General features: G+C 34.2%; 6 protein-coding genes, 1 long non-coding RNA gene and 2 pseudogenes across 11 annotated transcripts; 5 read left to right on the top strand and 4 right to left on the bottom strand.

Annotated features, from left to right (window-relative positions):
* Window positions 1-3,868: 3,868 nt before the first annotated feature.
* On the bottom strand, window positions 3,869-6,516 carry LOC146919807 (F-box/kelch-repeat protein At3g23880-like; annotated as a pseudogene). The gene is made up of 4 exons (XR_015011606.1): window positions 6,001-6,516; window positions 5,699-5,806; window positions 5,075-5,631; window positions 3,869-4,406 (listed from the first exon to the last, which is right to left on the bottom strand). The product of XR_015011606.1 is annotated as an F-box/kelch-repeat protein At3g23880-like (transcript).
* Window positions 6,517-14,878: 8,362 nt separating this feature from the next.
* Window positions 14,879-20,218, top strand: LOC146919806 (F-box/kelch-repeat protein At3g23880-like). 3 transcript variants are annotated; one of them, XM_085713206.1, is made up of 3 exons: window positions 14,879-16,648; window positions 17,174-17,217; window positions 19,900-20,218. In XM_085713206.1, the coding sequence occupies exon 1, from the start codon at window positions 15,499-15,501 to the stop codon at window positions 16,645-16,647; it is 1,149 nt and encodes a 382-aa protein (XP_085569332.1). In that variant the 5' UTR covers window positions 14,879-15,498; the 3' UTR covers window position 16,648; window positions 17,174-17,217; window positions 19,900-20,218. The 3 variants fall into 3 exon arrangements, 1 of the variants encoding a protein (XP_085569332.1); XR_015011605.1 differs by having other exon boundaries at window positions 15,420-16,703; XR_015011604.1 differs by having other exon boundaries at window positions 15,420-16,711.
* A 10,628-nt stretch (window positions 20,219-30,846) lies between these two features.
* Window positions 30,847-32,149, top strand: LOC146919805 (calcium-binding protein CML37-like; annotated as a pseudogene). The gene has a single exon (XR_015011603.1). The product of XR_015011603.1 is annotated as a calcium-binding protein CML37-like (transcript).
* A 3,208-nt stretch (window positions 32,150-35,357) lies between these two features.
* LOC146919804 (uncharacterized) lies at window positions 35,358-36,120 on the top strand. The gene has a single exon (XM_085713205.1). The coding sequence runs from the start codon at window positions 35,428-35,430 to the stop codon at window positions 35,992-35,994; it is 567 nt and encodes a 188-aa protein (XP_085569331.1). The 5' UTR covers window positions 35,358-35,427; the 3' UTR covers window positions 35,995-36,120.
* A 2,745-nt stretch (window positions 36,121-38,865) lies between these two features.
* Window positions 38,866-40,106, bottom strand: LOC146919803 (Homeodomain-like superfamily protein). The gene has a single exon (XM_085713202.1). The coding sequence runs from the start codon at window positions 39,783-39,785 to the stop codon at window positions 39,030-39,032; it is 756 nt and encodes a 251-aa protein (XP_085569328.1). The 5' UTR covers window positions 39,786-40,106; the 3' UTR covers window positions 38,866-39,029.
* Window positions 40,107-40,898: 792 nt separating this feature from the next.
* On the bottom strand, window positions 40,899-45,998 carry LOC146919802 (initiation factor 4A-like protein). The gene is made up of 7 exons (XM_085713203.1): window positions 45,884-45,998; window positions 45,751-45,799; window positions 45,532-45,669; window positions 44,474-44,704; window positions 43,929-43,968; window positions 43,745-43,842; window positions 40,899-41,190 (listed from the first exon to the last, which is right to left on the bottom strand). The coding sequence occupies exons 1-7, from the start codon at window positions 45,949-45,951 to the stop codon at window positions 41,173-41,175; spliced, it is 642 nt and encodes a 213-aa protein (XP_085569329.1). The 5' UTR covers window positions 45,952-45,998; the 3' UTR covers window positions 40,899-41,172.
* A 1,662-nt stretch (window positions 45,999-47,660) lies between these two features.
* On the top strand, window positions 47,661-49,061 carry LOC146919801 (uncharacterized). The gene is made up of 2 exons (XR_015011602.1): window positions 47,661-48,189; window positions 48,941-49,061. It is a non-coding gene; the product is annotated as an uncharacterized LOC146919801 (long non-coding RNA).
* Window positions 49,062-49,739: 678 nt separating this feature from the next.
* HSF4 (heat shock factor 4) lies at window positions 49,740-52,576 on the bottom strand. Its single transcript, XM_085713201.1, has 2 exons — window positions 52,018-52,576; window positions 49,740-50,667 (listed from the first exon to the last, which is right to left on the bottom strand). The coding sequence occupies exons 1-2, from the start codon at window positions 52,219-52,221 to the stop codon at window positions 50,008-50,010; spliced, it is 864 nt and encodes a 287-aa protein (XP_085569327.1). The 5' UTR covers window positions 52,222-52,576; the 3' UTR covers window positions 49,740-50,007.
* A 14,966-nt stretch (window positions 52,577-67,542) lies between these two features.
* LOC146919799 (uncharacterized) lies at window positions 67,543-69,087 on the top strand. Its single transcript, XM_085711072.1, has one exon. It carries the CDS (start codon window positions 67,543-67,545, stop codon window positions 69,085-69,087), a length of 1,545 nt encoding a protein of 514 aa, XP_085567198.1.
* The last annotated feature ends 846 nt before the right edge of the window (window positions 69,088-69,933 follow it).

Genomic DNA, 69,933 nt, shown 5'->3' with positions numbered 1-69,933 from the left:
TTTCGATCCTAATTTATGAATAATTAAACTTTGTGCTCTCATTCTTCACAAATTTCACCCTATAAATATCCATCAATCCTTCACAATTTCTCATTCCATCATCTCACATTCTCTCATTCTCTTTTCTTCTACAATGTGCTTCCACCGTTGGCCATTCATACAAAAGGTTACTTTAATGTTTTAATGATTGTATGAACGGTTAAAGGTGATGGTGTTACTTTGCAAATTCACAATGAGCCCATTTGTTTTGGATTTTTTTGAAAAAAAAATCTATTTTCTGATCTAAAAAAATCACTTTTTATTTTTGTAGTGTTTGTTTTAGATTTTTTAAAAATTCATTTTGTTAAAAAAATCATTTTTAGCCTCAAAATGAAAAGCTATTTCAAGTAACTTTTCCAAAATCTATTTTTTTTCTAAACATAAAGAACTCAAGTGTAAGAGCTTCAAATTTAAAAAAAAAATGATTTTTATGATTGTAAACGAACATAAATAGCTTTAGTTTTTTTAAAAAAGATCTCTAGATTCTTTTAACTCAAAATCTTTTTTCTTAAAGCTGAAACAAACACATCCAATATCTGCTTGGGTTTAAGGTTGATTTGTTTGGGTGTTAGGTTAACAATCAAAGTCTCTTTTGTCCTATAGAGGAAACAAACCTTACACCAACCTTCTTCCCCCTCCATCTTCTTCACCCCCTCTCTTTCCCTTCCAACTCCAAGCACCATAGGTTTAGCATTAATAAAATAGTCATTAGGTGTTTAACAATTTTGTGTAATAAGATTCAATTTTATTGTAAATGTACTATGAAAGTATTTATATATTAATAAAATAAGAAATCTTTGTCGCTTTACTTTTCTGTCTATTTAAATTTATTTTATGTTATTGTCATTTTTAATTAAGTAATTGTAATAATATGTGTTGTTGTTGTTCTGAAAATTTGGGCATTACACAAATTCGGATTTTAGAATCTCACAATCCCTACAATGTGGTTTGAATATCATTACCTGAACAAAAGGATATTTTTGAAGGAAAAAAAATAGGGCACACGAGTAAGCTGTAGGCTGAGAAAAGTAATAGTCGTAATTTGTTGGATGCAAAAATGTCAAAGCCCAAACAAAGTGAAAGTAACAATTAATTAAACGCGAAGTATAGATTCCAGCAACATTAATTAACTAAATAAATTGAATTGACTTGAACATGACATTGCTCGTATAAAATCATAGTAAACACCATCACACGCCAAATTCACCAAAGCATCCCTACAAGAATTTGTTTCTCTATATGAATGGCTAATTTTAACCTCTTAATTCAACTCCAAAAATCTTCTAATATTTTAAACCAAAGGTCCACCCGGCAGATGACTCACATTTTACAAAAGTAGGTGTTAACGAGTTGAGAACGAACATGAAGGTCTACCCTTAAAACCTCATGGGATCAAGCCAACTTCAAACCTTCGAACACCCCCAAAGCTCCTCAATATATGAACTACACACTCCTAAACCTTTCGAAAAGCCACAAATCAACTCACCACTATCTCCCATTAGCACTCCACAAGAATAACATCATGAGAATATTCACATTCCACAAGAAGAAGAGTAATACTCTGATCACCATTTATATCAAATACTTGAAAAGCACTCTTAACTTCCTCTTCTTTTATATTACTATCATCTCTATTGAATATTTCCATGAACTCTTTAAAGTCTATGAAGTCATCTTGGTCCGAGTCCATGGCTTTAAATACTTTCACTAATCTTGCCATTTTTTGTTTGTGTCGAATTAATTTCTTGAACACCCATTTCATTTTAGCTTTCTTTGGTTGGAAACTCATTTCAGTACTCGACGTTTGTTTCAACTTGAAGTTGTTCTTTGGGGCTATATTTGTTCATGGATAGGTTGCTTGGCAGAAAAGCTACAGTTGAACTTTAGAAAACTCAAACCTGACAGTCTTTTTAGGACGATTGATATGATTTGAATTTAGTATGATTATGGTTTATGACTGCTTCTATATTATGACTTTATATAGATTTCATAAAATTCTTACTATTGAAAGGCTCTAGATATGATTTGTAGAGGAAAAGTACTAGAATATAAATAAAGAGTTTATCATGTGTGCTGTATAGATATGATTTCATAAGCTTATATTTGTTCTTATTGCAAAGAGTTTTTAAAAGTAAATAAAGCTTCTTACGTGTGCTTTATACTAGATTCATAGAGTTTTTGTGACTAGTTACTTGTGCTTAAAGTAATTAGCTCACTTGTGAGTTATGGCTCACGATGCATATTTGAGGAAAAAAAAAGTTCTCAACAAATGACAAAATGACATGTGTCCCTCATTTAACTTTTTTTATTAAACATAACGGAAAACTAACAGAAGGGACCACTTTGGTAAACGGAGAGATACTTAAGGGACCAAATTGAGACAGTTTAAAGTTAAGGGACCAAAATGAAATTCAAAAATAAGTTAAGGGACCAAAGCATGTATTAAGCCTTTGTTTATTTATGTATACCAAAGTGTTGGCCAATTCTTCAACGAGTACAGAACATGTTGTGAAGGTGAATGGCATCAAAACTTCAAAAGGACAAAAACTTTTATTTACACCAAAGCATTATCAAACCAATTTAATGGGTTGGATTTAAAACCATATCCAAACCCCCTGTAAAACCAGGTTGGCTTCGCCATTCATCTTTGAACATGACGGGAAACTGTTAAATTTGAAATTGTTGTGATTAATTGACTGTGTCATAATGTATTTAAAACACAATAAAATGTATGTCTTAAGAGTAGCAGATAGCATAGCGTAGCGGCCAACCCCCAAACACAATAACATTGTAGCGGCACAGGCACTCTGTCAAAGTCTAGGGAAACGATACAAGCACTACACATATGAAAACTAGAAGTTTAAAACATAGAAGAGTGCACAAAGTTAAACACAATAGCACATCTAAAATTCAAACATAACATAAAGCAAAATAGGAAAAACAGAAAGCATTTTCCAAAGTCTATGGGCACAACTATCATCTGCAGTATTGCCAAAGGTTGTATCAAAGGGCTCCTTAAAAACCTGCAATTAAAAGAAACTCAAATGCAACTCTCAAGTCTCAAGTTAGATAATCAACAATGTGTATTTCTAACTCAAATGTCAATTTTACCGAAATGTGAATAAAATGTTGATATAAGACATTATAAAATGTGAACAAGTCTTGTCAACTTAGCTATCTTACTTTTATGAGCAGAAACAGTGAAATTACATTACTAATTTTCAGATCAAAAGATAGATATAAGACATTATAAACAACTCCACAATCGTAATGACCAGAAATAATGGGCATTTTAGTAAATAATTTCTGAAAACTTGAATGTTCTCCTTGTGCAAATATGTTTGAGAATGCCTTGGTATTTTTTCCTAGGATCCTTTTACATATAATAATATTAAATAATTGGTCATCAACCAAGGCTCTATGAGCAGTTACTGGTTTGTCTTTTGTGATGCTTCAATTTTTAATATGATACGTGTTATACAACAAATCCTTATAACAACAAATTGGTATCATGAGTATTCATCTTGAGGAATCGCTGAGTTGATAGAAATAAAAATGGCTACAGAAACATCATCATTCATAACAATGTCATCACCAATACATGATGGTGCGGAATACAAATTATGGGCTATAAGAATGACTACTCATCTTGAAACGTTGGATCTTTGGGAGGCTGTATAAGAAGACTACGGACTATGAAGTCTTTCAAGAACTTGAAAACCATACAATGGTCCAGCTAAAGTTTGCATAAAGTGTGTCTTTGTTCTAGAGTTTGAAAAAACTTATTTGCAAGAATTATCATATGAAGAATGCCAAACAAATTTGGCACTATATCAAATCGGAGTACCAATGCAATGAAAAAACGAAACGTACGCAAACGCTCAACTTGGTGGCAGAATTTGAGAAGCAGAGCCCAAAGGAGGCAAAAATTATCAAGGGTTATACGTTGACAGATTGTTAAGCGATATACAAGTTTTCAAAGTTCAAATAAAAGGTGAGGGATTTGTCTTATAGGTTTGATGATTGAGAAGAAAGTTTCTGAAGAAGAAGCAACAAGAAAAGACGTAGAGAGTTTAGAGAAAGATTCTTCCGCAGAAAATGACGAATTATTGATAAGAAAATAAAAGATACCTTTCATTACATTGTCTCAGGTCATAATTTTCTGATATCTAATGCATGCTCTTTGACTGGTGTGGATATGATTTATATATTAATTTTCAAATAATTTCTCAAGCACCCTTGGATTTAAAATAATTATCGTAAATGGCAAAGAGAAACCCATAATACAAACATAATCATTCAAGTAATTTGAAGAGAACTTACATCCCAAAGAATGCCAAGATCTAAGCTGTTAGAAGCCCTGCAAACTGCACAAATAATGATGGGTGAAAAATCAGATTGATGTTTTTTATTTTACAAATACTTTAGGATAACCATATACAAATTGGTGTAAACTAAATGGTGAACAAAATTGGCAAAAACAGTTTTATAAAGCAAAAAATAGCTATTATTACTACGACCCAATTAATCACATTTTTCACCTTTCCTAACTTTGGAAGAATATAGACCCACTAAATAGATCGGTATATGATTTAGAGAGGTCAGCTTATTCAAATGGCGACGACAGGAAAACAATTAGTAATATTGCCAAAGCAGACGAGGAAATGGAAGGGAGGGCGAATGAGAGGAGCATAGACTTAGATGGGGTTCTGATTGAGTTCTAAATACTGACTGAGAAGGTTAAATTTTTTACTTCTACAACAGCAAGATTTGAGCAACAGATAGCATATATGTTAACAAACATACTGACTGGGCATACATCTGAATACTCATTCCAGTCTTAAAAAACCAAACTACTAATCATCTTAATGCGATGCATGATTATGAGCTGTATAAAATGTAACGCACAACGAAGAACCAACAACTCTAACAAACAGATAACTGAAACAAAAAACATAAAGTACATAACAAGAACCGAAGTTTGACAAAGCTGCAGTCAAAAATATAATGCACAAATGGTATAGCACATACATACCTAACATTAAGAACAAGGTGATATCAAACTCTCAATGTATATTTCTGGTAGCCTCGGATCTTCGAAATATTCAACATCTTGAATCTTGAAAGTACTATCTATGGGATCGTAAACAGCTAACTCCGATTGGAACATCTTTGTAAACTCCAGCAGTACTTGGTTGTCCTCAGAAATATAAGGTACTTTATTAATATAGGAGAAATAATGGCTATATCCCACATGAGGAACACTTACCAATTTAGTCCAAGACTCTCTTTTCCCATATACCTTCATTAGCCAAATATCCGAAACCATGTGACTTACACATCCAGTAATGATGCACAAGCAATCCCTCAAAACCCCCAACGTCAAAACAACCCTTTCTTCCCCATAATCAGATTCAGGAGGTAAAATCTCTTGATAGGACTCTGTCCCCAAGTCAAGAGAAACAATGGGCAGCAAAGTATTGGAATAAGTGGAATCAGATGGTACCAACCAATTAATTGTGCCACTTACAAATTTTCCAGAGTGAAGATAAGTGGCACCAAAAATTAGAGAAGGAAAGTCTTGTTATCAATCTCCAAGAATCGGTACCCAAAGTATGAATCATCACTTGAGTTTTGTAAACATGATACCTAATATCACCTATACATTTATACAGAAAAACAGCAACAACTTTGTAATTATCAGACGAATGATCATAGCCAAAGCCGTAACTGGTGTCAACATATCCCTTCCCATCATTTTGATGTGGTTTATTTAAAGCGGGCAATACATTGTATTTTCTAATGGAAGGGTTTCCACAAGGCAGCTTGAATAAAGTTTTCACTCATCATAACAGGTAACTTTCTTAGGTTTAAACAAAGGATACCGTCGCAAGAGCCAACTATGTTAGTAGAATTTTCTTCACTGTTGAGAGGGCAGTTGATATGTGTGCCACCCTCGATGGTCCCATTCCCATTGGTGAAGAATGAGTGGAGAGGATGAACAATGTGAGAGCAATCAGGCCATTGTTTGCGTTTTAAAATGAGTTTGGGGTTCATTCTTGAAATGCGAAGGTGTTTCATGGCGAACCTGCGATCGGAAGAAATTAGGGAATTCCAGGGTTTGCAGACACATTTGAGTGTCATTAGGAAATTGACAGGAAGCCTGCATAGAATGTCTGTTATCAGCTCAAATGGAAGACTGGGTAGCGGCGGTGACATTTGAAGAAGAGAATCACCGGGAGGACTAGAAGAGGAAGAGCGCGACGGTGGTGGTGGTAAAGTTAGGGTTCCTGCGGCGCTGGTGGCCAATTGTTGTCTCTTCGAGGCTGTTTCCAGCGTCAGTGGATGAGACCAAACGGTGTCATTTTTGTCATCGCCATCGTCACCCATTTCTCCGTGTGGCTGCAACGAAAGGAGTACAGTAATGTTAGGGTTCACTTGTTTTAATATAAACACGAGGAGTACTATTGTTTTTTATTTTTTTAAGGGACGAAGAGAACTATTTTCAAGACAAAAGGATGAAGAGAACTATTTTTTTTAGGGAGGATGAAGAGAACTATTGTTCTATAACAAAAAACAAAAGTGTAAAATCATTGTCCTTACCACCGGAGCTATGTTTATGGAGATAATTTTCATCGAATTTTGATGTACTTTTGGTCTCTTAACTTCGTAAAAGTTACGATCTTTTTGCCTCTTTTAAATAAGAGCTATGCTAACAAGTGTCATACCGACATTGTTTAAAGAAGTCACAAATGAAAATTTTGTCTTAAAATTGTAAGTCAAATTTTCTAAGTAAAAATTGCTACTTTTGAATGCTCAAACAATACATTAAGGGAACTTGTTAGCATTTTCTTTAAAAGAAATAACAATTATTTTGCCCTCTCTCTAAATTACAGTAAAGTCGCCATGGCTTTCCCTCCACAAATTGCTAATTCCAACCCTCGTATGAGGGGCTAATTTGCTTGTCTTATATATGGAATATCACAGATTGCTATGATTTTATAGATGATAATATAATGGGATAACATTCAGACTAAATATAAATTGATAAGAAATTGACATATGTATAGAATGTTTACTTTGAGGGTTGAGACTTGAGACACTAAAACCTGAATTGTCTATAGTACGCAAACAGGGGAGTACATTGTCCTTCCTTTCATCACTGTACAATTTTGCTAATTTCTTCTAGTTTATAAAATTCCTGCTGATTGGGTTCATCTTTTATGTATATCATGACAAGTGAGTTGCATTTGAGCTTCTTTTAATTGCAGGTTGTGAAGGAGCCCTTTAACGCAACCTTTGGCAACCGTGCAGATGATCATTGTGCTCAGACATTGGAGAATGCTTCTTTTTTCTTTTCTTTTTTTTTCGGTTTATTTTATTTTGAGCCTGGCTAGAACTTATTTCCTATTTTGATTTATGTTTGAATTAGAGATGTGTTATTTTGAGCTTCGGAGGCTAGAACTGATTTGCTACTTGAATTATATTATGTTTGAAATATTAATAGCAATGAACCTTGATGATTAGTAATGATTGTGTTTTATTTTGTCCATTCTTCTATGTTTTTTAGTTTTCTTTAGCGTAGTGCTTGTATTGTTTCCCTAGACTTTTACGTAGCAGCCATACCGCTGCACCGTTTTGGGGGTCGGCTGCTACACTGTCTACCATTTGCCTTCAAACATGTTTTGTACTCATTAAAGGATTTGCCAACACTTGAGATATACATAAATAGCAAATTATAGTGACATGAGAATAGGATTCAACATATATGGGACATATACATAAAATTGGTGTTGAATATACTGTTTTAGAAAAAGTTCAAAAGGAATCATCCAACATATATGCATTTCACATTCAACTAAAATCACACAAATAATACGGTTTTGCTCACCGTTAGTCCTAGATGAACCTTTCTCAAAATACCTTCAATCAAAAAGTTATTCTAATTTACCAAATCAGTGTCTATCTATGAGCAATTAACTTCAAACAAGTAACTAGTCACAATCACAACACTGAGTCAAAAAGGGACCAGGGGACTAAAAGTGCAAAATGGGATAAACTTAAGGAGCTGGGTTGTAATTGTTTTTTTTAGAGGGACCAAATCACAAGTTATTGATACTTAGGGGGCCAAAACTGCTATTAAACTTAATTTTTTTTTAACATGCTTGGTGATTGTCATTCTTCGATAGTAAAAAAAATCTGCGTACAGAACTATACTTCTTAATAACGTACACTATCTCTTGTTTATTCTCATTTGGAAGCATCCTCTATACATAGTTATTTAATTACATAAATAGAAGTATAGAACACTACTTGGGTGTTTGAGCCTTATATAAATTAGCTCTTCTATTTGGTTCGTACCAAGAGACTTTTAATCTCAATATTGATATATTTATTCATAGATTATTGAGCTAATACACATTGTATGAATTTTGGGGAGGGCATAAGGTAATTTAGTTTAATAGGAGTAACGTTCGTGTGACCTTGAGATCCCACATATGCACATTTGCATTTGGCCTTACTGAAAGGATACAACTTGTTCTTGTTACAGTTTTTTTTTTAAACTAAAACTTGTTCTTGTTACAATTTTTTACAACACAGTACTCTTGAATGATACTATTAAGTACATGTTTGAATTGACCGTGGTATTGTCAAAATCACGATGAGTCATTATGATATTAACAAAAGTTACAATTTATAGCTTTAATGAAATCACAGAACCACTAAGATTTTGCCAAACTCACCGTCCTTTTGAGATAATTTGCGTTATTAAGAAGTTATGGGCATATTTATTGTCTTTTCCTAACCTTGTTAGATGCTTTAAAAAATAAAATATGACAAGTTTAAAAATGGGTCCAAACTTTCAATTGTGCAAATAGGGGGTTTTATCGCTTGGAACTCACGTTTGCACTGAGGGCACATGAAAATGAAATATGTTAAGCAAATTCGGGGGAGAAAAGCTTCGAGGGAAATTCATTACAGGTAACTGCATGGTTTCTAAACAGGAGTTTCTTACTATTTGCAATGAAATTTACCCGGCAACAATATCACCAATACTAATTAACAACTGAAAGAGAGACTAGCGTCCGAGAGGGTTAGAAGATGAAGATATCGACGACGGTGGTGATAATGTTAGGGTTCCGGTGGAGGTTGACATTTGCTGCCTCTTCGAGATTGTTTCCACCGTAAGTGGCTGAGACCAACCGTGTCATTTTGGTCATCGCCGTCGTTTGATGCCATTTTTTACTATGGTGAGTGGCTGCAACGAGAATATTAAGAGTTCACCTTGTGAAGAATATAAGAAGAGAACTCTACTAGACCTGTATGACAAGATGTAAATATGAGTGAATAGGTTTTTTATCTTCAAATTTGTATCCATCAGTCAATTTCATCTCTCAATATAATTTTTTTAAATAGCCAATATGTCCCTTGAATTATATAAATGTCAATCAATTTAGTCACTCTGTCAAGTATCGCTGTTAACAATGCTGACGTGGAGTTCCAAGCCAGCTTCCACGCGTACAAGGACGAACTTGATTGAAATTTTTTTGAATTTTTTTAAATGAAAGACATTACAAATTGTTACGTTGTCAAATCAATCCTGAATTATTAATTAAAAATTAATTTGGTCCCTGAATTATGTCACTCGCTATAAAATCTATTCCTGAATAATTTATCTTATTTATCAAACTGATCCTTGATACTGTCAAATAAATGTTAAAAACTAAAAGAATGTGAAGAATCTCTGAGGAACAAGTTAGGACTAACAGTTAATCATTATTGTTTCAACACCTCTTAATAAATAACAGTTAAACTTATTGTTTAATTCTTTGATGAATTAAAATTGATTCTAAAGTCGTAAAATTTGGTTTTGATACCTGTGAGTATAATTTATTTTGCTTAATGTTCACTTTTGTTTATAACTTTTTTTTCTTGTCGTTTATGTTTTTTTGCATATTGCTTAATTAGCAGCGGAGTACTGATATATTTTTATTAAGTGAAGTATACTTGATGAGTCTAGCTCTCGTTGTTTAAGTCTCATGAAGAGCCCTTCTACAAATGAAACTTTTTCAAAGCAATTTGGTTATTTCAGCTACACTTTTAAAAATTGGTTCATGGCACTTGTGGAGCCAAGTAAAACGGTTTGGGGGCACCAGCATTGCACAAACTTTGAAATTTGCTCTTTACCCAAACGTTTCTGCTCATTCCCAAAGTAAATGTCTATTTTGCCCCTGCGTGAGTTAACTCACGTCCAAATGCAACAGGCTCTGTTCTCTTCTCTCCCCTCACTGTTCTCATCCATCTGTGTTCAGTTCTCCTTTCTTCTCTTCTCTTCTCTCTACTCTACTCTACTCTCCCTGTTCCCTCGTCCATCTTTTGTTATTAATAATCAATTTACCGTTCCAATAAATGGAAACAGAGTGCCTAATTCATCAATATGTTGGAAGACATAAATAAACAAGGGGAAGAAACACATATAAATGCCAACACATCAATTAAAATGGGAAGAAACATATAAAGGCACTACACTATTGTGGTTGATGTCATCTCCCTACTTCTCCAGAACAACAAAATTAATCAATAAAATTGATATATAATTATAGAAAGATAAAACATGACAGCCATAGCTTGAAGTTGTTTTGATTGACTATGAAGAGAAGAGAACAAAAAGAGGATTTTGGAGAGAAGAGAAACGAACGTGTTGTATTCCAGCTTGAGTATCAACGAGTTGGAGTTTCAGTGTGTGTTTTCTGCGTGAGTTAACTCACGCTAGTGTAAAATCTCTGCGTGAGTTAACTCACGCTAGTGTAAATTTTTGTAAAAATCTTTGCGTGAGTTAACTCACGTAGCGTATGTTAACTCGCATAAAATTATACACTTATGTGACTTAAGTCACGTAAGAGCATTTTGGACATTTACTTTGGGAATGAGCAGAAACGTTTGGGTAAAGAGCAGAATTCACAAACTTCTGAGAATTTTTTATTTTTTTTTAATAGTATACATTGACTAGGCCAAATCCACCAATTACCCAGTAGAAATTCAACAAACTAAGAAGATAAAGAGTTTATTTCCTATAAAATGTTCTTATGGGTGTTGTTTCTTCCCATATGTTCCTTGTTTCATCATTATCCACTTCTATCGGTGTAATTAAAACTAAGAAATTAAAAAGTTAATTCTTGTCGATGAAGTAGTAGTGTATGCTAGGGTGCGTTTGTTTCAAGTTGACTAAATTTATTCCTAGAAACTGTTGTATTTGTTTCATGGATTGCAGATTTATTCTCAGGAATGTGACATTGGGAATCTTTGGTTCCCATGTTTGTTTCAAGTTTTCATAAATTATGCCTAAGTACATTTTATTTCTAGGAATAAATTATTTACACATGACTTTTCCACTTTTTATTCCCAAGTTAAAGTATGAGAATATTCGTAACCACCCATAACTTCCCACTCTCACACTATTTTAACTCTTTTTTTTTAGATTATAAATTAAATATATTTAAAAATATTTCTTGGAAACTAAATTAATTACTAAACACTTTAATAGGATTAAAATTCCTAGGAATAATGTTCTAGTGCATGTTATTCCCAGAATTGTAAATTTCATCCTTGAAACAAATACAAGGGAGTTTTATTCCTAGGCTTTTAAAAAAAATGATGTTTGGTTAATTTTTATTTATTCCCAAGAACTATTATAATAGGAAGGTTAATGGGTAGTTACTCACTAATTTATTCTCATCTTTATGGGAATTTTTGTTCCAACCATTTTCCATGGGAATGTTTTTCTTTCCTAAGAATCTTTTATACCGAGGACTAAAATTTAATAAATTTGTAACTAACATTGAAATGTATATTTATATCATTTTATTTCTGAGAATATACAAATATAACTTGAAACAAACACACACTTAGTATAATTTATTTCCTTCTAAATTTAGCCATGAACATCTCGTTCACAATTAAGAAGTTTTTTTTTCAAAGGCACAATTAAGAAGTTAGGAATTAGGTTTATTACATATGATATGAGTAATATAGTGTATGAGTATGAATTGTATGGTTTTAATTGTATTTTTTTAATATTTTTTTCTAGCAATAAACAGTGGAAACATTTTTTAAAAGAGAGTGAAGTTCATACCAATCATCAATTATTAATCCTCAAACATTTAATGAACGTGGAAGTATAAAATTAGGTTCATTTATAATAAAGAAAAAAATGGAATTTGATTTGATGCCTCCACTATTGAAAATTTATGGCTCTTCGTTCAAGATTCTGCATGCGCTTTTTGTGTTTTTGGGAAATTTATACTCCCTTCGGTCCTATTTACAAGAAGTAATTGACTTTTTAAATACATTGAATAATTTATGTATCTAGTTTATATTCTAGACCAGATACATAAATTATTCAATGTATCTAAAAAGTCAATTGTTTCTTGTAAGTAAGACCGAATGGAGTATTTTTCAATCCATTTAACTTATATTGATGTTGTCTTTATTGCAGTGTGAATCAAAATATCAATTTATAATGACTTTCATTTAAAAAAAATCTAAAAAATAAAAAATCGATCACATTCATTTGTACATGTGGAAGCTGACTAGGAACTCCACATCAACGCTTAACGTTACACGTCAGCACTATTAACGACGAGACTTAACCGATGAACTAAATTGATTGATATTTATAAAATTTAGGGACGTGTATTTTGAAAAATTGAAGGATAAAATTGACAAGTGCATGCAAATTTGAGGAACAAAAACCTATTTACTCAAGTAAATACTATAAATACTAAATATACATCCTACTAATATTAATTTTAATCGTACACTAAACCAAACTTAGAAATGAGACTTAAAATCATGGTTTTAAAAACCGGCTCGGACCGGTCCAACCTTGAACCGGTGGGGCATCCGGTTCGGTCTGCACAATGGATCGGCTGTGCAGTTAAACCGGTGCGAACCGGTTAAAACCGGCCAAACTCGGTGAAAACCGGTGACCCGGCGATTTTATGTAAACCGGCCGAGTCAACGCTTTCAGTTGACCGCGCTTCCACTTATATTTTTAAAAAATTTTGAAATTTGGCATTGGATTTTTAAAAAATTTTGAAATTTGGCATTGGTGGGACTTGAACACAGGACCAAAAGGCTGTGAAATTAATTAGGTATTAACTACTGCACCACTTACTGTTTTGTGCTAAATTCTACTTTTTATTAATTATATTCAATACATTCATGTTTAGAAGCAACAACAAATTCCACCAGCCTTTTTTTTTTACGGTATTTTTTTCTTAAAGCTAGTACACTTTTATTCTTGAAGAATTGAAGCTGGGACACTCATGATGTATGTTTCAATTCTTTTTTGACTAAATGCTTCAAGTTGTTCATTTATTTTGATTAAAAAATGTTGTTATTTTATTTTATTTTATTTTTTTGATATAAAAAAAAACATTCCACTATAATAACAAAAACCACCAAGTCATTGCTCACAACCACTAGGTGAATTTGAGCAATTAACCTATAAAATTATTATTGTTTAATATTTATTTTTATTTTACGTGTCATTTTTCCGTTTTTAAAGTGACCGAGTCACCGATTTAATCCGGTTAAATAATATAAATTTAATCTTAAGACTGAGTTATCTAACCGAGTCATCCGAGTTGATCCGGTTTAGTCATGCGGTTCGACCAATGACCCAATGGTTCAACCATTGACTCAGTGACCCAGTACCCCTGCCGAGTCAACGTCCGAGCCGAGTTTTAAAACTATGCTTAAAATCATCCTGATTGCCTAACCAAAACAAACAACCAATATAATGTTTTGGTTTATTATTCTAACTGACCTTAAGAGTGTGTTTAGATAGATGAATGTTTTAAGGTAATGTTTGGATAGGGGAATGTTTGGAGAATTTTTAACATGATGAAAATTTATGAAGCATTTTTTCAAAATAAATTTAGAGGGTTTTAAATGACACATAAAAGCTAAGAATTTCAAATTTCTTCATTCTTATATTTTTCTTCAAATTTTGCCTTTTGGTTCTCAAATTTTCTAAAATTTTTAAATTGACCCCAATAAATTTTAAAAAAATTGCAAATTAACCATAATTTTTTGGAAATTACAAATTTACCCCCCAATTTTTTTTAAAGAATTTAAATTGACCCCTATTTTCAAATTGTATTGAAGGAGGAGTTTGAGGAATTTTTATTTTTTTGTCAGGGTTTGAACTCCGAACCTTGCATATTTTATGCATTATTCCTACCAACCATAGTTTTAAAAACCGGCTCGGTCATCGACTCGGTAAGGTCACTGGGTCATTGGGTAATTGGTTGAACCATTGGGTCAATGGTTGAACCGCATGACTGAACCGGAATAAATCGGATGACTCGGTCAGTTAACTCAGTCTTTATATAAAATATGTATATGTGTTAAATCAAATTGAACCAGATGACTCGATCTCTAATAGTTATAAATTTTCCAAATTCCATAACAAATTCCAATTTTCTAATATTTTTTCCAATTCCTTTTAAAAAATTCAAATTTTCGTTATATATCTTGTCCAATTGAAGATAATTACTAATATATAACTACTTGAAAACAAAAATGATGCACTAAAATAATTAAACAAAAACATAACATTTAACCACAAGGTACAAAAGTAATAATAGGTTATTAAGAGAGAAAAAATTCGCAAAACAGCCCAGGCCCATTATTCTCTCCTAATGAAAGTAATAATAGGTTATTAAGAGAGAAAAAATTCGCAAAACAGCCCAGGCCCATTATTCTCTCCTAATGAATAGATAAGTGATAACCCTAATTCTAAATCACAAAATTTTGTACTAGCCGCCGTTTCATTTCATTTCATCTTCACTTCTGCCGCTATGCTTTCCAAACAGAATACACATATTTTCTGTTCCTCTTCTTCCCAACGTATTTCTTTTCCATCCCCTCTCTGTGATAAGCTTGCAAAACGCCAATAGATTTTGTTTGTGAGAACGCGATTACTGTTTTTCTTCTTCTTTTCTTACAGTAACAGGCTTGACCCGGTCCGAGTTGATGAGCCGCCGGTTTACCGGTTTATCCGAAAACCGGCCGAGTCATCCGGTTCACGCTGGGTCAACTACATGTACGATCCAATTACTGCCTCGAACCGGTTATACCACCGGTTCATGGTTCGACCAGTCCAACCGGCCGGTCCGAGTCGGTTTTTAAAACTATGCTACCAACTAAGTTTTGAATATATTTGAGAGTTTAGGCAAATTTTCCAAATCCAATCTACGTTACTATAATATTTTCAAAATTAAAAATACATTAATCATAAATATTAATTTATCACAAAAATACTCTTTCAATTTTTTTTTTTTTAATTTCTCTAATCTCATCCTCCAAAGATCTCCCCTCATTTCCCCCTAAAACTCCCAAACAAAGTTTTAACATGATTGATATTCATCAACCACCAAACACAACACAACCATGGCCCGGAAGAAGATGAAGCAGCAATCTTTGCCACCACAACAACCGTCGCTACCGACCCTTCCGTTTGAGATCATAGCAGAAATTCTAACGAGACTCCCCGTCAAACTCCTCATTCAACTGAAGTGCGTCTGCAAATCATGGAATTCTCTAATTTCCGATTGCAATTTCGTCAAGAAACACCTTCAAATTTCAACCCTAAACCCCAAACTCATTATAATCAAGATGGAACACTCACGTTTCTCACTCTCTCCCATCGTATATCCTCTCCGCTCATTCTTCACCGCTGTAACCACCGACGGCACTAAGATCAACTACCCTGTCAACAGTGAAAACAATTTTGTTCGCATCGTTGGATCTTGCAATGGCATACTTTGTCTAAGCCATGGTCGATTCCCTGTTGTGTGGAACCCTTCCATTGGTAAACATAAGATACTGCCCTCTTTTGAAATTCCAAACCAAGCTGTTTGGGCTAATCAATGGGGATTCGGTTATGATAATCTCACAGATAATTACAAGGTTGTTGGTGGTTTTAGCTATGGATGGATTCATAACATTGTTTTCAAAACTCAATTAAATGTTCTCACTGTGGGTACTGATTCTTGGAGATTGATTAAGGAGTTTCCTTATTATGTCAGTTTTTCCGGATCCGGAAAATTTGTGAGTGGTACAATTAATTGGATGGTATCTACTGGTTTGTCTCCTTCGATGAAGGTTCTTTCAAAGAACATTGTTTCTGTTGATTTGAGGACAGAGTCCTATCAAGAGATTTCACAGCCTGATTATGGAGAAGGGGTAAAGGCTTTGTTGGGATTGGATGTTTTGAAGGATTGCTTGTGTTTCCTTTGTAGTCGAGTTGACAAGTTTACGGATATTTGGCTTATGAAAGAATATGGAAATAGAGAGTCTTGGACGAGATTGTTTACTGTTCCTACCATGGGAGTCCATAAATCTTTTACCTATGTTAGAGCACTTTCTGTTTTTGATGATGACCGAGTGATACTGGAGTTTTTGGAGAAAAACAAATCCAAGTTGGCTGTTTACGATTCCAGTAACGGTACTTTTAAGCTTCAAGATAATAAAAAATTCACTCATTTGATGCTCCAGAAGGAAATCTACGTCGAGAGTTTGATATCACCCTGTTATTAATGTTAGTATGCAGATGTTGAGCTACGTCACTTGTGCATTATATTCAACTGCAACATGTATGCTTGTATGTCAATTTCAGTTCATATTATGTATTTTATGTTTGTTTTGATCTCCGGTAGCTCATGGATCAATATTAATTTTTGGTCAATGGAATCTACAGCTTGAGAAACTGTATATTAGTTTCATTTATATGTTTCTTAGATTTGTTGGTTCCTTCATTGTGCATTAAATTTTACTTTCACAGTCCATGATCGTGCATGACAGTAGTAGATTAGTTAGTTGTTTGGTTTTTCTAAGATTAGAATTATAATTCATATGTATGCACAGTCAATTGTATGTTTGTTAGGAAGGCTGAAAAATATGATTAATTGGGTTATGGTAATAGTAGTTAAATATCTGTGCCATAGAACTGTTTTTTTCGCCTTTGGCTACCATTTGGTTTACACCAATCTGTATATAGTTATTGTATAGTATTTGTATAAAGAAAAACATCAATTTGATTTTTCACACATCATTCTTTGTGCAGTTTGGAGAGCTTCTAGCAACTGGGATCTTGGCATCCTTTGAGACGTAAGTTCTCTTAAAATTACTCGAATGACTATATTTGTATTATAAGTTTCTTTTAGCTATTTACAATAATTATATTAAATCCAAGGGAGTGTGAGAAATTAATTAATAGTGGGTATAGTTAAAAAAGGTTTTACCATTGCGGGATCTGAGAGGCATATCCAATTTAATAAAGATATTGTTCTAGCAAAACAGAGTTACCTCACATCATCTGCTAAGGACACTGTGAAAGTTTACATATAAACTAACAAGTGTTGAAAATTTGTACTATAACATTAACATGTACTACATAGTTGAAAATTAATATAAATCTTATCACACCAGTCAAAGAGCATGCATTAGATAGAAGAAAACTATGACCTGAGACAGTGTAATGAAAGGTGTAGTTCAAACTTGAGGAGTACTTTTAGCATTGGCTTTAGGAATTTCGGGTACTTAAGACAATTTCAGGAACTTAGGAAACTAAAAGACTTTATGTAGCTCAGGTTTTTCTAGAGTTGAAATAAGTTTTTCACCAATAATATAATTCATAAAGTTGATCCCATGCTATAAAAATTACCGAAGCTGTAGCGTTTTTATTTCCAACTCATTTTTTATAACTGGTAATTAATGTGGGTTTTTTTTTTTTTTTTTTATAAAATTTGTAACTCTTTTCCTTTGATAGAAGATGTCTATTGTTCCACTTGAAACATTCTCTTTAAATCCTAGTTGGTCTGTTATTTTACTTGAACTGTTGTTGAGTATGAAGAATTTTAAAAACAGTTGGGTACTAAGGCCTCTATACAGGTTCTGACACTGAAAGGCCACTTATAGGTTCTGTGTTTTGTAGGGGTGTGTAACTATTATTCAAGTTATGTGGTTGGTCCACAATCAATTTTTTTTGTGTGCATGCATGTGTTGGTGAAAGGTCTAAATTGGTTGATGACCAATTATTGTATAGCATCGTATCTAAAAGTTATTCTAGGTAAAAGCACCAAGGCATTTTGCAACAAATCTCCTCCCTGCCTTAGTTTGCTGCAAAGACCATATTTTATTCATGTGATGTTCAACATTTACAAATCAAGTTTTCTTTTCAAACAAGCCATTACTCCTAGAGGAACTTTTGAACTTCACTAATTATTGTACACAGTAGTAGCGCGCCATTGTTTTTCTTTACTCAATTGGCTTTTTGTTTGTTGGCGATTGGCATAGCTTGATCCTCTACACCATTTATCTTTATCTCTTCCATTTATGTTCCGTCATTCTTGAGCTTTTTCAAACCCTTATTAATTTTAGCCATCTCACCCACTTTAGATTTGTTTTTTTTCTTTATCTTCATCATCTTTCTTCTTGTTCTTTTCTTCCTCTTTGACTTTGAAGGTATCTTTTTTCTTGTCAAAGCATCTTTCTCTAAACTCCCTGCATTTTTTGTTGTTGCTTCTTCTTCTTCTTCAGAAACATTCTTTTCACTCATCAAATCTATAAGACAATGCCCTCACTTTTTATTTAAACTTTGAACACTTCTTTGTTTTGTGCATCGTTAATCACACACTTTTCTCTTCAATTTGCACCTTCTAGCCTTTCTCTATCAACTGGGAAACACTTAAAAGGTTTTGATCAATTTTGTGAAAATATTAAACATCTTAAATTATTTTCAAACATGAATGGCTTTCAATTGCAACTGTTCCATTGTTTTCAAAGCAATATAAAGCTTTTGTTTATATTGCTTAATAACAATCTGTCAACATAAACATTGATAGTTTTTGTCTCCTTGTTTCTTTGCATCTCAAATTCTCTCACAAGTTGAGTGTTTGCGTACCTTCTGTTTTTTCATTAACTTGGTACTCCGATTTTAGGTAGTCCTAAATTTGTTTGGTAGTCTTCATATTCATAATTCTTGCAAAAACTGCAGAACAAAGACACACTTTAGTCTTGGCCCTCCTTGTCTTCCTCCCTTTAAAATATTTAATAAAAAAAAGTCCACTATTTCTGGTTATAACGATTGTTTAGTTGTTTATAATCTTTTATATCTATCTTTTGATCTGAAGTCAATAGTTCCACTGATTCTCTCATAAAATTAAGCTAGCTAAGTTGACAAGACAACAATTTACATTTTATTCACATTTTAGTAGAATTGTTGGGATGCAATTTACCTCGACAAAAGTTGAATATGTTAAAACTTGGTCTTACGAGGGATTGAGATTGGCTAACTTTAAAGAGGGAAAGTCACCATGACTCCCTCCCTCCCTCCCTCCCTCAAATACACTAAAGTCGCGATGGCTTTCCCTCGACAAAGTTAGCTAATTCCAATCCTCGTATGAGGGGCTAATTTGCTTGTCTTACATAGGGAATATCACAGTTTCCTATGATTTTATAGAAGATAATGTAATGGGATAACATTCAGGCTAAATATTAAACGATAAGAAACTGATGTGTGTCTAGAATGTTTGCTTTGAGGATTGAGACAATAAAACCGGAATTGTCTATAGTGCGCAAACAGGGGAGTACATTATTCTTCCTTTCATCAATGTACAATGTTGCTAATTTTGTCTAGTTTATAAAATTCTTGCTGATTGGGTTCATCTTTTATGTATATCATGACAAGTGAGTGTGATTCTGACCCTGGAAGATGGATGTCTTGCATACGAAATACTCTTATTTTTTTTTTTCCTTTGAGAGTTGCATTTGAGTTTCTTTTTATTGCAGGTTGTAAAGGAGCCCTTTGATACAACATTGGGCAATTGTACAGATGATCATTGTGACCAGACATTGGAGAATGCTTCTGTTTAAACTGATTGGCCAAAACCGGTTGTTTTATAGGGAGGTTTAGTTATGGTTTTTAATCCAACTCATAAAATTGGTTTGATATTGTTTTAGTGTAATTTTTTTGTTGTTGTCCTTTTTGAAGTTTTGATGCAATTTGCCTTCACAATATGTGCTGTACTGATTGAAGGATTCGCCAACACTTTGGGATATACATAAATAGCAAATTATAGTGACATGAGAATAGGATTCAACTCTGCAAGTCTAACACTCTGGGATATATACATAAAATTGGTCCTGAATATACTCTTTTAGAAAAGTTCAAAAGGAATCATCCAACATATATGCATTTCCTATTCACTTTAGACCACACAATAATATGGTTTTGCTCACGGTGAGTCCTGAATGAACCTTGCTCAAAATACCTTCAACCAAAAAGTTATTCTAATTTACCACGTCAGTGTTCTATGAGCAAATAACTTTAAACAAGTGGATAGTCACAATCACAACACTAAGAATCTAGTATAAAGCATGAGCACAACTTTAGTTTAAAAACTCTTGGCACAAGAACAAATCTTTATATATTCAGATTACTACTTTCATTCTATGATTCATATCTATTCAGTTTCTACTACTTCTATTCTACAAATCATATATAGAGCCTTCAGATAGTAGGAAGCTTATGATATTATAAACAAGTCATGATATAGTAGAACTCAAAAACAATAAGGGAAATGTTAACTTGTGCCCTTGAGGCACAAGTTTAGAAACTAAACATGGAAATGTTTTCTTGAGAATTGTGCATTCAATGTATTAAAGTTTTAAAATTTTATCTTTTCAATACAAAAGTTATATTTTAATTCCCTTTTTAGCTCCTTAACTTGTGCCCTCAGGGCACAAGTTAACATGACCCAAACAATAATCATACAAAAGGCAAATTGTTTCAAAAGTCCTAAAAAAGCTCATGTCAAATTTAAGTTTCATCGTAGCTTTTCAGCCAAGCCAACCTCCACGATTAAATCGAGACATGCCGAAACGAGTTTCCAACCAAAGAAAGATGGAATGAAATGGGTGGTTGAGAAATTTGACACCAACAAATATATGGCAAGATTAGCCTTGAAGAGTACAAAGCACCTGCAAGGCTTTGGATACATTTTTATGTTCAACCAAAGCTAAGACTATTAATTTTCCCACCCTATGTCTTTCCTCGCGCGCCCTATTTTTTTTTCCAATTTTACCCCTGGTCCGGATTTCGTTTTCCGGATTACATTGTTAGAATTTTGCAGATGTTTCCGGATTTTAAAATCCGGAATAATGTTTTACCAGAACTTTTGCAATTTTAAGCTTTACAATTCGTAAAATAAAATGCGAATAAAATAAAAAACAGAAATAAAAAGACACGGGAATAAAAACAACTCATTTTATTAATATATGAACAATACATTACAATAATTTTCAAGCTTTTTAAGCTTATTACATCCTAAAACTATTTCTAATCTTATCTTATTACATAAGCTATACCAGTGGCTCCAGCCACTGGTGGAGAGGAAAGAGGGTGGGAGGAAAGAGGGTGGCGGGGAAGAAGAAACCAATGCTGCCTGATAGGACATACCAGTAGCTTTGGTGTTGGAGGGGAGACAGAGGGGGCACAGGGGCCTCTAGGGAACAAGAGACCATGATGGTCAACCTTACACCCAGACTGACCCCTTCCCTATTGACCGATCATATGACCCCTGGTGGATTTCCAAAGAGGCCTCTTTCTATGAACGGCCAACGATGGAAACACATCGTTGTAGAGGAGAAATAAGAGGGTGTGAGAAATTGTGAGGAAATGAGCCTACTTATAGGGAGGAAGGGTAAAAAAAAGGTCTGAAAGCCATTAATACAGTCAAAAAACGTGTAAAAACACGTTTTTTTTTACTTGACCAACCTTTGAAAACGTTTTCTTTGTGGTGCAGACTACCGACCAAAAGCTTCTGGTGCACTCCGGAATATATAATTCGGAATACACATATATTCCGGATTATATATTCCGGAAAGATACGATCATGGCGTGAACCAAAGGAGAACTTGGGACTGTGTATTGTGATGCTTGGTTCGGATTTTAAAATCCGGATTGCTTCAGCATTGAATTCTTTTGTGTGCCCCACATTACAGCGACAATTTTCGTGGTCCACAACGCCCATATACCTCTATAAATAGGGGTCCCTGTTTTCATTACAAGTAAACTACAACGGCCAGATACCTCTGCAACATGGAATTCCCTGGCTTTGATCCGAACACCAAGCTAGCGGCAGTCTACTACAACGGTGGAACACCACCCCATCTGTTTAGGATTCGCAACGATGTCACCCTCTTCGGGATGAAGGATGAGCTGGATCAAATCAACCGTCAACTCAACCGCAGAGACACGAGGAGGGTGGTCGGTGTCGAATATCGATGTCCATTGTCCGACTCAGCCGGATCTCTTCGCTTCAGCCGGATGAAACTCACAAACGACGACGACGTGAGAACCATGTTCTCTGTCTTTGGTCAGCACAACACTAGAGGACCGATCGAGTTGGACGCTTCGTTGGTTAGATCTGCTGAACAAATTCTGAAAAGTTTGCACCGGCCCAGGAACTACGAAAAGATCAGGGCTCTGCTAAAGGGACCAGAGGAGGAAGAAGTTAGTTTAGATGATCCGTGATAATGTGTTATGTTTTAATTAATCGCGTGTTTTATGTTGTTTTAATTGCGTGTTAGTTATGTGTTGTTGAATTAAGTTGTTGATTATGTTTTGAATAATATATATATTATTTAAACTTTCAATATGTTTTAATTTACGTCAAAGATGTTCATTTAATTGATAAAATAACCAAAGATATGTTTTTCGGATTATGAAATCCGGATTCACCCAGGGCGTTAGTGTGTTGCGGAAAACGAAATCCGGAATACCTCAGCATATGATTCTTTTGTGTGATCCACATTGCACCAAGAGTTTATGTGGTCCACAACATCCAAGGACCTCTATAAATACACCCTCTCCGGTTTTGATCTTCAATACCAACAAAACACACAAACACACCAAAGATAACCATGCAAATTTTTGTCATCAAGATGAGGATCTTTCTCACGCTGTTTTAAATATATACTCCCTCCGGTCACTATTATAAGCAAAAATCAACTTTTTAGGTTCGTTCATTAAATGATGTATTTGGTCAATAATATAGACTAAATACATCATTTAATAAATGAACCTAAAAAGTTGATTTTTGCTTATAATAGTGACCGGAGGGAGTAGATCTCTATATAACGGCATGATGAAGATCCTCAGCATGCTGTCAAAAATATATAGATAGTCCTTGATGCCTCCTTGATAGATAGATAACTCAAAAATATCAAGAGGTTTCTATGAGTTAGATCTTGCTACCTGCCAGATGAATATGTCATTTGGCAAGGCAGCATGATCTAACTCAAAGAAATCCTCTTGAAAACACCTTGCCTTTCTTCATTGTGTTGCAGATCTAACTCCAAAGAAGAGGTTCTTATTAACTCGATCATGTCGGCCTGCCGATCGTAACATGTCAGTTGGCAGGCCGGCAGGATCGAGTTCAAAAGCTCCTCTTCGAACACCTTCCCAAAAGATTCATCATTTATGTTATTTTGGTTTTTTTAACTTTTTATTTGTCTTATGTTTCTTCTTTTTATGTTATGTACCGTTGTTCTATTTTTTTTTCCAAGCCATTCGCCAAGAAATGCTCGAAATAAAAGGGTCTGGTGCAGTTTGGACTATAAGATCCGGAACATCTACATGAAATCCGGATTTTATATTCCGGAACACCTCAGTAAAATTTTGGCCGGTGCCGTTTCACCAAAGGTTTGGCCGATTAGTGGAGTTTTAACGCGTTTTTTGGACGGTTTTGAATGAAAAACACGCTTTCTTTGACTTCCAAATGACCTAGGACTTGTTTTAGGCTATAAAAAGGTTTGGATCTTCAACATTTTCCTTCATTCTTCTTCACCTCCTTTCTTACATTTGCTTCAAAAAAAATTAAGTTTTTTAGGTAGCTTTTAGGAGTGTTTGTGGTGTCATGGTCATTGTTGACCGCTCATACGACCCCTGCAATTGCATTGCAGCTTATGCGGGGGTCGTATAACGGTTAACACAGACCCTTGATATCAAAGAAAGACACAAAATATTCATAACGTATTTGTCCGGATTATATTTTCCGAAAACACTAACAATCTGGTCCAGAGTACGTAATACGGACCAAGGATATTTTTGGAATTTTGCAGGGCGCGCGAGAATGCAGCAGGGTGGGAAAAGTAATAGTCATAGAATAAAATTATAAGGTCAATAATGTGTTTAATATTGCTATCTACTTCTTTTGTGTTAACCTAGGATTCTCGTGGGAAAAGAGTTGTGATAATCCAAAGCCCACCATGATCTATGAAGCCCCGATGCTTCAAAATGGATGACGTATCGCATCCCCTGTGTATCCTGCACTGATACCTGCCCGATACTTCTCGATACGTATCAGGAGAGTATCTGAAGATTAGATTTTATTTTATAAAAAGATAATTATCTGATACTTCCCGATACGTATCAGCCTATCAGGAGAGTATTCGTTATTTTTTTTTTTTTTTGAAAGAAGGAGAGTATCCTATAATTATCATGCCCCATACCTGCCCCAATATTTCCCAATTAATGTTAACTAAAATAACTTAACTCTTGAGTACTGATGTGTTCTTTTTTGGATATAGTGCTTCTTTTTTGGATCGATAAAGTATAGCACTAACGGATATAGTATAGCACAGATGGTGCTCTTTTTGGGATATATTGTGTATGTAATTGACTAATCATCTCTCTCTTAATCGTCAATATTATTTATATTTATGTTGATGTGCTACAAGTCTATGATTAGTTTCTTTTGTTTGTTAATATATTTGTATATTAAAAAAATGGTTATAATTATATTGTACATTTAATTATATAGTATTTTTTTAACGTATCCCAGCCGTATCGTATCTTGATTTTTGAAATTTTTCCGTATCAGCGTATCGGTGCAGTATCGTATCCGTATCGTATCTCGTATCCGGGCTTCACATACCATGATTCATTATTTGGCGGAGTCTATTAATAATTTGAGCCCAATCATTTTATTATATTGTTTGTTAAATTTGAGCATAGTTGTTTCAATTTTTTAGTTTATATGTTTTAATTCTTTGTCTCAAAATAATTGTCTTTTAACTTCTTTTTTTTATAAAATAATTATGATTTTAGAATGTCAATGCAACATTTATTATTTTATTCCACTCTTATACTTTTATTTATTGAATTTCATCCAACCTAACTACTTCACTAACTATAATTAATAAGAGTATTTTAGTAAATGATATTAATTTTACAATTAAAATCAACACAATTAATCATTTATTTAAAAATCATGCACAAATCTTGAACGAATGTTATTTGGAAACGGAATAAGTAAAAAGAAACAATAATTAATGTTTTGACAAATGTTTTGACCGGTTAGAATTTGGTCATATCATGTCTAACTATAGATCACTTGTTATTTTTCAAACATTAAGATAAGTTTTGCTAGGAGACAATCAAATTTTGTTACTTATACTTTAACAAGAGCGTCAAAATTATATGCTAGTTATCATATTTTCTATTTGATTCCATCTTGTATTACCTCTATAGTAATGAATGAAATAATATAAGTTGTTGTTTGGAAAAAAAAAAAAATCTTGACGTGAGTTTGCCGTTAGAAAGAAGAGAGGCAATGCATATAGCGGTGATACCTTATCCATCAGAATAGTCGGTTAAATTTATAAAAAAAAAATCTTATAGGTTGAATGTTTTTAAAAAATCATTCGTATAGGCTGAATATTAATGCAAAAATGCAAATAGAATTAAATTAAAACTTATAAATACATTTTTGAAATCCCTTAATAAAATACATTTTTGAAATAAAAAACAAGAAGAAACTTAAGAATTTGTCAAAAAGAAAAAGAAAAAAAAATTAAGAAGAGAAAAACATGTCTTAGTTAAAAAAAAAATACTATAAAACTTTCCATTGAATTTCCGACTACTAGGATGAATGGCTAAAGTTTAATTAATGTTTTTCTATGTTGCGGTCTGGTTAGATTTGATTTGGTTGTTAAAATAAAAACCATAAACCAAATCGAACCGTGTGCTTTAGTAAAAAAATGGTTCATATATATTCGAATCAAATGTGATATTTTTTTTATTTAGGTTGATTCAATTTTCAGTTATTCCATTGAGTTGGTTCGGTTTTCAATACCAGCTCTACTACCTTAGGAATAGGAACTGAAGCCCTCAATTGTATCTTTAAATACTCTATTGTTGAGTCAGAATTGAAATCCTTTTAGTGTGAACCCTAATATTTTCCACACAAAAAAAAAATGGAATTATCACCGGACGGCGATGACAAAAACGACACCGGTTGGTCTCATCCTCTAAAAGTGAAAACCGTCTCGAAGAGGCAGTGATAAGTGCTCAAAAGTAATATATTTCATGTGTTAAAAGAGACATTTTTAGTGACTTGTTATGCAAGTTATCTACGGAAAAGCAATCAATTGTTGTAATTTTACCATTTATGCTTTATATGCCTAATTCCACCCAATTTATGCAGGAAATGACAAGCAAGGACCAAAACTCAAGTGTGTGAACCAAGCAAATCTCGCTTACGCGAGGTCATCTCGCTTAAGCGAGATTCCTCCAGGGAGAAGCTCAACCTTCGCTTGCATCTCGCTTCCAGGGTCGCTTGTGGATTTTTGAATCTCGCTTACGCGAGATTTCTCCAGGGAACAATTGTAAATTTCGCTCCCATCTCGCTTCCAAGTCGCTCAAGCAGGATTCAAAGGCGGTTTAAGTTTGAAGCAACCTCGCTTACGCGAGTTCTAACTCGCTTACGCGAGATGCAACTTCATCAAGGATCAGGGCTACGTGGCAAGACTTCATTGGCCATGGCTAGATATTTAGGCTTCTCGCTTAAGCGAGATGTATCTCGCTTAAGCGAGATTACACGTTTTCAGCCCATTTAAATACAAGTTTTCCCTCTCTCTAGACTATTCACTATTCCATTGAAACATTTTATACATTTTTAGAGAGAGGTTAGAGCTATTTCAAAGAGAGAAACACAAAGCAAGTGATTAAGGAGTAGATTCAACCCTAGATTCATTGAGACATCAAGGATCTTGGCATGGAATCTTCATCTTTCCTTCATTCCTTGCATTAGTTTACATGTCTATGTGTAACTATCACCTTCTTTGTAGTATTGAGGTAACAATCAAGCTATTATGTAATCTTTTGATCTTTTAATATATAAGGTTCTAGCTTAATGATTCAATATTGTTGTTATTCTTGCTTATAATGCTTTCAAAGAGATTCAAGATGATTTGGACACGAACTCTTGAATCTAGAACTAGAATAACAATCTATCTTATGTTATATCACTCTTGACAAGTTTGTAAACCTTTGATAATTACTTTTAATCAAGATTTTAATGCTTTCGGATACTTAATCAGGCTGGACACGGTCGATTAAGTTATCCGATCGACTTTGTTATCGTTTAAGGGATTTGGACAAGAATGTTTAAACGCTAACTTAGAAATAACGATGTCGCTTTGGACACGAAGGATGTTGTAGAAATGATTGTAATAATATTGGTTATAAAGCTAGAGTCTGTTAATCGATCGAGAGATTGCTGTTGTTATGCTTGCTCGTTATCTTATACCGCAAGCGAAATAGTTCGATCTCTTCTCGTTTTTACTTTTGTCATCTATGGATATAGTGTTACAAACAAACATTTTATAAATGATACCTTAATGTGAAAGATTGTGAACACGCTTATGATATACCGCAACTCCCTGTGGAAAACGATCCTATATATGCTCACGTGTACATAGTTATATGACATGTAGAAAAATTACATCAGGCAGCAATTGGCCACCACAACTGCAGGAACCCTAACTTTACCACCACCACCGCTACCAACTCTTCCATTTGAGCTGATAATAGAAATTTTATGGAGGCTTCCCGTCAAATTACTCATGAAACTCAAATGTGTCTGTAAATCATGGAATTCACTTATTTCCTCCGATCGCAAGTTCGCGAGGAAACATCTTCGCATGTCAAGAATGAACCCCAAACTCATAATAAACTTCAAAACACACTCACCATTCCGCTCCCACTCGCATAGTTTATCCTATCCGTTCATTTTTCACTAATGGCAACGGGATCATCGACAGTATCCATTGCAACAAATCTATTAACATAGTTGGCTCTTGCGACGGTATCCTTTGCTTATCTCAACAAAAGAATTCGAGTGGTAAAATCTTTATTCCACCTTCCTTGTCCTTGTGGAACCCTTCCACTGGAAAATACAACCTATTGCCTTATTTGGATGAACCACGGCTAAACCTTGACGACCGGTTTCTTGATGACTATGAACCTACTAAGACCGTTTATGGCTTTGACTATGATCATTTGATTGATAAATACAAAGTTGTTGCTGTTTCTATGTACGGTAAACATTATTGGGCGGAAAACGCATACAGAACTCAAGTGAAAGTTCATACGTCCGGTACCAATTCTTGGAGATTGATACAAAACTTTCCTCCTGTAACTTTTTATAACAATCATCTTCAATCGGGAATATTTGTGAGTGGCACAATTAATTGGTTGGTAAGTAATGGTGATCAGCCCATTGTTTCTCTTGATTTGGGGACAGAGTCCTATCAACCGATTTTGTATCCTGATCAGGTGGCAGCTTCTACCTTGGGCTTTTTGAAGGATTGCTTGTGCATCCTTGCTAGACATGGTGAACGTCAAATGGTTTCAGATATTTGGCTAATGAAGGAATATGGAAATAGAGAGTCTTGGATTAAATTCGCCAGTGTTCCTTACATGGGATGGATTAATAATGTACTTTATATTTCTGAAGACGATCAAGTGCTGTTGGATATTTGGGATTACACGAAATCAGAGTTGGTTGTTTACGATCCCAAAAATGGCAATTTGAAGATTCAAGATATTAAAAATTTCTATGATTTGGGGCTCCAGGATATCTACGTTGAGAGTTTGATATCACCTTGTCCTTAATGTTAGTATGTATGTGCTATATCATTTGTGCATTATATTCAACGGCAACTTTATGACAAATTTCTGTTCATGTTGTGTGTTTTCTATTTTATCTTTATCAATGGTATCTTAATAGACCATTGTTAATTACCGATCAACATGTGCAACATGAAAAACGGGTGTGTTTGTTTCATTTATCTGCTTGTTAGAGTTGTTGGGTGCATTACATTTTATACAAACCACAATAATCATGCATTGCATTATATGGTTAGTGGATTGGTTTTCTAAGATTGGAATGTATTCAGATGTAGACCCAGTCAATAGTTAGAACTCAGTCGGAACCTTGTCTAAGTCTTGCAAAACAGGGTAACCTCATGTCATATGTTCAGAACATTGTGCACATATAAACCAAGAAGGGTTAAACTGAGCTACTGCCGCATAACTGTTGAAGAGATCGTTTTATTAACATGTTGGCACAGATAAAAGACACAAATGTGTACTATAATATGTTACGACAAAATTGAAAGTTAATATAAATCACACCCATCAAAGAGCATGCATTAGATAGCAGAAAACCATGACCTGAGACAATGTAATGAAAGATGTGGTTCAAACTTTACGAGTACTTGTTTCATTGGCTTTAGGAATTTCATGTACATTAGGCAATTCAAGGAACTTAACAAATTTGGAGACTTTATGTAGCTTAGGTTTTTCTAGAGTTGAAATAAGTATTTTACCAAAAATATCATTCATAAAGTTGATGTCTTGACAAGTGTGTGTGATTCTGTCCCTGAAAGATGGATGTCTTGGATAAGAAATACTCTCGATTTTTTTTTCTTTCTTGAGAGTTACATGTGAGTTTCTTTTAATTGCAGGTTGTGAAGGTGCCCTTTGATGCAACTTTTGGCAATAATGCAGATGATCATTGTGCCTATAGACATTGAGGAATGCTTCTGCTTTTCGTTCTTTCATTCGTTTATTTTACTTTGAACCTTGGAGGCTAGAACTTATTTCCTATTCTGCTTGATGTTATGTTTCAATATGGAATTAGTTGTGTTATTTTGAGCCTTGGAGGCTAGAACTTGTTTGCTACTTGAATTATATTATGTTGGAAATATTAGTAGCACTGAACTTCTATGATTAGCAATGGATGCGTGTTTAATTTTGTGCATTCTTCTATGTTTTAGTTTTCATGTGTAGTGCTTGTGTTGTTTCCTTAGACTTCGATGTAGTGGACATACCGCTACCCTCTACACCATTATAGTGTTTTGGGGTTGGCCACTACGCTACGTACGCTATCTGTGAATCACTACATAAGTTTAATTTTTATGTGTTGGGGGCTTAAATTGGAACAATATGACTGTCAATTACTCAAATTTTAAAAACAATTTCCCATTGTCTTTGTCATGCTTGAAGATGATGGCGTATAAGAAACAATAAGTATGCAGAACAATGTTAAAACTAAATGTTACTGCAAAAAAAAAAAGTACAAAACTAGAAATTTTAAACTTGATTTTGTATAAATTAGTTTTTAAAACCGGTTATTTGTTTCAGACCAGGTTTTAGAGAAGAAAAAAAAGTTCTTAAAGCTGATTCGCCACAATTAACCTGGTAAAAGGGGGGTTGGATGTGGCTTTATATCGAACTCATAAAATTGGCTTGATATTTTCTAGTGTAAATAGAAGTTTTGCCATATTCCTTAACATGTTCAGTATTCATTGAAGGATTCACCAACACTTTGGTATGTCTACACAATGACAAATTAACAAGTGATATTAGAATATGATTCAATTTAGCAAGTGGAGCATGGTGTGCTGAATACACGGTTTTTGCAAAGAGTTCAAAAGGAATCATCCTTCAAATTCAACTTACACGGTGAGTCATAGACTCATAACTCATAAGTGAACCTTTCCCAAATCCCTTCCACCAAAAAGTTATTCTAACTTCACCAAATCTGTGCCTATCTATCAATGAACTAATAACTTTAAACACAAGCTAAGTAGCTACTCACGCCACAACACTAAGAATCTAGTATAAAGCAGACGTATATACTTTTTTTTAGTTTAAAAACTCTTGGCATAAGAACCAATCTTTATTCAGATTCCGCTACTTTTCCTCTGCAAATTAATCATATCTAGAGTCCGCCAAGAGTAGGAAACTTATGAAATCTATATATACAAGTCATAATATAGTTTCCCTCATAACACGTAATCGTACTAAAGCCAAATTGTATCAAAAATTCCTTACAAAATACCATGTCAAAATTGAGTTTTCTAAAGTTTCATGGTAGCTTTTCAGCCAAGCCAACCTCTCCGCGAAAAAATATAGCCGAACAGAACAGCTTCAAGTCAAGATAAACATCGAATGCTGAAATGAGTTTCCAACCGTAGAAAGATGAAATGAAATGGGTGATTGAAATATTTGACACTAACATAGATGGCAAGATTAGTCTTGAAGAGTACAAAGCAGCTGCAAAGGCTTTGGATTAGGGTAATGGTGACAGTGATGCAGTTAAGGCATTTAAAGCCGTTGATTCTGACAAAGATGGATTCATAGACTTTAAAGAGTTTATGGAAATGTTCAATGGAGAATGTAGTGAGATAAAAGAAGAGGAGATTAAGAGTGCTTTTCAAGTATTTGATATAAATGGTGATGGGGAAATTAGTGCTGAGGAATTGTCTCAAATATTCAAGAGGTTGGGAGAGAGTTGCAGCCTTAGTGCTTGTAAGAGGTTGGTGAAAGGGGTTGATGGTGATGGAGATGGTCTTATAGATTTGAATGAGTTTACAAGGATGATGATGAGTAGCAAGAAAGTGATTGTCATTCTTTAATAGTTACTGCTTATTGGTGTCATGCTATTGCTTTGAGACATAAAAACGTTTAATACAAATATATTCAATTTTGTTCTGTCTTTGATTCTCTATCCTGTTTTTCTCTCAAAGCTTTGTTCCACCGAATTTGATTAAAAGATTTCATTTTCATGTGCCCCTCAAAGCACCAATTAGAGATCAGAAAAAACACTGTACTTATATTAATTATAATTATAATTGAAGAAAAATGAATCTTATTAAGATGATTTCTATTTGGAGATTAAAATGATTACCCCGTTAAAATCATCTATTTGTATAATTGTAAGCTTGGAACCATCTTTGAATTTGTCATATAATTTATTTTATTTTATCTTTAACTGCATGTAACAGGCTTAGGAAAGTCAAAAATTCTGCACAGAACTATACTTCTTAATCAATCACGTACACTATGAAAATTGATGTTCACACACTAAAGAAGGCTGAAAAACACTTGTAAAAGACGCAAATGTTCTTCGGCAGTTAACTGCCGCCGGATACTTTTTCCTCGGCAGTTAGTTGCTGCCGGTTTTGTAATTCCTCGCAAGTTAACTGTCAATGCGCCCTGATGCCTCTGCATTGGCAGAAGCTTCATTTTCTGAACCTGTTATGTGTTTAAAACACATAACACAACCTGTTTCAATGTTTCAAATCACAAAACAAATTAGCGCAAATTCAAAAATTAATTTAACCAACATTTTAACCATTCAAAGAACGTAAGATATCCCAACGAAAACTAATGTCATCAAAATACAAACATACGAACCAATGTCATCAAAATACGAAAACTAAAAAACAAGTCCTAAACATCAACTACGACTAATCCTGGTCCAGGTCCTGCTCTAGCTGTTGTTGCTGCCTTCGACGCCTCCTGGTCAATACCGGAGCTATCTGCTCCCGAACATGGTGCAAGGCCGCATACAACTGCTTAGGGCTCATCGCATGTTTCCCCTTTCTTTCAATCTAAATAAGTGGTTTTCACATATATCAAGTTTGTCCTTGTGTTTTTCGTGATTTAGTCGTCTGAGTGTTGTGTTGTGTTATTTGTCGTCTTGTGCGACATTTGATTTCGCTCTTGTTGCGGTGTTCGTTTGGTTCTTATTGAAAGATTGACTTCAGCCAATTACAGATTCAATCAATGATTTTGGCATCGACGTTGCAGATCCGGAAGAATGAGTATTTCGATGACTTATAATTTATCATATTATTTGTAGACATTTTGCTGTTGAACATGAGTGATGTTGGGTGCTATGAGTTTTTGTTCGTAGATTCACCCTATACGTTTTTAGTGATGTTGGACATGTTATTGTATATGATCTACTCTATCAATTTGAATAAATGAATATCGTTTTGTCTTTATAAAAAAATATCATAAAACTGACGTAGGAAATACTAATTTACTTACACGGTATAATCTGAATAAAATAAATAATATCATTAATGCTTTGATGCAAAACTTATTTTAGTTTTGATGCAAACAAGAAAAACTTATTTTAAAAAATATGTAGTTTTTTTTTACTGACACAAGGAATTATATACTCCCTCCGTCTCACAATAATTGTCTCTTTACCCATTTTTATTTTTCTCAAAATAATTGTCACTTTAGAATATCAATGCAGCATTTATTATTTTTTTTCCATTATTATACCCTTATTTATTGAGTTTCATCCAACTTAACTACTCCACTAACTACAATTAATAAGGGTGTTTTTGTAAATGATGATAATTTTAACATCAAAATCAACACAATTAATCATTTTCTTAATAATCATGCATAAACCTTAAACGACTATTATTTAGAGACGGAGGGAGTAACGTTTATGATTATAAGTTTTTTTTTTAGGGAAATGTTTATGATTATAAGTTGTAAATTTCGATAATATCACAAAGCCCAAAGATGGTATATGAATATCAATGGGTCAAAATTGGCTTCTTGCATAGGCAAAATAATTGTTATTTTTTTAAAACAAAAATTCTAACAAGAGATTTTAAGACATTGTTTAATTATTAAAAAGTAGTAACCTTTACATAAAAAATTTTGTAGTTATGATTTTTACATGTGTTTGACTTATAATTTTAAGATAATTTTTTTTTTATAATTTTTACATGTGTTTGATATAATTTTACGATAATTTTTTTTTTTTGTGACTTCCATAAACAATGTTCTTATGACACTTGTTAGTATAGCTCTTATTTTTATTTTTATTTTGACAAGGTATAGCTCTTATTTAAAAGAGACAAAAAATCGAAACTGTAACAAAGTGTTAAGAATCGTTATAAAATTTTGTTAGATAATATACTTGAGACACTAAAACCTGATTTGTCCATGGCGCGTGAAGAGGGGAATACATTATTCTTCCTTTCATCACTGTACAATATTGCTAATTTCTTCTAGTTTATAAAATAGCTGCTGATGGGATTCAATTTTTTCCTTTGGAGTTGCATTTGAGTTTCTTTTAATTGCAGGTTGTGAAGGAGCCCTTTGATGCAACCTTTGCAATACTGCAGATGTTCCGTGTGCATATAGACATTGGAGAATGCTTCTGTTTTTCCTTTCTTTCTTTTTGTTTTGCTAAAACTTATTTCCTATGTTTCTCTATGTTATGTTTGAATATTAGATGTGTTATTGTGAGTTTGGGAGGCTAGAACTTATTTGCTACTTAAATTATACTATGGTTGAAATATTAATAGCAATGAACTTCAATGATTAGCAATGAACTGAACATGTATGGCGAATAAGAAACAAAAAGTATTCCACGATGTTAAATCTAGAAACTTTAAACCTTGTTTTGTATATATTAGTAGTTTTTAAGATCAGTTATTAAGTTCATACCAGGTTTTAGAAAAGCCTGTTTTTAAACTGATTCACCAAAACCACCTAGTTTTATAGGGAGGCTTGGTCATGGTTTTGAATCCAACTCATAATCTTGGTTTGATATTGTTTAGTGTAAATAGAAGTTTTCGTCCATTTGAAGTTCTAATCCCATATTCCTTAAGATGTTCTGTATTCATTGAAGCATTCCCAAACATAATAACAAATTAACAAGTGACATGAGAATATGATTCAACTCAGGTGGAGCATGGTGTGCTGAATACACGGTTTTTGCAAAAAGTTCAAAAGGAATCATCCATCCAACAGATATGCATTTCAAATTTAACTTATACCGTGAGTCATAACTCATAAGTGAACCTTTCCCAAATCCCTTACACCATAAAGTTATTCTAACTTCACCAAATCTGTGGCTATCTATCAATGAACTAGTAACTTTTAACACAAGTAGCTAGTCACGCCACAACAATAAAGCACACGTATATACTTTTATTTAGTTTAAAAACTCTTGGCATAAGAACAAAACTTTATTCAGATTCTAGTACTTTTCCTGTGCAAATTATATCAAGAGCCTTCCAAGAGTAGGAGACTTATGAAATCTATATAAACAAGTCATAATAATGTAGCACACATAAACCATAACCATACTAAAGCCAAATTGTATCAAAAGTTATAAAAAAAAAAAAAAAAAAAAAAAGACAATGTCAAAATTGAGTTTCCTAAAGTTTTATGGTAGCTTTTCAGCCAAGCCAACCTCTCCACGAAAAAATATAGCTCAAAAGAACAGCTTCAAGTCGAGACAAACATCGATTACTGAAATGAGTTTCCAACCAAAGAAAGATGAAATGAAATGGGTGTTTGAGAAATTCGACACAAACAAAGATGGCAAGATTAGTCTGGAAGAGTATAAAGCAGCTGCAAAGGCTTTGGATAAGGGGGTTGGGGATACTGATGCAGTGAAAGCATTTAAAGCAATGGACTCTGACAAAGATGGCTTCATAGACTTTAAAGAGTTCATGGAAATGTTCAATGGAGAAGGCAATAAGATAAAAGAAGAGGAGATTAAGAGTGCTTTTCAAGTATTTGATATAAATGGTGATGGGAAAATTAGTGCTGAGGAATTGTCTCAAATATTTAAGAGGTTAGGAGAGAGTTGTAGCCTTAGTGCTTGTAAGAAAATGGTGAAAGGTGTTGATGGTGATGGAGATGGTCTTATAGATTTGAATGAGTTTACAAGGATGATGATGAATGGCAAGAAATGTGCCTAAGTGATCATATTTTTTCCGTTATAGAAGAGAGTAATCTTGTTTAGTGTTTATGAAGTTTTTGTCTATCTTAAATATATCTAGTTTTTAGTTTGTTTCTTTTGTTTTTCTTTTATGAGTGATAAATAATTTTTTTTTTTTTTTTTTGGTTACATGCTTGGTGATTGTCATTATTTCAATTTTATTCTGTCTTTGGTTATGACATGAGGTGATCCCACAGATGCACATTTGCCTTTGGCCTTACTGAAAGTCAAACCCAGAAAATGAGAAAAGAACATAAGTTTTAGACCTTAAAATAGTTACTACAAGTTTGTGTTTGTGTTTGATAATAAAATTGCTACATAATTAAGCTCCTCAATGGTAAATTTATTTACAGTATCTTGAGGACTATTTCTTTACAGCATAATTAACAAATGACCAAATTAATACAGGAAATCAATTTAATTAGAAATGTGACTAACATTGTTCTACCTAATGTTAAAAAATTCAACAAAATTAAATGTACGTTAATTAATTTCTCAAATGACTATAAGTATAAATACCTGTGTTCTTCATCCCAATGATATTGCACTTTCTTGGTCTTATTATTAAGCTGAGGATCTTTGGTTTCATCGGTCGAAACATTATTGTTACTTGTGTTTTGGTTGATCCACTGTTTTGAAGAAGAATCATACATACTGAATTCTCTTTTGTTTGTTTGTTGCCTTTGGAGTTGAAGGAATTTAGTAGTGAATTAAAGTGAGAATTACTTCACAGTTTCATTCACTAATTTGATCTATGCTACGGTTCATATAATCTCATTTTTATAGGCAAACTTATTGGACAAGTAAGTCACTAAATAATTTTGATTAAAAAAAACGTACACAAAACAAACAAGAATAAATTTCGTAAAATCTCTAAAACAAGGACTTTAATTTTTAATTTTTTTGTACTGTATAAATCTTTTTAATTTTTTTGGACTGTATAAATCTTTTTTGTACTGTATAAAACTTATTGGACTCTTTTTCTCCTTTTATCTTGCTTCTTGCTGTTCTCACTTTGGTGCCATAACTTTGGTGCCATTAGTGCCATAGCTTGCATCTCCACCACACACACACATCACACACACATCCCCACACACATCCACACACATCAATGGCCAGGATTTCCCCAATGGCACCAATGGCACCAAAACTATGTCATGGAAGTATTTCCCTCTCTTTTGCCTTTGTAACAAAAAAAATTAGTCAAATCTGCACTAAATCCATTTTAAGGACTTTAATTTTTAATATTTTTTTACTGTATAAATCTTATTTTTTTCTAGGGACCAGACTCAAACTGACCAATTTTGCAAGGACAAAAGCATATTTTGTTTTCATTACATACAAGCATATTTTAGATTAAATTTACAATGTTACTTATATTGAAAGACAACAAATCCTCAACAATTTAACTGTTACATGTTATCCAAAGTAATGCGAGGATTGATATAGGTAAAGGAGCTAGATAACATAATTGATAGATCTTGAAGTGTGCTCCTCCTCGAGGTCGCATATTCGATTCTTCCCCGTACCAATTTAAATGGACTAGTTTAGTTTCTTAAAAAAGAAGTGATTAAAAATTGATAAATATCGAAAGGTTTTTAACGATGACTTTTCAAAAAAAAAAGTCTCAACAATGAAAACGAAATAAATACTAACATTTTTTTTTTTAAGAAAAATAAATACTAACGTAAATTAACATAAACTACAATTCAATAGAAGCCAAATAAAAAAATCTTAAAAATTTATATTTATTTATATACACAAAAAACTACACTTGAATGTAAGGCAAATGAGTAACAACTTGTGCCACTAAGTTTTTTTAAATGACTTCTTCAAAAAAAAAGTCTTTTTAAATGACAAAATTAATTCTCGTAAACGCAACATAATCTTGATATGCATTACTGTGTATACATTTCTGGAGACAAATCAACTAGCGTCTGTTTGGTTGCGCGTTCACAACCTCCAAACGGCGTTTTCTTACCCCAAATGCGGTTCTTGCTTTTCCTATGATGTTTGGCAATCTGAAAAGTGAATCTGCAAAACGCAGTTAAAGTGACAAAACGCCGGTTGGGTAGAAGCTAGAAATCCAAGCTTTTGCGGCAAAGCAAACGCGGTTACAATTCTCAACTGTTCAGTGACTTGTATAATTACCAAATTAACCACAAAGCAGTTCTCTTCTCTTTCATCTTCCGTTTCAGATAAAACACTTTCTTCCATCTTCCGTTTCATATCAAAACAGAGAGAATAGGGGAAAAAGCACAATAAATTAAACTTAAAACAACGAAAATGAATTGAAGATGTATGAATGGTGTAGAGTTCTCCCTCGAAATCTGACATTAGAGTTCTCACTCTGTTTCAATGGAGAACCGCTTCCATGTTGCCGTGAATGGTGTTGGTTTCTTCTGGGCAAGGAAGACAAAATATAATGGGCCTGTTTATTTTATTATTTTTTAATTATATTCATGAGTGAATTTTGCAGATATTTATCGGCTATTAAAATCCGCCCATAAAAAATACAGGTCCCTCAAAAAATATAATTAAGACCCATTTTGGTAATTAGACATCCAAAATCAATTTTAATTTAAAGTATCCAAACAATATCAACTTGAAATAATCACTTTTATATGAGTTTATCCAAACATAAATCAATTCACATCAAACTCGCTTTTGACTAAAATCAATTCTTTCAAACTCAATTTTGTCAAAATCAATTCTCGCCACCGCCATACCAGACACACACTAAATTGCAAATTCACAAAAAACAAGTACAGTCCTGAAAATGCTTATGCACAAGACAACAAGCAAATTCGAAGTAGTGTAAATTTCCAATGGAGAGTTAAACAAAATCACATTGACAATAATTAGTAGCCTTTCTTAATAAACAAATAACCCCTATGATTACAACATACACAAGCTTTTGTTCTATAAGCTACAAATAAGCTGTGTATCCAAACATACCCATAATGGCAAATGGCAATAACACAAACATTGATTAATGGTATAATCTAAAAAAATCTAAGAAGACCCAAATGCCTTTCCAATAGAATCAACAATCCTCCATTGAGATTCAAGTATCATACGAATCCTCTTATTCTCCATCTCTAATCTAAACCTCTCTGTTTCCTTCATCATCTCCATCTTCTTATTTTCCAACCCTACAATCCTCTCTGCAAAACTTCTCAACTCCGCTGTCAAACTCTTCGCCATCACTCCCTCCTCTTCGTCTTCCTCCTCCTCTTCATCATCAGTTTCATCACGTTGTTGTCTTGTTACTGTTGGTTTCTGGTTAAGAACAGTATGAATACTCCTTGACCTAACAGACCTAGCAGCACTATGCTTTTTCACCCTCTCACCGTCGCTATCGTCGGAGATAGGGTGCTTCTGAGAAAGAGGTCGGACGGAGATAGGTAAAGGACCGCGTTCAAGATCATCCATGAGACGAAAATACTGCCAGGATCGAGAAGAAGCGGCGGAGGAAGTAGCGGTGAGGCGGTGTTTTTCAGATCGGTGGCGTTGACGGAGTTTTTCCATCTTATGACGACATTGAAGAGCGGTTTTGGAAGGGTGGTTGTAATCGTAGCCGCAACGAGCGGCTACGACTACAGCCACTTCTTCCCATTGACTGCCGCGGAGTGGGCCCCGTTTGAGTGAATACCATTTCTCTTGGTAGGCTCTGATGAGGTTAATGGTTTCTTGGTGGGTCCATGGAATGGGTTGAGGTTTCTTTGTGGGAAGGGAAAGAGTGAGTTCTGCTGGTGAAGCGGTGGCCATTGAATTTGTTAGGGGAATATGGTTTAGGGAAGAGTGAGTTTTATTAATGTGAGTTGTGGGAAGGGAAGTGGGTTATTGACATACATTTGATCGCGCGGTGGTTGGTTTGGTTGGTCTGTTGGGTGGGTGGACAGTGACTAGATAGATAGCACAGCAGGCAACGTAGTGAGTGGGTTTTAGGTTCTGCTTGTACTACTTTGCATCCTAACCTAAACTCCTTCTTTGTCGATACTTATCCGAATCTTTTTCTTGACAATACTTCTTTTCTAGTGTCTAGTTTCTACTTTCTATTTCTACTAACAAAAATGGTCTAGAAAATCTAACAAATAAACACCTTCTATTCTACAAATACTTCTTTAAATTGTTGCAAATAGTGTGTGTTACAAAATATTTCTTTAAATTGTTACAAGTAATGTGTATTTGGTATCACGGTGGGTATGTCAGAATCATGATGTCACACCATGATTTTGCAGAAGCTACAAAACATAGGCGTAATCTCTCCATCTAATTTTATTTGATTAAGACTCTCAAATTCTTAGTGAATTTTTATTAATGCACTTTAAAATATTGTTAATGAAGAGAAAGTCTTCATCGATGGGCTACATAGATAGTGTGCATAATCTCAATGGCGGACAAATCTAAATCAATATTTCGCTTTTGTATCCAAAAACAAATCAATCAATGAACCCATAGAGGATAAGATTTAGTTAAGAGATGGAGTTAGGAGAGAGAATGGCCAATGAGTGAATGATTAAAAAGATAATCCATATCTCCTAAAATGTTGCACCGCTGGAAAAATGGTTCACTCGTGAAAATAATATTACCAAAATATTTGAACTGACTCATCTACCGTTTGAATGGTAAAAAAATAACTTTATCTTTGTTTTTTCTTCAAAAAAAAAAAAAAAAACTATATCTTTGTTTTGACAATTATATAGATTTCTTGTTTTGACAAAAAATAACTAAAGATATGAAAGTTGATGGAGAAATTTAATTATTTCGCGATTTTCATACATCTGCATGTACTGTATCATTGAGTTCTGCACCCTACAAATCTACAATGTTCAACAATGTATAAGGATTACTTTTCCAAAGCTAAATGTAAAAAAAAAATTAATCGCCATTCCTACCAATTTTTCTTATACTCCAATTTTAAACAACCAATCATACATAGATGTCCTTATTTGTAAAGAAAAACACATAAATGTCCTTACATGTTAAATACAATATTAAAGAAAAAAGAACCTTCTCATTATCTAGTATACAAACGACTCTAGTTGTTACTGATACAATATTCCAAGTAATGGGGAATTTTCAAGTCTTCAACCATTCATGATAGCAGGCAATCAAATTCTTTGCTTTTTCCGGCAAAGAGAAAGGTAAGACATCATAAAATGTCAAGAATCTGCAATGTTTAACATGTATAATTGTAAGACCAATTAAAAAACCATTAAAAAAGTTTATTACAAGGGTATGAACCCTTGTGCTAACAGTAAAAAAGCACACTGGAGTAAATGTCTCATGTATTGATTTTCAGTGAAACAGAACAAGAGAATTTGATCAAGTACAAGGATGAAAATAAACTTACGGAACTAGTCCATTTGAAGGGAAGGGAAATAGTAAAAGCTAAAGAAGAGAAACCATTTAGAAGGAGGGATAGACGGAATCAGAGGGGGAGGGCAGAATTCCTTAATCATAACTTCCATGCGCATCACATCCTTGATCCTCCCTCTTTAAAACAGTCACTTATTTTTATAACAATCACTACTTAGAATATTTTCTCTTAGCCATATTCCCTGAATTATTGGATGAACTGACACAATGATGACTAGGCTTCTTCTCTATTGATATCATAACATTATTGATACCAACTGAAAAGTAGGACACAAATAACAATTACCAAAGCCTTTTTTCCATCAAGTGTGGTTAGTACTTAGTTAAAAGAATCAAATAACACCATAATGCATTGTCGTGGACCATCTCTACAGATTGACAATTTAGTTCTAGATCTTCCTTTGATGATTTGCCCTATTGTTTTCTTTAGTCTAACTTCTTCCTCTAACTTAGATTATCCTTAAATCAATCTCCTTACCAATGCTTCTACATGTCTACTTGACGTATGCCCAAATCATCTACGATAAGACTAATCTACCCATGACTTCACTCATAATCTTATTTTTGTCCCACATACATTCTCACCTCTACAACACTAATCTTTCGTATTGACTATAATCCCGACTCAAGAATGAATGAAATAGAGTATAGGAAAGTGAGTAGTGTATGAATCACAGAAGCTGAATCGTCTAGAAATGTATTCTTTGCAGTAAAGGGAAATACAATAGATGGAGAGAATTCTCCTTGCAATAAGGGAAAATAAAGACAAACAAAATGATAATCCCACTATGGGAATTGGGAATATCCTTGACTGAGTTGGGAATTGCTCTCACTCCTCAGTCCCAATTTCTACTCCAAAACCAATCTGCCTTCCCTCATGACTAAATTCCGTTATATGCACATTCTCTTCCATGATTCTCTCAATCCCCACCACTCCTAGGCTGCCACCTGTTAAGTTAGTTACATTCCCTCTTAAACAGTTAAACCATCATACTTCTCTACATTTCCTTTTCTACCCTCCTTTTATAAACGTATTTAAGAGGAGGCCTATCAGACTATTGCCCAGTATTTAGTCCATATGATATTCCAGGTTTTATAACTATGCAATAATAAAGTCCTTTTCAAAATAAAACAAACTATGCAATAAAATCTTGCTTTATGTTAGAGTGATATTTTCTATGGCAAATTACACCCAAAAAAACCTTCATTTTATCCATCCTACTTGAACTGTATGTTACCATGGCTAATACTCTCACTTTACCTCACTGACATTTTTTAAGATGGATCTAAGACTATGTTGTGAATCTCATATAGCGCACGTAGCACCGATCCCCAAAAATGCTGTAGCGGTATAGCTGGATGACTGCTATTGTGTAGAATAAAAACCATGTACAGAGTAAACATAAATTCCAACAACATACTTAAATACTCAAAAACAGAAAAATACACAAAATTAAAGGCACAATCAAACTAATAATTATAATCAAACCAACTTTGTAATTTCCCATCAAAATAATCTTTGAATGTAATCAAAATGACATCCCATCAAAATCAAGTTCAAAATGTAATCAAAATGACATCCCATCAAAATCAAGTTCAAAATGCAATCAAATAACATTCCATCAAAAGAAAGACAAAAGCAATTACAATTGAACAATCAAACGTGTAGGTTACAATATTAGGTCACTCAAAGGGTGCAAAATTAGCAATATACCCTCAACAAATCAAAAATGAAATTAAAAAATTAGGGTTTTTGGGAGTTTTCCCCCCAAAATTGTTATAGCGGCCATCAAACCGCCAATAGTGGCCGGCTATATCCGCTACTCTTAATGGCGTTCGCGGGCCTATGGCGTAGCAGTGGAGGGCCACACCGCCACGCTATACCACTATTGACAACATAGATCTAAGTTACTTATAATGAGTCAATTCTAGTATTAATGTTTTTCAATTTTCCTCTTATAAAAAAAAAAATGTTTTTCATTTTTCACCTCTAAGCCACGAATAGTACAACTTGCTAGATTTGTATTTCCTATACTTTGTTTTACAACTACTTAAAATAAAGTCTCAGACTTGTATCCATATGGTATAAATTTTCATCGATTTTTTCTTTACGCTTCAACTAAAATTGTATTGTCTGCTTATGAAATGGATAACTTTAGTTGCAATAATGGACAGCCAACAGAGACTTGTGTGATAATATATAAGATCAACATTCTTGGTCTGAAAACATACACATTCATACTGCCGTACATCAGAATAAAATTTAACCAATTTAAAGAGGGATGAAAGCCATGTGATCCTGACATAGTCAAGCAAATATGATAAGAGTTACCAAGTAAACTTACTTGCATTGGCATCTCTTGCATGACAATACTGGTGCTTTCTTCGATACTTTTTAGAGTTACCACTTCACCACCAACAACCATATTGATAACAATTCCATCTGCACATTAATCAGGAATCTAATCAATGATGCAAAAATCCAAACTATCACTTAACAAACCATAGAACAAGGCAGCAAAAAAGGACCAGCTGTTAAACAAGCTGCCAAGCGCCTTCCATATGTTTCCTGTACGAAAACAAAAATTAAAATTATGAGGAGGGGAAGTGAATCATTAGGGTAGGAGGATGATACAAAAGGGAAGGAAACACAAACACCACGTTCGCAACACATAAATAACTAGACCCACATTCATCAGTTTTGAAAGCAAAATGCAGCTCGGTACAAAAATGGATGATTCTTGAGAAACATAAATCTAACTGAAGAAACAAATTTCAATAGTTCTCTTCTGACTAGCAAGTGGTGGCTCCATACAAAAGAATAAAAGAAACAACAGCACATCATCTGGTAGGAAGTTTTTTCTGTTTTATATAGGAGATTAATCGACAGAAGATATTCGGCACAAGCAACAGGATATTAGCCAAGTGACACCGCAATGAGTAGAGCAACATGGTAAAGTAAAAATAATCATGTAAAGCCCCAATATAGTATGAAAGGACTCTTGGAAACATATCAGCCCAGAAAGTCGCAAGGTAAATGTGAATTAGAGAAAAGAAAATGAAAAGTAGAATACCTTTTTTGCCGGTAACTCGTAGTTAATGAGAAGATGAGCATTCATGGGAGACTCCCCAGAAGTAAGAAGGGGAAGACAAGCATCTGTGACAATAATCATATGAGATCTATCATCTTTCCCGACATCATCCTCATTCCCTTCCCCAGTATGATTAACCTGATTCCACCTCGTCACCACTTGACAAAATTTATCTAAAACAAAAGCACGTTCATCTTCAGCAAGGTCACTGTACTGACATTACATGGAAAAGAAAACAAAGTTGAGGGAAGAACAAAGAAGTCAGCAAGGAAGAAAACAGAATCATAACTCAAAACACATAAAAGAAATATAATCACCAGTGACATCTATCTATCTATCTATCTATCTATTCTGAGTAAAGTCTTCCACTAATTACATGTAACTCAACTTAACAACTTTATTTTTCGTTATTTCCCCAAATCCTTGGCGTAATTTTCCACTAATTGCTAGTTATTATGATTATGATACTTAAAATTAAAAACACAGATATGTATGTGAACAAGTTAAGACCTGGTTGTATAAACAACTAATCAAGCATTTATGGCATAAGTGTTTATCATATAAGTGCTTATATATAAGCTACCCTATAACAAAAGATAAAATAAAGACAAATTGTTTTCTTGTAAACTAAATGCTATTTCCATAAGTAATCCTATAATGTGTAAGGGAAGGTATGAAATCAAAAGCAATAAGCTATATCAGGGAATATATACCAGTGCTACCCAAGTGCTTACACCTATAAATAAGCTACAGATATTTGCCACTTATTGGTGTTTATCATACAAGTGAACAAGCGTTTATCATATAAGTGTTTATGTATAAGCCATTTCTATAAAAAAAAAAAAAAAATGAAATTAAGTGAAACTGTTTTGATATAAGCTAAAACTAATTTTGAGAAGCTATCCAATAAGCTCTCCCAAACAGTCTCAAGTGTGTATTTTTATTTGGTCACACAAGTGCTTATACTAGTAGATAAACTCAAATAAGTGAATCGAAATGAAATTTGATGCAGTAAATGAGAAAGGGATGATGAATGGTACCAAAGCAGAAGAGGAAATGAAAGGAAGAGGTGAAAGAGAAGAGCAGAGAGAATCAAGGTCATCACGAGTACTGCAACAGACAACAATTGGCAAACAAGGACGCCGACCCACCAAATCAAGAAGATCAACCAACGTTTGCTGCAAGCAAACAAGCAATTATCTATAATCATCACAAATCAATTATGATGATAATGATGGTGATGATGAAGATGGTGATACCATTTTGAATTGAAGCCTATCTACTGCGAGGTAGAAATGACGCGGGTGACTGAAGATGGTGGAAAAAAGAGAAAAGGGTTGAATAAGATTGAAAAGAGATAATAGAAGAAGATGAAGAATGAACAAAAAGTACCCGATCTGATACTGATACTGATACTGAGACGGAGACGGTGGTGAAGACGAAGTATCGATGCTATCCATAACTATCTTCAAGGGGGAAGAGGGAACTGATGATGAAACAGTAGTGTGGAAGGGAAAGATATCATTTTTATTTTATTTTTATTTTTATTTACATGGCTTCCAAATTTAATTTTTATGTAATGACGTGATATTCTTCTTAAAATTAATCTTTTCGAATAACCCAATTTGAGTTACTTATAATTCTCAGCTAACTCATTGTCTACTCAATTAGCTTACCTCCTAATATTCTTACTCAATGGTTACCATTCAAACTCAATAATGTTTTACAATTTTCAACAAGATGATACTACCTCCGTCCTTAATTATAGGCTCAAAAGGGTCTTATAATTAGGGACGGAGGTAGTAACATTATACATCAACAAAAAGGATGTCATCTTGTAAAATAATAATCGTATTATGGTAGAGCTCATTGAACTTTGATTGTGGAAATTAATTTGACCAAGACATAGGGGTGTCATTGTATGCTATACTAGTGGAGTATTCATACTATAGATGGTCTTTTTAGGCCTTACTTCTTTATTCTTGTTTTTTTCTTTCTGTTTAATTTTTCCTTTGATATTCTATGTATGTGGGTTGAATACCCCTTCAACTCATATTCTAATTGAAATGCTTCTTTGTTGTTAATGAAGGGCTTTATTCCTCTAAATTGCTCTCGATCTTGGTCTAAATCGCGTTGTTTTTGAAATTGATTGTCAGCTTGTTGTGAATGTCGTCCTTAGTAATAATCTATATGTTAATGAACAAGGAAGTTTGCTCTCTAATTGTTGGGGGTTGCTTTTTTTTAATGCAACTTATGTTCTAGCTTATGTTAGGAGACAAGCTAATAGAGTCGTTCATAATCTTGCTCGAGCGTCTATATTACATGTTAGTCCCAGTATTTTCAATCATCCTCCCTATTGTATTTACTCTATTATTCTGGATGAAATGAAATGAAATGAGCTATCTTCCCATCAAAAAAAAAAAGTGAAGGGCTTTGCTTTTTTAGTGACTAACTATAATCCATGTCACAATGTAGTATTAGAGAAAAGTTAGACCTTCTTTTTAAGTATAACATGCATTCCACCATCCAAACTAGGGTTTCCCCTTGATTCAACGACGACGAATCAGATCATATTTTCGCAGTTTACCTTCCTAGACTGTATGGTCACTGCATCTAGATGATCATAGTCTTTCTCCCTTCCATTCAAGGCCATGTTTCTCGATACCCAGATATTGTCATCATATCTCACATCAATGTCATCTCATCTCACCACCAACATCATTTGTGACCTCATTATCTCTCGTTTTTTATACCAATTAAAGGCGGACTTGTGTAAGGCTTGGTGTGCAGCCCAACCCAAACTTTTTTATATTCAAAGCTCAAATTTTATATGATATATCTTCAATTTTAAAATATAATGAAATATGATGCATTGATCTAGTGGTCATGTGTGTATTTTCCTAACTCATTGTCTTGGGTTCAATTCCCAACTATTGTTTGGGTTAGATTTTTTATTTCGAATTTACCATTCATTTAAAATATTTTATCTTTTTATAATATTATTTAAGTTACAAATAAGAAAGGTTAAGTTTCACTAAACTCTGAATAGTATTTGATATTTTTAGCATAATATACTTTGCTAAAATAATTAGCCACGTTGAAAATTTCCTCCCAGGCCCGCCCCTGATATCCATAATAAAAGTTTAGATATACTGGTGGCGTCGAATCCAAAAGGGATGACCTCTAAATGGATTGAATGCCCTCCACCAAAGCCAACGCCTCAAGCTAAAAAGTGTATTATGGTTTACCATCATTTGGTGTTTCTCGGCTTCTTGCTCCCTCCCCGAAAGACTCCAGATCATGAGGGTGGTAATCTTTACTTTGAGTTGGTGGTTGTTGTATTTTTCTCATTGTCTCTTTGTAGAATGGCTTTCCAAATTTTCAATAGAAAAAAGGAGCACGATGTGTTGTTGGAATGCCACAACATAGATTGCTTATTTTGACTAATAGGGTGTGGGTAGACCATCATGGTGTTAAAACCAAGTTGTGCAACCGCTCCAAATTCAATTGTTTTTCTTTCCCGTGATCAAAATTGACTTTATTGAGAGCACTTGTAGTCGAAACACGTCTGTAGCAGTAGCCAATCTAATTCATAACTGGATGAATAAAAAGAGTGAGGATTCTCTTCTCTTAGTTGTCATTGATCGTGGACGGATGACCTTTTTTCAGAAAGTTAGGTTTTAGATGTTGCTATAGAGGTGTTGTATTTTTATAAGATATATTTCAAAAGTTAATGCAATTAAATATATTTTTATGCTCATTTAACTTTGTTTACCGAGTCAAAGGCTGTTACATTTTATTCCAAACGTTCCCAACTTGAAAGCTATTATTAAGGCTTTATATTTGGCATGACAAAGTCAATTTTTGACTGGTAAAAATGTAAAAAACTATGATTCACGTTTTTGTTATTGTGAGTAGCGCAGAAGTTTATAACAAACAGGAGAAAACTCTCTTTTTCGTTGTTTACTCATCTGTAGCACATAAAAGGAAAATCCCCTTTTTATTCTTCAACTCACATATTAACCTTTTAATTTTTCAGAGTCTCACACACAACTCTGGGTTATCATCTTCCTGAAAATATATTCTTGTTAGTTCTGTATCCTCGATTTTAATCGAGAAGGGTCTGTTAAATCCTGGGGGTTAGCGTATAATTACGTGAAAAATCCTTAAGGACAGCGCGATCAGCGCGTCTCAGACTATTCATGGTTTGTTCGTTTTGCAGGTGTTTATTTGATTTGGTTTGATTTGGTTGTCAGAAAGGTTGATAGAGTTGTGTCGGTGACATAATTATACAACAACATCAAAACAGATAAGTTTACTTTGAAATCTTCCTTGATTATTCTTCCTTGATTATTCTTATTAACACACAAATTGATTCTTATATTTATTTATATTTATTTGTTGATTATTATTTGTAGAGATAATTTATGCCTAAATTTACAACAAGAGGCACATATTTAGTCCCTAGTCACTCCATGCTTGTTGTTGTTCATGTCTTTGTTACGTTTTAATGTTAGAATTTCCCTTTCAAGTGGATGTAGTCTATCCATACACTTTTGTTTCAATCTGATTGATGTTGTAATCCTCTAAGAATTTTTCGATGAATGAAAATGTCGTTTACCATAAAAATAAAAAAAAATAAAAAAGATGTTACTTTGTCTTTATCGTTTTCTAGCGAACACCATTAATTTACCAACCAAATTGATGGTGATGTACAAAAATGACACAATGATGAAATATATCATTATCACCCATTTCTATGACCATGCAACTCTACTTACTTTATTATTCTTGAAGTAGTAACAAATTGTTGTTTGATGTCGTTGTTGTATAATGTTATCATCATCTTGTTAAGAGAGCATGATAAATTTTTGCTAGTATTAATACATTTTTGTAAAAAAAAGAATGTACTATTTTCCCTTTATTTTTTCTAGAGCCTTGCTATGTATCGCGATCAATTTTCTCGTGAATCATCCCGAAGTCTTACGTGTTGTAACGGAATTGGTGTGCAGTCCGCTTTTGGTGGAATAAAAGGATGGTGTGTTGGCAATTTTTTTTTGTATAAACGGTCGTGAATCTATCGCTATACTATTTGTCGGGATGTTTATCATTTCCGTTTTTTCTAACTAGTTGTTGTATTGTCATTCAAATTTCTCCATTATCACCAATATACTACCAAACCAGACAACATGATAACAACAACTACTATGTTCATTGTCAAAAAAAAAAAAAAAATACAACTACTATGTTGACGTAAAAAGCCATACATTGACTATTAGTATATGCTTTACAACAACGTATACGAATATTCGTATAATCATATTACCTAGATTACAATTAAATCAAAATTAACACAACTTGAACACATGAAAGAAACAGGTAGCAAATTCGATCTTTCTACCCAACCATGATGATAACTAATTACTGGTCTTATCATTTTTTACGATAGCACTTTTATCTTTATTTAAAAAAAAAGTAAATTTTATATCTGAAATGTGGCAAGCTAAGGTCATATTTCAGTTACAAACCTTGCCACTTTTCATCATGTTCACAACATTAACAGCACTAAAGTCAACAACATTGTTACCCACTTTAGCTCGAGGCCCACCATAGCTCAGTTGGTCTTCACAACCTCTCTTCTTATTGCTTATTTCTTGTGTGTAATTTTCTTCTTTCAACCAAACACCAAACAATTTCAAACAATCTCTTCCACTTTCTTCAACTTCACCAACCGCATTTTGAACAGATTCACAATTTTCTTGTTGCTTCATTATGCGATCGATTTGATCTGGACCCACATTTAAATTGTCTTTTAGAAAAGTCACCAACTCTTCGCATTGTTTCTTTGCACGTGCCAATTCACAACTCAAGGTTTCATTGTCTTTTTTTAGTTTCTCATTTTCGCTCGATAAGTTAACACATTGAGGAAGTGTTGTTGTTTCCACTGATCCAGGGTTTTTTGAGTTGGAGGAAGAGGTTGAGGTGGATCCTGCTCCGTCGTTGCCGGAGTTTGATGGAGAGTTGTCATTGATGCTGGTTTTTTCAGCTTCCAGGGGTTGTGACGACGGTTGTGAGATGGTTTTGCGGCGTTTGATATCGGTGAGGAGGTGTTTGTGGCCTCGTTTGAAATTTTCGTTTGCAAATTCCCATTTATCTGGCACAAGCTTTCGGAAACCCTGCAAATTCAAAAACCATGGTAATTAGCATTTTCTCATTGCCAAAGTGTTAAGATAAAACCAAGAAAAGAAAACGTGCTAATATTTGAGGGAAAAAACATCTCTCCAAGAGTAAACCATTGAACACTAAAATACTCCATCCGTTTCAAAATGAGTGTCGCTTTAGTCAAAAAAATTTGTTTCAAAATGAATGTCGCTTTCAGTTTCCAATGCAATAATAACTTTTTCTTTTCAATTGTACCCTCCAATTAATACTCTGCACACTACTTCCGAAGTATTGCTTTTAAAACTAACCAATATTTAATAAGGATAATTTAGTAAAATAACCATTCTCTTTCTTTTAATCATTGCATTTCTTAATATGTGTGTAAACACCTAAAACGACACTCATTTTAAAACGGAGGGAGTAATTGATTGTGATCTACCATCCGAACACTAAAAGTAAATCATCTTTACATAACACATCTTTACAATTATGCACGGACATCGACGTTAAAAAATTGGTTTGCACATGCATACAATCAAATCAAATTATAATACACTTTCTTAGGGCAATTTATAAAATATCTCTACAAATGTTTATATGATGTAATTTAATTGATTATATGTAAAACAATTCTATAATGTCAATGCGTAGAAGTTGAAGACTTAATAGATTTAATTGATATACAATATCAATATATATTTATAAAATCAAACATAATAGTAAAATTATTGAAAACGATTGACTTAATTACATCTAACATCACACCTAATTCATTGTGATCTACCAAGTAAATTCATTTTCGATGTATCAAAGTTGAACTCTATAAAAGAAAATCACTTGTTTGATATTTTAACAAATAGTAAATAGGATGACCAATACTTTCCTTCTAATTAGGGTATTCTACTTCGGTAGAAGGTTTTCAATCTTTTCGTGTAGGCAGCAAATTTTCTATAGAAACAACCTAAAATCAAAATATTTGAACATACTCATACAAAATAAAATCCATTAAAATAAAAATAATTTATTCACATCAATTAACATCATTTAATTTTATCTTCTTTTAATATTTTTATTTTATATAAGTGTATTTAAATACTTTTGATTTGTAGTTGTGTTCGTACAAGACTTGCTTGTGTGAACAACATATGTCATTTTATACTTGCTTGTTTGTGAAAAAAGTAAAGCATAAACAAACAAATTACCTTGTTATGAACCCCAAAAATTGCTAAAAAATAATTTGTATTTTCTAAAAAAAAAACATTAGCAGTTAGAAATTATCTTAAACTAATCAAAGGCTGCAAAACATGCAAGAATGAATCATGTTCATGAAAAACTAAAAGGAGAGAGGGAAATAAAGAACTTACATAAGTATTGAGCTGACGAACAAAGCTAGAGAAATTGTTGTGCTTAAAATATTTAGGAAGCAAATCCCTTGCAAAATCAGCATGTTTCCACACAACAAAACTTTCACCACTCTCACTCCATGATATCACATCATCCGTCGCAAAATCATCCACCATCTGATACGTCTTCAACAAAAACGGCGCCGGCGCCGACCGCTGCGACATTTTTCTCCGATCAACCCTTCAACTAATATATTTTTCTAATCACTACTACTAATAATTTTCTCAAAACAACAAATAAAATCTCTTCTCTATGATCTGATGTAAAAAAAAATTAAATAACTTCAAATAAAAATCTGTCTAGGAAGAACAACTAAAGAGAAGAAGAGCAGTTAAGAATTCCCAATCCCAACAATAAAAACCAGAAAGAAAGAAACGAGAATGAACTAAATTTTCTGAAGGCTTTCTAAGACGATCAGAATCCATTAGCTTAAGCCACATCTAAGAAATTAATTTGGGTCACAACAAACATAATTCCCCATACAAAAAATAGGAAAGTTTTATGAATAATATTCTCCTTCAATATGTTTGGGCGAGGCTCTTTTTATAGATACGAAAAAACCAAACATGTTCCAACCTTAATAAGTGACGTTGATTCTAGAAATTTTGAGAAGCACTAAAGTTTCATTATTGACCAAATGAAACCGGTTCCACACGTACCAATAGATAGATGATAGATATGTCACTATTAAATTAATTTAAGTAATAAAATAACAAAAATATGGTTGTTGGTTTCGCATTTTCTTCTCTGGTAATTGAAATGTGTTGCAATATGTTTAAATGATAAACCCACTTGGGTTGGTATAGTGGTATTGGTTTGGGATCTGGGAGTGTTCTCTTCCTCGAGGTGTCAGGTTCGATTCTCTTGACACCGGTGTCAATTTGGGTGGACAAATTTAACTTCTTTCTTCAAAAAAATAAAAGGTTTTAGCTTCTTCAAAAAAAATGTTTTAACTTCTTTCTTCAAAAAAATAAAAGGTTTTAGCTTCTTCAAAAAAAATGTTTTTTTTAAATGGCAAATATTATTAATAACGAGTAATCGCAAGACGCAAAAAACTCGAGAAGGAAAAGATCAATACAACCGGCGCCGCGTATATACGGACCACCTCCCAACCGTGTCAATTTGGGTGGACAAATTTAGCTTCTTTCTTCAAAAAAATAAAAGGTTTTAGCTTCTTCAAAAAAAATGTTTTTTTTAAATGGCAAATATTATTAATAACGAGTAATCGCAAGACGCAAAAAACTCGAGAAGGAAAAGATCAATACAACCGGCGCCGCGTATATACGGACCACCTCCCAACCAAAAGCAACCACCCAAACTAAATAATGAGGCCAAAGTATACACATGTATGAGGGAACCACATGCATACCTTTGCCTCACTGTCCCCAAAACAAGTAAACTTAAAAAAAAAATGTTAATATGTTTTAATGATGTATCTGACATGCATAAGTTTATTTTTATCATTAGATTAATAAGTTTTATTGCCGAATCAAGTATCATATGATGAAATTTATTAATCTGATAATAAAAATACTAAATATTGCATGATACGGTTTTATTTGTGCACCTTAAAATTAGTCTCTAATGAAACAATCATCTTCGTTTAATGACTCTCTCGTCTTAAATTCAAAAGATAATTTGGATCAATAAAAATTGAATCGGTGTATTTGACAAACACATAACTTTTCATGTTGTTCAAAAAAATGTATCTTATATTTAAGATCCGAGGGAGTATCTATTTTGTTAAGATTTGGGATAACATTTTTGATAAAATATCAACTGTTTTTTTTTTTGGGTTAATTATGTTTTTGGTCCCTACAAAATTGCGATCTTGTAAGTTTAGTCCTTACTTAATTTTAATAGCATTTTTAATCCCTACAAAAAAAAAATTTACTTATAATTTTAGTCCCTGCTAAAATAAATTTTGTTTAATTATCCTTAAACTCTTAAATTTTTTAACGATTCTTTTTATATAAGTTTAGAACACTATGAAAGGTTCATTTACTAAAATCTATAATTTTTTAACATGAAATAAATTAAATATGAATTTTTTAAAACGACAAAAGTTTAAGATATAAGTAACAAAAATATGGACGTAGAAATCAAATTTTTGCGATATTTTTTTCGGAGGACCTTTTAATAACGTTCTTAACACGTCTGTAAAAAATTGTTGAAAAACTTAAGAGTTTAAGCATAAATTAAACAAATTTGGATTGAGTAAGGACTAATATTGAGTGCAGAAATTTTTTGTAGGGATTAAAAATGCTATTAAAATTATGTAAGGACTAAACTTACAAGGTCGCAATTTTGTAGGGACCAAAAACATAATTAACCCGGTTTTTTTTTTTTGGAAAGATAAAATATCAACTGTTGAATGTTGATGGTTAGGAAATTACAACGCGGTTTTGCTAGTTGGCTTTTTCTCTTGAATGAAAATGAACATGTTTTATTTTCGTACGAAATTTTCTGCATGGAAGCTTCTATGACAATTTCCCGTAGAAGCACTTTTCTTATTTATTTTTTGGAAAATTATGTGATGTGACAAATATTTTTGATAAAAATGATGTGTGACAAATAGTACTATTATCATCATGCAGAGAGTGCGTTCTACTTTTTCTTTGCTTGATAATGGATATAGACGCGTGTGTTTGGCATTATCTGGCTATTTGATCCTTTTAGAAAAAGATCGAAAAGAACGAGAAGTGTGGTTGGTGAGGCAAATTATGTGGTAGACAAGTTATTTCGAATATTCACACACAAAAATCATATATACTTAGATGAGAGGCTACTTGTTGATTGATGCATGCATGTAAAAACCATGTGATGAATAATGTTAATTTGCTTTAATTAATGGGTGGGTTATTCTTATTTACTCATAAGAAAAGTGATAAATACTTTGGAGTTTTCTTGAATACTAGTTGGTACCATCTAATTATTGAAAAGTTATTTTAGTTTTCTTTATTTAATTATTTTAAAATTAATTTTGACTATAGATATTGGTACTCAATAAAATTTATGTGTATCAAAAAATTTCCAAGAAATAGCTAGGCACTGATAATTAATCCAAAATTTAAACTTTTAAAATATATAGGTTTAAATGTGTAATTGGTCCTTGCACTTTCAACAGATTTTGACATTGGTCCCTGCACTTTTTTTTTGTTTGACATTGGTCCCTGCACTTTGTAAAAATATTGTCATTGGTCCCTGCACTTTTTTTTGTTTGACATTGGTCCCTGCACTTTGTAAAAATTTTGGTATTGATCCCAATCATTTCATGCCACGTGGCACCAATACCAATATTTGTCCAAAGTGCAGGGACCAATACCAATATTTTTACAAAGTGCAGGGACCAATGCCAAACAAAAAAAAGTGCAGGGACCAATGCCAATATTTTTACAAAGTGCAGGGACCAATGTCAAACAAAAAAAAGTGCAGGGACCAATGCCAAAATCTGTTGAAAGTGCAGGGACCAATTACACATTTAAACCATATTTTGAGGGTGTAATTCTCGAACGATTTTTCTACAGTGCAGTAGTTAATCGAACAGTTGTAGCTGGGCTTGTTTTATCCTGGAGGCGGCGTGGTTGATAGTCTACCTTGCACAACTTTGGGTAGTGCCACGAAACGTCTTAAAGAGAGTGACCTGGTCGTGACTCAACCTAGTAACAACTTCGATAGATGATAGAATTTGGAAATTCAAATTTAACAGTTTGGAAATCCAAAAACAACAAGAGTACTATATATCCATATCCTTAAAAAAAAAGTTCTATATCCAATTAATTAAACTCTAAAGTTGTGAAATTTATTTTTTTCAAATAACTAAAGTGTGAAGTTGTCACTTCAATTGAAATTATTAACTCTCTTTTTTTTTATCAAAAAAAGAAAATACTTGAATCTCAATTACTCATAAAATTCCAATTTCAAGACGGATTTGCATCGAAAAGAAGAATAAATAGTCCAAGTAGAAGTTTCTAACATCATTTTTTTGACTCAATATTACAAACACTATTCAAAGTCGGAAAAACAGTTACAACAATTCATTATAGGCATGAATAAATAGTACTATTTTATTATTCTTTTTTCAATAGTATGGATAAGGAAAAGTAGAAAGAATGGGAGGAAGTGGGTAAGGTGGTTTTTTCTTTGCCTTCACCTAACCCTCCTTCAATTTTCTAAATTGCTTCATTATCGCGGCAGCTACATATATATTTCAATGTCTTTGTCATCTTTCATCAATTGGTAGCCTCCTTTATTTATTTCTTCATTTTTCTTAGCTTTAGACCATTGTGCCTCTTATGGCCGCCCAACATTATACTATGCATTGAATAAAGTATGGAACATGGAAGCAAATGGATGCTAACACAACACTTTTAAGTTTTATGACTTTTTGTTTTTTACATATGTTGAATTTGGATTCATGTGATCCTGGCTTCTATCTTATTCATTACCATAGTAACTTCATGGCTAAGATAATAATCAAAACAAATAATAACTTTATGGTTAAGTCATATGCAATTCGTATTTCCATCCTATTCGAACATCTACCTTTGGTTTTAAAAAAAATTAGATCATAGAGTTTTGGGTCAAGAAGTTGATCAGAGTTAAAATAGTCATCGATACATAGAAAGTTTTAACAAAAGTATTTATAAATCACGCACAACAAAATTTAACTTATTCCGTCCATGTAGGGTATGACCAATATCCTTACCAAGTAATTACTCAATCTTTGTGGATATACATGTACGATATTATTTTTTTTAAAGAACAAACATGTACATTTTTTAGTCACTATTATAAACAAAAGTCTATTTTTTAGGTTCATTCAATAAATGATGTGTGTGGTCTATATAATAGACCACATGCATCATTTATTGAATAAACCTAATAAATGAATTTTTGCTTATAATAGTAACCGGATGTGTATATGATATTAAGACAATATGCACGAATACTATAACATATAATTGCATGATCCTTGGTTAATCATGTGAAACGTATGTGGCAAATTAAACATTTCCTTTTGAAAATTATGTGATTATGACTTTTTCTTCACATCATTCTACGTAATTCCTTTTTAGATTCTTTGATACAAGACTACGTACGTAGCTCTAGACAACGTAGCATTAGATTTATTTTGAAACTATTTGCTGGCTGACTTCTTGGCTTTGGCCGAATCAGTTGTTCGTTGAACTGGTATTAATTTGATTATCTATTTAATCAAAGGAATATAATTTTATTAACAACTTTTACTTATTCAACCCATACAAATACATACCCCTAAAAAAACCATACAAAAATATACTTTGAGAAGTAATTTATTATTTTGTAATCTATTACTTTTTCTTTACGTACGTATAATTTTGACCCTTCCATAGTTTGAGAATTATTTGAAGAATGCGGGGAGAAGGATGTGTTTCCATGATAGGTGGATGAATTGGATGAGTATATATGAAAAATATAGGAATGATAGCAACACTCATTTTTCAACACTCTCTTTAGTATTCACTGTTTTATTGGATAAAATCAATGTATGTCCCACCATTTTGTGTAGATTCAATTTTCAAAGTGTAGACCTACAATAATTTAAACCAATAAAAGAGTGAGTATCAGAGAGAGTGTTTAAAAGAGAATGTTGCTAGCATTACTCATGAAAAATATTTACGTTAATGGGGATAATGTGGGTCTAATGATTCGTAAGATAAGGTTGAGAGACGGTGACCCAATGTCACCCTATCTTTTCATTATGTGTGATAAGAATTTATCTGTTTTACTTAAAACAACATAGGCAATATGCATGGTATCAAGGTTTGTAGGGAAGCTTTATTTTTCACACACCTTCTGTTTATTGAAAATTTCTTTCATTATTGCAGAGATACCATTAATGAATGTACTAAGTTGAAGGAGATATACAAGTGTATGAAGAGGTGTATGGTCAAGCTATCAATCTTCAAAAATCATAAATCTTTTTTAGCACGAATTACACCTCAGTGGAAGATAGATAAGACATTAGAAATATCTTAAATATGCCAGAAATCTTAGTGTTGGAAATTGACTGGGTCTTGTCTCTATCGTGGGAAGATATAATAAGACTATCTTTGTGTAACGCCCTGGATTTTAATCCAAGACATTACGTAAATATAATTTATTCTTTAGAAAATATGAACATATTTGCTTTTAAAAATAAATTAATAAAATAATATCAATAGAAAAGACATCTAGAAGGTAACTATTAAAAGAAAATATTATAAATTATTCATTAAAATTGATTATTACAAGAAACTAAAATGAAACTCAAAAATGTTTTAAATTACAAATTAAGAAAACCCAAGTTTATTTCCCCGCGCGCGTACAAGTTAAACATCATTCTTGCTTCAAATTCTTCAAATTCATCAATACCTAAAATGTTGGTTGTAAGGGGTCAGTATTCCTAAACCACAAAAATACAATCATAAAGGCATAAAGGCACAAGATAAGAAGAATAATAAAACACTCACCACATAAAAGTCAAAAACCACATACAAATAAATAAATAGAAATATAAACTTTATGCAAATGATGCATGAAATGTAACTAGACCATGATCCGGATATCGCCCCAATTGGCACAAGAATAAATCGCCCGTTCGGCACATAATAAATCGCCCTCTCGGCACAAGAGTAAATCGCCCTTTCGGCACCAGAGTAAATCGCCATTTCGGCACCAGAGTAAATCGCCCTTATTGGCAACCTATGACACAACTACATGCCATGCCATGCATGATGCACACTCTTTGAAATCATCACCATTTTCACAACATCAACTAAAATATTCAAACTTTCTTTCAAAATATTCATCACATTCATCAAAGCATTTTCTCTAAAGCACAAGAGAGTCAAATCATAATGCCATGCTATGCCATAAAAGATGAGACATTTTCATCAACCACGAAATGCAATAAAAATTATCTTCCATCTTTTTATTTATATTAAAGTTTTATCCTTTTACTAGGAAAAGAGCTCTACTACCAACTTATCTTATGAGATTATGACTAGATGATTGTACGGAATACCGCCCTTACCTTTGAGTGATTTTCCTTCGACACAAAACATCTCTATGGTCGATTCCATACCGAATGCACGAGCTAGTCTTGAAATTCTTAAGACCTTACACTAAGATGAAATGGTTGAATAAATAAGGAGAAGAACGGTAATTGGATGTTTTTATGTTTTTGTTGCTAGAGGGTTACACTCTCCTTTTCTCTTCTCTCTGATTTTTTTGCGGGATATGTAGCTTTTGTCAGGCGTGGTTTCCAAATATTAAGGGCTGCTGAATGTAAGGTAAGAAACGTTACCAAATCAAGGAGAATTAAGGTGGAAATTAATGGGAATGAAAGTAGTATTAAGAGAGAATTGTCCTGCTCAAAAGTATGCATAAATTAGCATAAATGGGAGAATACTAGAATTTGAACTACACGGTTCTATCGAATTTTCCTAAGGAGATTGATAACACATTATATGGGACACTCATCAATTTATCTAATAAATTTGGTCAACTTGATGCAGTAAGAAAAATCCAATTCGAGCTTGGATGAGGCTCCAGAAATTAAGGAGAAGAAACAACACAAAAAAATGGTGGACGAATCCAATTTTCTCATAATAGTGCTTATTACATCAAGTGAGTCATTATATAAGTCACTGCCACATTCCTGATAGCCAGGTGTGTAGTGATTCGATAAAACAGGAAATAGAAATATTCTCTACAATGAGATAAAATCAAGTAACTAATTCTATCATGCACTAGAAGCTTCTGTGACTCCTTGCTGATATCACTTCTTTTTAGCTTTGCTGGTCACATAATCCTTAAGCCAAATTGGGCCTTTTACCATCCTCTTAGTCCTGGACGGCCCAACAATTATGTCCTCTTTAACCACAACATTAGTTCCATTTGCATTTGTATCATTACCCAGACCTTCAGACAGTACCTTGTCCTCAAGGTTAAAAAGAGGAAAACGTGTTTTCATATCCTCCTTGTCTTCCCATGTGGCCTCTTGAGTGGTAAGTCCAGACCACTGGATTAGAACCTGAAGCTTATCCCCTGCTACAGTCTGTACTGACCTGTAAGCCAAAATAGCAAGAGGTTGTAACTCTATCAAGGTGCCTGTGACAGCAGGATCTAGCTCGGGAATACTAGTGGGAGGAGATCCCTTGAAAGGCTTGAGTTTAGACACATGAAAAACGGGATGAATGCGAGCAGTTGCAGGTAACTTCAGTTCATACGCCACATTATTAATGACCTTTACCACCTGAAATGGCCCATATAACCTCTTGGTCAGTTTAGGAGAGCAGTAAGGTCGCACAGTAGTTTGTCGATAAGGTATCAGCTTAAGCCACACCCAAAAACCAACGGAGAATTTGCGGTCTTGTCTGTGCGCATCTGCCAAGGAACGCATTCGCATCTGAGCTTTAGAGAGATTAGTTTTCAGCAGTGCTAAGATTTGCTTCCTGTGCTGCATTAATTCATCCAAGGATGCTACTGAAGTGGTAGATGCAGTGTATGTTCTGATGGAGGGTGGGCAACGCCCATATAGAGCCTCAAAAGGAGTCATGCGAATTGCAGATTGATAACTAGTGTTATACCAATATTCAGCCAAAGGAAGGAAACTTACCCACAATTTGGGGTTGTCACTCACAAAACACCTCAAATAAGTCTCCAGAATTCTATTGGTGACCTCGGTTTGCCCATCCGTTTGGGGATGATACGCACTGCTGAACGCCAAGGTAGTGCCCTGAAGTCTGAAAAGTTCACGCCAAAATTGACTTACAAACAATTTGTCACGATCACTGACAATCGTACGAGGCATGCCATGCAGTTTGTAAACTTTAGTGAGGAACATAGAAGCTAAAGTAGCTGCTGAGAACTTAACAGGTAGTGCAAAGAAGTGGCAGTATTTGGTCAATCTATCAACAATGACCCAAATAGTGCTTTTTCCATGAGAAGGGGGGAGGTGAGTGATGAAGTCCATGCTTATATCTTCCCAAACTTGTTGGGGAATAGGAAGCGGATGGAGGAGACCATTTTGTTTATGCGTGGAATACTTATTATGTTGACACACCACGCATTGGCTGATAAAGTCTTTAACGTCTTTGGACAGATTTGGCGAAGCGAAGGATGAAGCAATCCTTGTGAGTGTCCCTTTGTTTCCTGAATGACCCCCATCGGGAGTTGAATGCAGCTCCTGAATGATGGTGGAACGTAACCCTATTTCTTGTGGAATAAAGAGGCGATCATTGTAATATAACAGATTTTGGCGTACCGTAAACTGTGAATTACTTGTGTCTACTTGATGGAACTTAGTGAGCAGATTCATTCCCACAGGGTGTGACATATAGAACTCGTGTAATTGGGTCAACAATTGAGGCTGACAGGTGGAGATGGCTGTGAAAACAACTTCAGGTGCTTCTACTTGTCTTGATAACGCATCAGCTACTAAGTTCATGCGCCCGGGAGTGTATATGATCTCATAATCATAGCCTAGTAACTTAGTCAACCACTTCTGATGTGCTGGCGTCTGAATTTGTTGTGTGAGGAGCCCTTTGAGACTTTTTTGATCGGTAAAAATACGAAAATGTCTTCCTAACAAGTAGTGGCGCCATTTCTTTACCGCTGTTGTAATAGCATGCATTTCCCTCTCATAAGTGGATGCTGCCTGCATGCGTGGGCATAACTTCTTGCTAAAGAAGGCTAAGGGATGCTTTTCCTGAGATAGAACTGCCCTTACTGCAAATCCAGAAGCGTCAGTGGTAACATCAAAAAGTGGTTGTTCAGTAAGGAAGGGATGTGGGTGGTGAGAAAGGATTGAAAGGTTTCTTGTTGTTGAGTATGGTTTTCAATGTGGAGTTGCATGGCTCTAATTTGTTCAGAGATTTCATCAAGGCCAGGGGGTTTTTCTGGTTTGGGAGGCATGGTAGAGAGATGAAAGCACCAATGATGCAGTAAGAAAAATCCAATTCGAGCTTGGATGAGGCTCCAGAAATTAAGGAGAAGAAACAACACAAAAAAATGGTGGACGAATCCAATTTTCTCATAATAGTGCTTATTACATCAAGTGCGTCATTATATAAGTCACTGCCACATTCCTGATAGCCAGATGTGTAGTGATCCGATAAAACAAGAAATAGAAATATTCTCTACAATGAGATAAAATCAAGTAACTAATTCTATCATGCACTAGAAGCTTATGTGACTCCTTGCTGATATCACTTCTTTTTAGCTTTGCTGGTCACATAATCCTTAAGCCAAATTGGGCCTTTTACCATCCTCTTAGTCCTGGACGGTCCAACAATTATGTCCTCTTTAGCCACAACATTAGTTCCATTTGCATTTGTATCACAACTCTCCTAAAATCAACTAACCATAAGTAGCGTGAGAAATGAATTTAAAGGAGAATTATATTATTTAATTCCTTGTCAAAAGAAATCATGTAGCCTTAACACTTTGTTTCTACCCCTTGTTGACAAACAATTAAATGATATAAATTGGCATCAATGTCTTGTTTCATTGGTCTAGAAGTCAAAAGTCAAAAGTCAAAAGTCAAATGGAAAAAGGAGAAGGAGTGTTAACGTGAGTGAGAGTGAGAGATAAAAATGTGTAATTGAATAACAATTGATGGGAAAATTAATGACGACGACAACAACAATAATACTAATAAGTATATGTTGTTTTGAAAAAGTAATAAATGATTACATGAACTTAAAGAAAATACACCCTCCGGTCACAAATATAAGCAAAAATCCATATTTTAGATTTATTCAATAAATGATGTATGTTATCTACAGACAACATACATCATTTATTGAATGAATCTAAAACATGGATTTTTGCTTATATTTGTGACCGGAGAGTGTATTTTAGACACTATGGTTGGTTATCGTTAAGGAGAAAAAGGAAAATTTATGAAAAATAATTTAATGAAAGGAGAATGCTATAATTTTCTTAAATCTCTTTATACAGCAAATGAGTAGTTGAATAAATAATAAAACAATAAAGTTATAATTAAAAAGATTCTTTATAAAATATTGGGGTGTTACACTTTGGGTATCTTTAAGACAAAGTTTAGAAGAAGATCCAAGGTTGGTCCGGAAAGCATTTGTTAAAGGCGGTAAGAGAGGTCCTAATCAAATCGCTTCATCATTCAATTCTAACTTATTGTATGAGATCTAAAGCTTCATTTAGATTTCCTCCCCTAATGACGTTGGTAGAAGAAAAGTGTTCATATAATAAGTAGGAATTTATTGATCGGGCGATTTGATTAGAGCCTCTCTTAATGCCTCTAACAATTACTTTCCGGACCAACCTTAAATCTTCTTCTACGATGGACACCAGACCCAAATAATTTTCCGACACTAAGATTTCTGGCATATAATTTAGAATATTTCTAATGTCTTGTCTATCTTCCACTGAGGTGTTCGTGCTAAAAAAGATTTATTACTTTTGAAGATTGATAGCTTGGCCATGCACCTATAATATCTCCTTCAAGTACTTTCATTAATGGTATCTCTGCAATAAATAAAAGGTGTGTCAGAAATAAAGCTCCTCTACAGACCTTGATACCATGTATATTGCCTATGTTCTTTAATTAAAGCGTATAAATTCTTATCACACATAATAAAAAGATAGGTTGACATTGAGTCACCTTGTTTCAACCTAATCTTAGGAATCATTTTACCCAACACTATCATCATTAACGTTAATGTTCTTCATGTACATACTTGGGGTAACATCGTCTGATCTTTCACATTAAAAAAAATCGATACTACAAAAGTGTTATCTTTGAAAAGGTATGTGGCTGGAATGATTTAATACGTAAGTTGTTTGTTGGGAGTCACTTCTCTTTTAAATTTTTTGTGAAGTTTGACATAAATTGAATGTATGAATCAATAGGGAAGATGGGATGTGAACTCTCCATCGATTTTTTTTTTTTAACTTTTAATCCTCACTATTAAAATGCATCAACCACTTTCTTTATAATTTAACTATCATTTTCTCTCGCGTGTTTGCTCGTTGAGATTAAACTTCAAAAAATTGAGGGAGATTTTAATAGAGATATTCCAAATCCAGGGAGCTAAACTAACATCTATGTGTCTTTTTCTTGATAATTGTTGTTTCCACATCAAAGAAAGCTAAGAAACATCACGAATTGACAATCTTAACCCCATCGACAGCTAACTGCCAATGGATTTTAACCGGCGGCAGTTAACTACCAATGGAATTCGAGATTAATTTTCCTTTTTCTTTGCCAAAATGAGATCAGATCTCATTGAAAATGAAGCATGATTACCTGAATGCTGCCCAAGGACCAAAACACAGCCCAATAGCTGGTACACAAGCTAGTGGTTAAACAAATATCCAGTTTGAGAAATGATATTTGTGCGACCACTTTGTGACAACCTTCTCTATCATACTCACATCATACTCTTATTCACTCTCTTCCCCCCCTCCCCCTCTCTCTATATATATATATATAAGAAGGTTGTCACCAAAGTTGTTTTAAATGGTTGTTCAAATATCACACTACTCATCCGGTTTATGCATGCTACTCATAATATGTGAATATTATCTTGGTGTCAAATTTGGTTAGTGGGTAAATAACTAAATATTCATCTCTTAAAGTGAATAAATGAGAAATTTAGATTCAAAACGTATATCACGATATGTTATTAACCGAGTTATGTTAACGGTGATTTTTTTTAAGGTAAGGAATAAAGTCTTTTATTAAAAAAAAATAAAAATAACACTGATATTTTTTTAGGGAAATAACACTGATCTTTAATTATGTCCTGAATCTAGTGATACATGTTGGGCGTGCATTATTAAAACGTGGGGTATCTAACGAATGTATCATTCACGTTGTGGGCGATAGATTATTGATGTGAGAGAACAAAGGCGTGATTCTTCTTCTTGCTTGTCATCATCATGTGATATATGTGATGATTCTTCTTCTTGCTTGTCATCATCATGTGATATATGTGATGGACCTGTGTTGTGTTGTGCTGTGTTGCTTTTAGAGTAAAATAATCATTTTAGTGTTTATTTTTCTTCTTGATCATCAAAGAACAAATGTTTCGACCATTTTAGTGTTTTAAACTAGGCTGAAATATGGTATTGGTCCATGCAAAATAGGTCAGTTTTGGTTTTAGTCCCTGCAAAATTTTTTATGGTTTTTGGTCCTTGCAAAAATAGGTCAGTTTTGGTTTTAGTCCCTGCAAAAAAAATTTATGGTTTTTGGTCCCTGCAAAAATAGGCCAGTTTTGGTTTTAGTCTCTGCAAATTTTTTTTATAGTTTTTGGTCCCTACTAAAATAGGCCAGTTTTGGTTTTAGTCCTTGCAATTTTTTTTTTATAGTTTTTGGTCCCTGCAAAAATTTTTGTTTTTGAAAATAATCCCTGACCCCAATTATGTGATGATTTGTCACTTTTGTGCATATGTGGCATATGTGCTTACTTAATAAAAAGAATATTATTTTTTATAATTTATATAACAATAATTATTTCTTAATTAAAAATAATAATAAAACAAATACAATAATTATTTTTTAATTTATAAAAGTGACAAATCATCACATAAATGGGGTCAGGGACTATTTCCAAAAATAAAATTTTTTGCAAGGACCAAAAACTATAAAAAAAAAAAGGAAAATGCTATTTATCTAGAAAAATAACATCAAGAATTTTTCAAGACACATGTGGCAAGTTTTAATTGCATGATTTATTTGTCCACTTCATATTTTTCAGCCACACCTCCTTGAATTGTGGTAAATAGTGCATTGTGATTGGTTGCTTTTTATTCTTGAAGAATTCTTGATGTTTTTTTTCTAGAGATATAGCATTGCTCAAAAAAAAAGTTGCAGGGACTAAAACCAAAACTGGCCTATTTTTGCAGGGACCAAAAACTATATAAAAAAATTTGCAGGGACTAAAACCAAAACTGACCTATTTTGCAGGGACCAATACCATATTTAAACCTTTAAACTATAATAATGATCGATCAACTAAGTACGACAATTTTGTGAAATATAGTCATTTCACAAATTTTACACCACAAATTTATTTTATGTTTGTTTTGATGTAATAAAATACTATTTAAATCAAGGACCATGCTAGGAATCAATATATCAGAAATATTGTCTTGGAAATGCAATTGCAAAACACTAGAATTATTGTCAAAGTAATAGTTAGTTCATTTCTCTATACAAGAGTTACATTTTTTAATTTTGAAACAATACTCTTACGATACTCGTTGGTGTTCTCCTTAAATTAATCGTGTCTTTTACATTTATATTATCCTCCTTTAAGTTGACAGACAACTTTTATTTTGGGTTAAATATGTTTTTGGTCCCTGTAAATATACCAACTTTTCGTTTTATTCCATATAAAATTTTTCTTCAACTTTTAGTCCCTATAAATTTTTTGTTCTGGACCGGCCAAAGAGATTCTTGGCCCATTTACTTAGGCCCAATATCATTCAAAGCCCAAACTCCACGTTTGGCATTATTGCTCACAACGTACCCCCTCGCCTGAAGGGGGGTGCACGAAGCAAAGAGACCGGTTCAAACGAACTCCAACGTCTCTCTTGCACGTTGTGCACGTTCCCGCAATAAAATCTCTGGCGGTTACACTTTCCACGATTTCGTAACCGCCAGAGCCAGGTGTGCTTCCTTAACGGCTCTGCAGCCCTCCACCTCTATAAATAGGGGACTCACCGCAGTCCCCAAGGTAGAACTCTATCTCCTTCTAAAACCCTCACTCTCTGATCTCTACTGACTTGAGCGTCGGAGTGTCTGCAGGTACACACCCCCCATCCGCTCCAAGAAGCATCCTAACGCATTCCACCACCGTCCCAACCACCGCATTCAAAGCACCGACAGTCTCCTTCTGATCAGGTACGATCAGTGGCGCCGTCTGTGGGAAATCACAAGCTTCCCCGTTTTTATCCCTAAAAACCAAAGCTTTCACAAAAAACTACCATGGCTGCCAACGGTGCCAAATCCCAACTACGAAGTGAGGTGCGTATTCCTCAACAGGATGGCGTAACATCCTCACCTTCACCTGTGGATACACCCAGGGAGGACCCAACTCAGGTACTTCCTATCCAACAAAGGCCTCTGCTAGGTCCCATCCGCCCTGCAGAGACCAGAAGACGCAGCATCAACCGGCGTACTCATCAGCAACCTGATCCGCACGGTTCAACGACAAACGTCGTTAATCGAGGAACAGAACCGTCAGCTAATGGATCTGGAACAAGCACGTCCGACAGTCCAAACCCGGCGATCTCTCTCCCCAATGCGTAACAGAAGAGGAGGGAGCCTCGGCCGGCCACGTTCTAGATCCCCTCGACATTCGGCGAGCATCGGATCCCCACCCTACTCTCGGAGGTCGACAAGAAGGTCCCCCCGACGGTCTCCACCAAGGAGATCCCCTCCCAGAAGAGCCCCGTCGCGAAGATCCCCTATGCGCCGCACTCCACCCAGGAGGTCTCCAACCAGGCGCAATAGATTCTCCCGATCACCTTCCAGTTCACTGGACACCCGTGATACCCGAACCAATCGTAATGCTTATGGTCCGTTCACACGGCGTATCCGAGAAGCTCGTATCCCTCGCGGACTGGAAAAGCCGCCACAAATGGACTCGTACGACGGAACTACCGATCCGGATGAGCACATTGAGAACATCGAAGCAGTTCTCACTTACCGATCGGTGCGGGTCGCCGTTAAATGCAAGCTCTTCATCACTACTCTGAGGCGAGGAGCCGTTACGTGGTTCAAGAACTTGAGCAGAAACTCCATCGACTCTTGGAGCGACCTCTGCAACGAGTTCACCACCCACTTCACCGCGTCAAGGACGCAACCAAAAACGATGGCTTCCCACGAAGCCATCGTCCAACGAAGAAGTGAACCTCTCCGAGACTACATCGAGAGGTTCAACAAAGAAGCCATCCAGGTCCGGGGCGCAAATGAGACAATGAAACTATACCTCATTGCCAAAGGCCTACGCAACGAGACAGACGTCAAGAAAGCTGTCCTCCTGGATCGCCCAAGGACTCTCAACGAGTTCCTAGCGATCGCAAAGATCTACATCGCCTACGAAGAGGCTTTGTACGCGGACAGCCTCAACAAGGTCAGGAAGGAGGAACCTGCTGCTGAATCCTCCAAAAAGCCCTTCCATGAGAAAAAGAGGGAAGGCAAAGCTGCTCGCGAAAGCAAGAGACCAAACGGTCACTTCACCGAGTACACTCTGCTGGCTATGTCAAGGGAGAAAATCCTCTCCGAGATCGCTGTAGCCGATCTAACAGAAGTCGGCATTAAGCCGCCAAAGGCTCCAACTCAGGAGAGGAAGAGAGTCGACAAAACAAAATACTGTCGGTTCCACAAGTGCCACGGACACACAACCGACGACTGCATCCATCTGAAGGACGCCATCGAACTCCTCATCCAAAGGGGTCGACTCAAACAATACGTGAAAAATCCAGAATCAGAAAGGAAAGTTGTCGATCTCGTCGGTGACAGTTCTGAACCTGGCCGGACCATCGCCATGTCTGTGGAACATCTAGGTGATTTCCCAGACAACGTGGAAATCACCCCCTATTCATGCACCTGGAAACAGTTTCCGACCGCCAACATCATCACTGGAGGGACGCTGAACATTTCCATGGGCAGCATGAAGAGGAAGTTCCAGGAGCTCATGGACGTCAACACCATGGCCCCATCCATCCGAGGAGGAAGGCCACCCTTGGCTTTCTATGACTCTGAACTGCCTGGTGGAGCTTCAAATTCTGCCATCCCTTTGCTCGTGCGAGCATCGATGGCCAATGCAGATGTTCGACGAGTCCTGATAGACACAGGGGCCTCATGCGACATCATGTACACCAGCCTGTTCAGAACTCTCCAACTGACGGAGAAAAACCTTTCTCCCTACGTTGGGGATGAACTCTATGGCTTCAACGGCTCATCCACTCAACCATGGGGGTACGTGGAGTTACTGGTTGTTATACCCTAATTTTGGACCTAAAAATACTTGCTCAAAATTTTTTTCCATCTTTGATATATGTCTATTGCCAATTTGCTATTATTTTACACTGACATTTTACTCTGCTTTATCTCTCAATTTAGCTTTAAAAATCTTTTCAACTGTGTATTTGTCTATGTTTTCTTGCATTCCAAGTCATCCAAAAACATCTTTCTTGCATTTCAAGTCATGTGATGTGTCTCTGATCAATTGCATCTTTCTCTGCATCTCATTTCAATGTTATTTGCAAAATTCATGAAAAAGGGTATTGTAGTCATTTCCTGCCTCCAAATTCATTTTAGTCCTTGAAAATTGTTTGAGTCTTTACAAATGGTTTGAATAAGTCCTTGTTTTAATCTCATGTTAAAGTCCATTTCAAAAATTGCATTTGAGTCATTTTTAGTCAGTTTAGCCCCTAAGGGCATTTCAGTCTTTTCCTGTGTTAAAACTCTGTTTAATCTCTAAAAATTGTCTCTGAGTCTTTTAATTTGCTTGTATAAACTCTTGCTTTAATTCCCTGATAGAAAACCAGTATAAAATTGCATTTGAGTCATTTTGAGTCGTTTCAGTCCCTAGGGACATTTTGGTCATTTCACGTGAAATTTTGACAGAGAGAGGTTACTTTGAAGTACCTCATTTAAGTAGTTGGTTCATTTTGTGTTTTTTATTTTTGTTTCACTTTAAGTTTTTTTCAATTACCAATTTTAATTCATTTTTAATTTTACTTTTTAGTCCTTTTTGCATATTAGTCCTTCGAAGTTTTGAAAATTGCATTCAGGTCCTTATTGTTTAAAACTTGTTTTTTTAGTCCTTTTTCTAAAAATTACAGAATAGTCC

The sequence above is a fragment of the Medicago sativa genome, chromosome 5 (genome assembly GCF_051527215.1).
Source record: "Medicago sativa cultivar Bolivia chromosome 5, Bolivia_mono, whole genome shotgun sequence".
NCBI lineage: Eukaryota > Viridiplantae > Streptophyta > Magnoliopsida > Fabales > Fabaceae > Medicago > Medicago sativa.
Note: the sequence above shows the minus strand (reverse complement) of the source record. Positions and strands in the feature narration are given on the sequence as shown.

Coding starts and splice junctions, on each gene's coding strand:
- LOC146919806 (XM_085713206.1), top strand. CDS start 15,499: ATGGCCCGGAAGAAGATGAAGCAGCAATCTTTGCCACCACAACAACCG.
- LOC146919804 (XM_085713205.1), top strand. CDS start 35,428: ATGTCAAAATTGAGTTTCCTAAAGTTTTATGGTAGCTTTTCAGCCAAG.
- LOC146919803 (XM_085713202.1), bottom strand. CDS start 39,785: ATGGCCACCGCTTCACCAGCAGAACTCACTCTTTCCCTTCCCACAAAG.
- LOC146919802 (XM_085713203.1), bottom strand. CDS start 45,951: ATGGATAGCATCGATACTTCGTCTTCACCACCGTCTCCGTCTCAGTAT. Junction 44,705..45,531: donor TCATTTCCTCTTCTGCTTTG/GTACCATTCATC, acceptor ATGTAATGTCAG/TACAGTGACCTTGCTGAAGA. Junction 43,969..44,473: donor ACGAGTTACCGGCAAAAAAG/GTATTCTACTTT, acceptor GTTTTCGTACAG/GAAACATATGGAAGGCGCTT.
- HSF4 (XM_085713201.1), bottom strand. CDS start 52,221: ATGTCGCAGCGGTCGGCGCCGGCGCCGTTTTTGTTGAAGACGTATCAG. Junction 50,668..52,017: donor TTCGTCAGCTCAATACTTAT/GTAAGTTCTTTA, acceptor TTGAATTTGCAG/GGTTTCCGAAAGCTTGTGCC.
- LOC146919799 (XM_085711072.1), top strand. CDS start 67,543: ATGCGCCGCACTCCACCCAGGAGGTCTCCAACCAGGCGCAATAGATTC.